Source organism: Ipomoea nil, unplaced genomic scaffold (assembly GCF_001879475.1).
Source record: "Ipomoea nil cultivar Tokyo-kokei standard unplaced genomic scaffold, Asagao_1.1 scaffold2975, whole genome shotgun sequence".
In the NCBI taxonomy this organism is placed as follows: Eukaryota; Viridiplantae; Streptophyta; class Magnoliopsida; order Solanales; family Convolvulaceae; genus Ipomoea; species Ipomoea nil.
The window spans coordinates 974,733-1,046,821 of record NW_017619403.1 but is presented as its reverse complement, the minus strand read 5'-3'; the positions used below and the strand labels follow the sequence as shown (position 1 = coordinate 1,046,821).

The window sequence follows — 72,089 nt, the reverse complement described above, 5'->3', positions numbered from 1 at the left end:
TCGTATGCTTTCGACCGGCAAAACAGAACGGACTCTCAGGCAGATATATATAAAGGTGGTGTTTCACTGTGTTGTTCGAACTGGAAGCTGATATATATATATATATATATGTATATGCAAAGTAATAAATATATATGCGTGAAGCTAATATATATTTATATATATATATATATGCAAAGTAATATATATATATATGCGTGAAGCTAATATATATATATATATATATATATATATATATATATATATATATATATATACACACAAAGCAGATATGTGGAATAATATATGTGAAGCAGCACAGCAGTTCGAACAGACCTTTTTTGCCCTTTAACAACATAAGAGCATCACCTTTATATAGCATACTATGTGCAATAGCCAACCATTCACTATCCATAAAAATAGGACCACAAATCAGTGAAGACCATCCCTGTACGCACATTCACTATGTTGTGCAGACAAGGTCACTAATGGATCCACAAAAATAGGATAAAGAAAATATTGTTTGAGAGCAAAACGTTGACCCCACCACACGTCGGGCGGCGGCGGCGCGCGCGTGGTTTACCTCCTTTCCCTTCTCATATCACTTCAAACCATCTCAAAGGACTTGGAGTATATAAGGAGAGAAAAGAGAGGTTAAACTATCAATGTGGGACAACTTGGATAAGCCAACATAAGCCTTTCCCTTTAAATGCTCCCAACAATCCCCCACCATGAAAAGGGATTAGGCTGGTATTGACATTGCCTGAATACGACCAAAACAAATTTTCATGCCAGTGTATAAAACTTGAACTGTCATATAGTGACATTAAGTACTTCTCTAAACGGGAGTGAATTTAATCTTGAACTCATCGAATAGACAAAGTTTGAACTTAACGCACTTAACTTGCTTTGGTCGCCTTGAGATATGTGCGGTCATACTCTTGACCCTGAATTATCCCTTATTAGGTCTATTTCAGTGTAGACCTTCAACTCTGTCAAGTCTACCTCAGCGTAGACCACCATGATTGGCTACAGAGCATGTGGGTTCCAGACCCATTTCCCTTGATGTATCAAGGATAGCCTTTCTATTTAGGCCCTTCGTGAAAGGATCTGCAACATTCCTTTCAGATCTCACAAAAACCATTGTGATTACCCCATTTAGTATCAACTGCCTTACAGACTCATGTCTGACTCTTATGTGTCTACGTTTCCCATTGTAGACACTGTTTTGCGCAACACAGATGGCAGTCTGGGAATCACAATGTATGGGAACAGCAGGTGCACGGCACCCCCACAATGGCACGTCTGCCAATAAATTTCTCAGCCATTCGGCTTCCTGACTTGCTAGATCTAGTGCTATGAACTCTGATTCCATAGTTGATCTGGCTATACAGGACTGTTTGGTCGACTTCCATGATATCGCAGCTCCACACATAGTGAACACATATCCACTAGTTGAGCTTACGTCATCAGCGTCATTTACCCAGTTGGCATCACAGAACCCCTCGAGCACAGCTGGGTGTCCTTTATAGTTAAGGCCCCAGTCCATCGTGCCTCTTAAGTACCGAAGTACCCTTCTCAGTGCATCCCAATGTGAGATACCAGGGTTGTGAGTATACCGACTGAGTTTATTCACAGCAAATGCAAGATCTGGTCTAGTATAGTTCATCAAGAACATTAGACTCCCAATGATCTTTGCATATTCTTCTTGAGACACACCGGCATCTATGTTCTTTGATAATTTGACGCTGGGATCATAGGGGGTTTTAGCTGGAGTTACTTCATAACTCTCAAACCTCTTCAGGAGTTTCTCCGTGTAATGACTTTGGGATAAAAGATAACCTTTCTCAGTTTTTGTAACCTTTATCCCGAGTATTACATCAGCCTCTCCTAGATCCTTCATATCAAACTTGTCACATAGAATTCTTTTAGTCTCTTTTATAGCTCCTATACTTGAGCTAAAGATAAGCATGTCATCTACATAGAGACAGATTATTACGATGCTAGACTCTACCTCTTTTGTGTATAAGCAGGCATCTGAGCGGTTAGTGGAATAACCTAGCTCTAACAAAGTTTTGTGAAACTTTTCATACCACTGCTTAGGAGCTTGTTTCAAGCCATAAAGAGATCTTTTAAGTCTGCATACCTTCCCTTCTTGTCCTGGATCAACACATCCAGGGGGTTGTTCCATGTAGATCTCCTCTTCCAGTTCACCATTTAGAAAGGCTGTTTTTACATCCATCTGATGTACTATCAACCTGTGTAAAGATGCTAAAGCAAAAAGAACACGTATAGTAGCTATCTTTGTTACTGGTGAATAGGTATAGAAGTAATCCTCACCAAATTTCTGTGTGAAGCCTTTAGCTACCAGCCTGGCTTTGAATCTTTCAATTGAGCCATCTGGTCTCAACTTCCTTTTTGAAAATCCATTTGCAACCTATGGGTTTACAACCCTTAGGCAAGTCCACTATTTCCCACGTATGATTAGACTGTATGGAGTCTAACTCACTTTTGACTGCTTCTCTCCACAGAGTAGCGTCTACAGATCGCATGGCTTCTTGAATGGATTTTGGTTCTTCTTCTAACACAAGTTGACATATAAAACGATCACACAGTTCATTTGGATCTTTCAATTCAGTCATATACGTTATGAAGTCAGAGCCAAAGTTTTTCTCAATTCTAGGTCTTTTACTTCTTCTAGGCTCTTCTGAATTACATGAGAAATCAGGGAAAGATAGATTATTTTGAACTTTATTCGTATCTAGTTCAAGAGCACCCTTCAAGGGAAACACATGTTCAAAGAAAACTGCATCTCTAGATTCACATATTGTACGGTTTTCTAAACACATAAACCTGTAAGCTGCACTATTTTCAGCATATCCAATAAAAACGGCATCTAAGGTTTTAGGCCCCAAGTTGGGCCTTTTAAAGGACGGAAGTCCCACCTTTGCCAAGCAACCCCATACTTTAAATTATTTAAGATTTGGCGCATGCCCTTTCCACAGTTCATAAGGGGTTTTTTCAAACCCTTTGTGTAAGACTCGGTTTAGAATGTGGTTAGCTGTTAGAACAACTTCTCCCCACAATGAATCAGAGGCACCTGAACTGATTAGCATGGCGTTGATCATCTCTTTGAGAGTTCTATTCTTTCTTTCAGCTATGCCGTTTTGTTGGGGTGTGTAGGGTGCAGTTACTTCGTGTATAATTCCAGAAGATTCACACAAATCTTTCAAAAAGGTTGATTCATATTCTCCCCCTCTATCGGATCTAAGCTTTTTGATCCTTTTATCCAACTGATTTTCTACTTCATTTTTAAAAGCAACAAATTTTTGTTCGGCTTCACTTTTTGTTCTCAACAAATACAATTTTGTATAACGAGAAAAGTCATCAATAAAAATTATATAATAACGCTTACCACCTCGACTTTCAGTGGTTTTAAAATCTGCTAAATCAGTGTGCACCAATTCTAGTAATGATGAAGTACGATTCTTTACAGTTGAAAAGGATGTTCTAGCAAATTTTGCCTCAGCGCATATTTCACATTGTTCACATGCATCATTAGACAGGTTTGGTAACATGTTCACATTCTTTAGTCTATTTAAGCATTTTGTGCCAACATGTCCTAATCTAGCATGCCAAACATTAACTGATACAGTAATATAAGCAAAAGGAGCATTCTTATTATCACGAGCAATTAGAGACGAACCAGATACATCAGAGGCATTGTTAACTATTGAAACATCTAGTACAAAAAGACCTCCACGAAAATATCCCTTCCCAATGAATTTCTCACAACGAGTCATAACCAGACGGTCAGACTCAAACACCATTTTGATTCCAGCCTTATTTAGAAGGCCTCCGGAGATCAGATTTCTTCGAAGGGAAGGGACATAAAGCACATTTTGTAGCAATAGATGTTTTCCAGAACAAAGCAGTAATTCTACTTTTCCTCTACCACTTACCTCAGAAACACTGGAGTTTCCCATGAAGACTTGTTCTCCACCAGTGATAGGTTCAAAAGTTTTGAATGCAGCTTTGTTGTTGCAGAAATGTCGTGAAGCTCCAGTGTCCACAACCCACTCGTCTGGATTTTCCACCATGTTGGCCTCAGTTACATCTGCGGCTACTGGATCTGTATCTTCTGCGCTCTCCGTCAGGTTAGCCTGGTTCTTTGGCCTCTAATTGTTTGGTTTCTGACCATTCTGACTCGTAGACCCTTTGCGTTGATAGCATTGGGCAGCACGGTGGCCTCGTCTTCCACATACATAGCATTCACCACTATTGTTCCCTTTTTTCTGAATTTTTCCACCCTTGCCTCGAGTGGAATTGTTATTCTTATAATTCTTCTTTTGGTTTTTGGAATTGTCACCATGTTTTGATTTCTCAAAGCCAGAGTTAGTTTCAACAATATTAACTTTAACATTGTTAGTAAGAGAAACAGACCTTTGAACCAGGCGGTTTTCTTCCTCGATATTCACGCTATTGATTAGCTGTTGCAGTGTGTAACTCCTTCGATCATGTTTCATTTTATTCTTGAAGTCCACCCAGGAGTCGGGCAGTTTGTCAATCAAAGAGTCACATAGGACCACTTCATTAACTATCCCACCTTCTGCTTTCATGTCACCGACTAAGTTTTCAAACTCGTGGACCTGTTCGATTACAGGCTTGGTTTCCACCATTTTAAAGTGTAACCAACGACCCACAGCATATTTGCGTCTCCCCACATCATCAGCCCCATATTTCTCGATCATTAAATCCCAAATTGCCTTTGCAGATTTGTATTCAGAAAACATATCAAACAACGGGTCACTTACACGTTGAAGAATGGTTGTCCGGGCAGTCTTGTTATCTTTTTCGTATTTGATGCGAGCTGCCTCGGCTGCAGATGTATCTTGGACTGATGATAACTTCGGGTCCGTGGAAGTATCGGCAGTAGTTGTACCATCTGTAGTCTTCGGGTCTGTCGCAGCAGTTGACGCCGTGGTCTGCAGTGCAAGATGCGTAGCAGGCACATTGAACTTCGCAGGGTCTGCAAAAAGGACATAGTCCACATCTTTTGACTCCAGAAGCATGATTAATTTTGCAGCCCATCTCTTGTAGTTCAAACCACCAGTGAGTGGTTGAATAGGAGCAATATCAGACACAGTGTTTGTTGCAGACATCTTTGACTCAAACTTGATACTTGAATGTTTTTAACTGTTGGAATTTTCCTGCACTGTGAATGTTGGGTTTGGGGATGAAAAACAAAGGCTAAGGTTCTGTATCGTGTGTAACACACTGCCTTAAAAACATTCACGACCAGGGATTGAGTCGTATGCTTTCGACCGGCAAAACAGAACGGACTCTCAGGCAGATATATATAAAGGTGGTGTTTCACTGTGTTGTTCGAACTGGAAGCTGATATATATATATATATATATATATATATATATATATATATATATATGTGCGAACTGGAATAAGCAGATATATATATATATATATATATATATATATATATATATGTATATGCAAAGTAATAAATATATATGCGTGAAGCTAATATATATTTATATATATATATATGCAAAGTAATATATATATATATATATATATGCGTGAAGCTAATATATATATATATACGAAGCAGATATGTGGAATAATATATGTGAAGCAGCACAGCAGTTCGAACAGACCTTTTTTGCCCTTTAACAACATAAGAGCATCACCTTTATATAGCATACTATGTGCAATAGCCAACCATTCACTATCCATAAAAATAGGACCACAAATCAGTGAAGACCATCCCTATACGCACATTCACAGAAAATATTGTTTGAGAGCAAAACATTGACCCCACCACACGTCGGGCGACGGCGGCGCGCGCGTGGTTTACCTCCTTTCCCTTCTCATAACACTTCAAACCGTCTCAAAGGACTTGGAGTATATAAGGAGAGAAAAGAGAGGTTAAACTATCAATGTGGGACAACTTGGATAAGCCAACATAAGCCTTTCCCTTTAAATGCTCCCAACAAATTAGAGAGTACCTATGGTCTGACGCCTTTTTTGAACAACAACGAAGGTAACTTGAGAGTATGTACCTATGATTTTATGCCTTTTCTAAACTACAACAAGGGTAATTGAAGGGTACCCGAGGGATGATGCCTTTTCTAAACCACAACAAAGGTAACTAGAGGGTAGGATTGATGCCTTTTTTGAATTAAAACAAAGGTAAATAGAGAGTACCTATGGTCTCATGACTTTTCTGAACCACAACAAAGGTAACTAGAGGGTACCTATGGTCTGATAATTTTTCTCAACCACAACAAAGATAACTCGAGGGTATCTATAGTCTAATGTCTTTTCTGAACGACAGCTAAGGTAACTGGCGGGTATTTGTGGCCTAATGACTTTTTCTTAATTATAACAAAGGTAATTGGAGTGTACCTATAGTTTGATGATTTTTCTGAACCACAACAAAGGTAACTGGGAAGTACCTTTGGTCTGATGACTTTTCTAAATACAAAGTGAGCTCAAAATACAAATTACATTTTCAAACCCAATAAGTTCATGAAAAAACAATACCTGTAAAATATTGATATTCAATTAGATGCACATGACCTGCACATACCATACGGACCGTAGTAATTCAAAATATGAGAACTCAAAATTAAATTTCATGCAACAAAAGATAGTCATATATACATCCATCCACCCATGAACAAAATAGTAAATTAAAGTCTATTTGATCCGATCATCCCCTCACCCCTAATCTCTCCGTTTTCCCTACACTAATCCTCGGATTGAAGCTCGGAAAACATGCATTGCATGTTCGGACGAAGAGCACCATTTCGAGTCTAATATAAGGCCGATGCCGGAGCTTCAAAGACCTAACCTCAGCATGCTGGTAACATTATCATGTCGATGTTGGACGGGGAGCACCATTGTTCCTTCCCTCACAACTATGATGTTCCTCATGTTTTTCGTACAAATTACCACATTTTTATAGTGAAAATCATTAAAATATGTCCGCAAAGGTTTAGCTCAATAGTTCATTATGCAGTATTTGGAGAAGAGACCATGGTCCGATCTAGGCAACCGTAATGTCGGGATTATGCTCAAAGTGGTGCGTACTTGCATTAGGCCCTGTCCACTGAACCATTAAGTCACCATAATTTACCTAGCTCCTTCCAAATGCTCTGGCCCTTGGGATTGATGATTCAATCTTTTAGGAGAAGAAAATCAAGAAAATATCATTTGCAAGCGACAAAAAGAAAGAAAATAAAATAATGAGATATGAGTTACTAGCACAAACCATGCACCAAAGAGAAACCCACGTAGCACAAAGTAGCTAGATAGATTGGAACTACTTATATATTGTACCTGGAAGGATGTTACCACTCCTATCGAAAGATTTGATTTCAGTGGTTATTGATCGGCCAAAAATCTTGTGCATGTGGTAACGTTTCTGAACCACAACAAAGGTAACTGGAGGCTGTTAATCAAGTTTCAATGAGTTAGTTGCACGTCTGAAATTATATTTTACGGTTTGAAAATAGATAATGGTAAATAAATTTAAAAAAACAAAACAAAATTACCTTCCTAATTGCATGCATCTAGTTCATGAAAAAAGTACTTGATAGAATTGTCCTTCACTCACAGACATCGTCCCCAAGTGTTTGCAAATATCCAGAAACACGTACTATTTTAGAAAATATAACAAACAAACACAAGTACTCAACCATATAATATTTAATCCGTAATATTGCAAACACAAACCATGCACAACCACGGCACAAACCATGCACCAAACAACATAATATTACTCAAGGATACCTATAGTTTGATGTTTTTTGTTTCCTGAACCACAACAAAGGTAACTTGAGGATACCTATGATATGATACCTTTTTTGAATCAGAACAAAGGTAACTTGAGGGTACCTATGTATTTTCTGAACCACAACAAAGGTAACTCGAGAGTACATACCTATGTTGTGATTATTGTATAATGAATTTGTAATTATTAGTGGTAGGTGCAGCCAAGATGAATCTGCTAATGCTCAGTTTCTCATCGCTGTCTTCCATTGTCGCCTCCAACGCTCAATTTCTTTCGTGTTTTTGTAACTATTCTGCTGCTCAAGACGAAGAGGAGGAAGATGTCAGTTCTTGTGATCTGTTTGATGGGCGTTGGGTTGAAGATGATGACTTTGAGCCGCTTTACAAGCAAGGATCTTGCCCCTTTATTGATGATTCTTTCAACTGCTTCAAGAATGGTCACCCTGACTCAGATTACCTAGTGGCTGCCAACTTCTAAGGTCGAATCTTGTTAGACTTTGAAGTTCAATTCAATGCATTTGGTAAATTTACTGCTTTTTGTTTCTGGGTTTTTTCTGCTGAAATGAGAAGGCCGGTTTGATGGCCTAAAAATGCTGAAGATGTTGAGGGGGAAAAGATTAGTCTTTGAGGGGAATTCTCTGAACAGGAACATGTGGGAATTGTTGATCTGTTTTTTGAGAGAATCACTAATGAACAAGAGCAAATTGTTTGAAGTCTCAGGCCACTATGAGTTCAAGACTATAAACATATACATTACTATGGTTATTTGTTATAATTAGTTTTGTTTGTTTTAATCTTTACAAAGTTGTATAAAATATTTTATTTAGGTAGTGATGATGAAGATTTTCAAAAAAAAAAAAAGGTAGTGATGATGAAGACTTTTAATATATTGATTGAGTTACTTTAATTGCATTATGGAATTTTTTTTTACCAATACAATATTTATAATTACAAATTTACAACATAACATAATATCCGGAAAATGTATTACAAAACTTAATATTTAATGAGAAGTAACAATATATATAAAATATATAAAATTAGAAAAATAATATTTGACACTAAATTATAATTTTTAGTGGTGGGAAAAATTATCCCATCATTATAAGAATATAATGAGAGGAAATTTATGCCAGTAAGTAGTTGTAGTATTAGTGATGACGGGATTTTTTGTCGTAAAAAGAACCGTTTTAGTGACGGTAAATACACTATCACTATATGTCTTATTAATGATAGTATCATATCCCGTCACTATTTGTTTTTAACTGCGGAAGAAAATCATATCCCGTCACTATTTGTTTTTAACCGCGGAAGAAATAACGACGGGTGACGACAGTAAATTTTCCGTCATTAGAAGTCATTTATGATGGTTTTTGATTTTTTTAGTGACGGTTTTACATTTCACTAATGAACAATTTTCTTGTAGTGTAATTTGAATGTACTTATGGCTTTATGCCTTTTTAGAACAATAACAAAGAAAATTTGAGGGTACCCATGGTCTGATGCCTTTTCTGAACAACAACAAAGGTAACTGGAGGGTACCCATGATGGGATGATGACTTTTCTGAATCACAACAAAGGTAATTGGAGGGTTCTGGTCTAATATCTTTTCTAAACAACAACAAAGGTAATTCTTCGTACATATGATCTTATGCATTTTCTGAATTACAACAAAGGTAACTGGAGGGTGCCCTTGAGATTATGACTTTTCTGAACCACAACAAAGATAATTGGAGAGAACCCGTGGTTTGATGCCTTTTCTGAATCACAACAAAGGTACACAACTAGAGGGTAGCTCTGGTATGATGACTTTTCTGGACCACAACATAGGTAATTGGAGGGTACATGTGGTTTGATGATTTTTTGAATCATAACAAGCGTAACCAAAGGGTACATGCATATAATTTAATGACTTTATTGAATCACAACAAAAGTATTTAACTAGAGGGTACATATGATTTGATTGCTTCTCTGAACCATAACAAGGGTAACTAGTGGTCTAATGACTTTTCTGAATCACAACATAGGCAACTAGAGAGTACCTATGGTTGATGATTTTTCTGAACGACAACAAAGGTAAATGAAGGACACCTGTGGTCTAATGACTTTTTTGAACCATAACAAAGGTAATTAGAAAGTACTTGTATTGGTGATTTTTATGAACCACAACAAAGGTAGCTGGAGACTTGTAATCAAGCTTCACTGAGTTGCAGGTCTGAAATTATATTTTAGTTTTAGTGTAAAAAAACAAAACAAATTAAAATTACCTTCCGAATTGCATTTAGTTCATGAAAAAACTACATGATAGAACTGTCCTTCACTCACACCATCATCAGACATCTTCCCCAAGTGTTTGCAAATATCTCGAAACACTATTTTAGAAAATATGACAAACAAACTCAAGTACTCAACCACTAAGACTATGTGGTCTAATGGTATTCGGCTTGGACTTTCATTTGGAAGGTTGTAAGTTCGAGCCTTAGTGGAGGCGTTATTGGTTCTTTGTGTTTTAGTAGGTTGAGAAAGTATATGAACAGATATTACTTTGTAATAGAGCCAATATTACTCAAGGGTACCTATAGTTTGTTGTTTTTTGTTTCCTAAACCACAACATGCAAAGGTAACTCAAGGATAACTATGGTATAATATCTTTTCTGAACCACAACAAAGGTAACTTGAGGGTACACAACAATGATTTTATGTTTTTTCTGAACGACAACAAAAGTAATTTGAAAGTATGTAATAGAGCCAATATTACTCAAGGGTACCTATAGTTTGTTGTTTTTTGTTTCCTAAACCACAACATGCAAAGGTAACTCAAGGATAACTATGGTATAATATCTTTTCTGAACCACAACAAAGGTAACTTGAGGGTACACAACAATGATTTTATGTTTTTTCTGAACGACAACAAAAGTAATTTGAAAGTATTTATGGCCTGATGCGTTTTATGGTATAATATCTTTTCTGAACCACAACAAAGGTAACTTGAGGGTACACAACAATGATTTTATGTTTTTTCTGAACGACAACAAAAGTAATTTGAAAGTATTTACGGCCTGATGCGTTTTTCTGATGAACAATAACAAAGGTACGTAATTTGAGGGCACCCATGGTCTGATGCCTTTTCTGCACTACAACAAAGGTAACTGGAGGGAACTATACTAATGGGATGATGACTTTTTTGAATCACAATAAAGGTAACTGGAGGGTTCTTATGGCCTGACGCATTTTCTAAACAACAACTAAGGTAACTCTATCGTACCTACGATCTTATGCCTTTTCTGGACTACAACAAAGTTAACTGGAGGGTGCCCTTGACACTACTGGAAATTATGGAATTTCCGACCACCCGAAAGTGATCTTAAATCAAGTCGAAAGCCTTGTTCCGACCACTTTTGGTATCCAGAAAAACCTTTGTAGCTATTTCCGACCACTTTTTGAACTTTTTGGTATAAACTTAATTTATGATCATTTTCAGGTGGTCGGAAATTCCATAATTTCCAGTAGTGTGAGATGATGACTTTTCTGAACCACAACAAGGTAATTGGAGGGAACTCGAGTTTGATGTCTTTTCTGAATCACAACAAAGGTACACAACTAGACGGTACTTATGGTATGGTGGCTTTTTTGTACCACAAAAAAGGTAATTGGGGGGTACATGTGGTTTGATGAGTTTTTTGAACCACAACAAAGTTAACTAAAGGACAAGAACTAATTTCACTTTTGGTCCCACGACTTTAGAGGTTCTATCATTTTTGGTGCACAACTTTAAATTTTTTCAATTTTGGTGTCTAACTTTGTTATTTTTATCAATTTTGGTCCTTTCGACCAAATTGACTGCGAAATATTGCTGGATTTTACATTTTAGGGGCAAAATCGTCATCCCAAGGAAAGATATTCAATATCCAAACAAAAGAAAAATCATGTTAAGAGAAATATAAGAGTTTGGCAATCGTCGATGCTATAAATCTCATAGATCTGTGTCTAGTTTCTGTCCGTCTTCCCAATTATTCTCATCGATCAAACACCTATAGATATGATTTTAGAGTGATTTTGTTTAGATATTGAAGATGTTTCCTTGGGATGACGATTTTACCCCTAAAAATATAAAATCCGGCAATATTTCATCGTCAATTTGGTTGAAAGGACCAAAATTGATAAAAACAACAAAGTTAGGCACCAAAATTGAAAACTTTTAAAGTTGTGCACCAAAAGTGATAGATCCTCTAAAGTCGTGGGACCAAAAGTGAAATTAATTCAAAGGACAAATATAATTTAATGACTTTTCTAAACCACAACAAAGATATATATGGAACTGATCAAGGAAATATAATGTTGGAATAAATTGAAAATAAAAAAAAAAACTCACTGTCCTATATAAGTTTTTATCACCCTGAGATAAAACATTCAAATATTTGGAGAAATTACTTGGATAGAAGACAAGAAGAATAAGAAATTCTTCTTGGAATTTGTCAAACTTTTACTTAAGATCAAAGTTAAGAAAACCTGCTGTAAAGGATTTATTTCAGAGAGTTAAATACACTTTCTCAACCTACTAAAATACAAAAGGTATAATACTGTCCCACTGAGACTAGAATTCTCATAACTTTTTATTTTGGAGAATTACTTTATGCTAGTTGAACACAAGGTCATTGCCCACAATCAATGTATAATTAGTAATTTAAATTCCATATAGAACAGATATTACATTGTAAAATAATTATGAATATTTAAAATAAATTAATATTACATTATTCCATTGGTAGCTTTTTTTAGGAATGTGCATCTTTTCCATATACTTTTTACATTCTAGAATTTATCATTCTTCCAAAAAGCTGAATCCCAACCTTAAGGACCCCCCACACCCTGATCCGACAGAGCATTTGGGTAGAATTTATCATTGATATTAGTACTCCAGACCACTAAATAAAAGAATGTTGAAAAAATGTTGGACATATATATTTGATCTCAGTTACCTACACTTGCAAAATAAGAAAGCTTCATGCTTCATTTAATAGTTCATAATGTTAGCAATTAAAATCCAATTTCGCTATATATTAACTTAATTAAAGTTACAATGTAAGTTAACAAACCAATTAATTACTCAATGCGAGTTACTTATGTCATGAATTATTGAGTACCGTAGAAGATTTTTTTTTTTTTTTTTTTTTTAATTACATTCTTGCACGTTATAGTATAGTTATATTTAGGTGTAATTCTACTACAGATTTGCTAACACATTTAGCGACAATCTAATAAGTAATAAGATCATTATTATCATATATGTCATCATAAAGTTGCCCAGCTTAAATACCGCTAAATTGGTGTGTAAATTGAAAATCAAATTATTAACAATGTGTTTAAAAATCTCATGATTGTTTTCAGTTGAATATAGCTAGGGATCAAAACTTCTTTGATAATAATAATAAAAATAAAAAATAGAAATTGTACAATCCTAAACTCAGTTTGATTATAATTAAATTTAAAGTTTAAATGGTTTGCATCAGATTCACATTGCATGGTCATCATTTGGCTGCCACTATATTTGTTAATGGAGTTAATTTCACCCGAGGTCCATTGAACGTAGACAACAAAGGTAACTCGAAGGTATTTATGGCCTGATGCCTTTTCTGAACGACACCATAGGTAACTCAAGGGTACCAATGATCTAACTAAGACCTTTTCTGAATTACAACAAAGGTAACCGGAGGGTGTACCCGTGGATGATTTCTGAATCACAACAAAGGTAATTAGAGAGCACCTATGGTCTAACGCCTTTTTTGAACAACAACGAAGGTAACTAGAGGGTACGATTGATGCATTTTCTCAACCACAACAAATGTAACTAGAGGGTAGGATTGATGCCTTTTTTGAACCACAACAAAGGTAAGTAGAGAGTACCTATGGTCTGATGACCTTTCTGAACCACAACAAAGGTATAGAGGGTACCTATGGTCTGATGACTTTTCTCAACCACAACAAAGATAACTAGAGAGTACCTATGGTCTGATGACTTTTCTGAACCACAACAAAGGTAACTAAAGGGTACCTTTGGTCTGATGACTTTTCTCAACCACAACAAAAGTAACTCGAGGGTACCTATAGTCTGATGCCTTTTCTGAACGACAACAAAGGTAACTCGAAGGTATTGTGGTCTAATGACTTTTTCTTAACTATAACAAAGTAATTGGAGGGTACCTGTAGTTGATGATTTTTCTGAACCACAACAAAATTAAAGTAACTGGAGGATACCTTTGGTCCGATGACTTTTCAAACCCAATAAGTTCATGAATAAACAATGCCTGTAAGACATTGCTATTCAATTAGATGCACATGATCTGCACATACCATACGGATCGTAGTAATTCAAAATATGAAAACTCAAAATTAAATTTAATACAACAAAAAGTAGTCATATATACATCCATCAACCCATGAACAAAATAGTAAATTAAAGTCTATTTGATCTGATCGTCCCCTCACCCCTAATCTCTCCGTTTTCTCTACACTAATCCTCGGATTGAAGCTCGGAAAACATGCATTGCATGTTGGACGAGGAGCACCATTTCGAGTCTAATATAAGGCCGAAGCCGGAGCTTCCAAGACCTAACCTCAGCAGACCGGTAACATTATCATGTCGGACCAGGAGTACGGAGCACCATTGTTCCTTCCCCTCACAACTATGATGTTACTCATGTTTTTCGTACAAATTACCACATAACTTTATAGTGAAAATCGTGAAAATAAGTCCACACGGGCTTAGCTCAATGGTTCAGTACGCAGTATTTTGGTAAAGAGACCAATGTTCGATCTAGGCAATGGTAATGTCGGGGTTATGCTCAAAGTGGATAGATCCCTTGTGTAGTGATGCGTACCGGCATTAGGCCTTGTCTGTTGAACCATTGAATCACTATGATTACCTCCTTCCAAATGCTCTGGTCATTGGGATTGAGGATTCAAATCTTTTTTGGGAGAAGAAAATCATGAAAATATTATTTGCAAGCAACAAAAGGAAAGAAAAGAAAATAAAGAGATGAGTTACTAGCACAAATCATGCACCAAAGAGTTAACCCACGTAGCACAACAAAGGTAACTGGAATTGAAGGATGTTACCACTCCTATCCAAATATTTGATTTCAGTGGTTATCCATCGGCCAAAAATTTTGTGTATGTGATAACGTTTCTGAACCACAACAAAGGTAACTGGAGGTTGTAATCAAGCTCAATGAATTGCACGTCTGAAATTATATTTTACGGTTAGAAAATAGAGAATGATAGATAGATTTTAAAAAACAAAACAAAATTACCTTCCGAATTGCATATATGCATCTAGTTCATGAAAGTACTTGATAGAACTGTCCTTTACTCACAGACATCTTTCCCAAGTGTTTGTAAATATCCTGAAACACTATTTTATAAAATATAACAAACAAACTCAAGTAGTCAACCATATAATATTTAATCCGTAATATTGCAAACACAAACCATGCACAACCACGGCACAAACCATGCACCAAACAACGTAATATTACTCAAGGGTACCTATAGTTTGAAGCTTTTTGTTTCCTGAACCACAACAAAGGTAGCTCAAAAGTGCCTATACCTTTTCTGAACCATAACAAAGGTAACTCGAGGATACATACCTATGATCTGATGTCTTTTTTGAACGACAACTAAGGTAATTTGAAGTTACTTATGGCTTTATGCCTTTTTAGAACAATAACAAAGGTAATTTGAGGGTGGTACCCATGGTCTGATGCTTTTTCTGAACTACAATAAAGGTAATTAACTTGACGGTACCCATGAGATGATAACTTTTCTGAATCACAACAAAAGTAACTGGAGGGTTCTTATGGTCTAACACCTTTTCTAATGGGTAAACAATGGTAATTACTGTGCCCGTAGCTTATATATATATATATATATATATATATATATATATATATATATATATATCATAATTCCTTGATTTTCATCCCTACTTTTGCAGTTCTCAATTCCTAAATCTCAATTGACAAGTGTCATTGTTAATTATGGATCGGATGACAATTCCCAATTCATAATCTCAAATAACAATTAGTATTTTCGATTGGGACCTCTTGCTAATTAGCAATTACTATTATTTTTATTATTTAATTCAATTCCCATATCTCAATTAGCAATTAGTAGTTCGGCACCAAGTGGCTTGTAGTCCACTGGTATCGGATTGCTCCCCTATGTGGGAGGTGTAGGTTTCGAGCCTCAGTGTAGGCATAGATTGTATGGGTATCCCCCTTCCATTGTAATAAAAAAAAAAAATTAGTAGTTCGGCAGTTCCAATATTAATCTATGATTCTCTACAGGGGACGTTCTCCTTCTGCTTTCTTTGCAGTCAATACGGCTATAAAGTACACTAACGCAATTCCCAAATCTCCAGTGCAGCACGCAAATGGCAGATCGCAAACACCAGCTCAACTGATTCTTCAATGATCACACAAATTTTTAAGTTCTTCAATTCTCTTAACATAAAATTAAAATTAGGTATTTTTCACAATTTTTGTTTATGTTTTATTGACATGACTTAATAATTTTGATTTCAGAATAATATATTCAAGAATTTGTTTCTTGATAAATTATTTATTCATAGATTTTCTAAATAAATTATTTTTCCTTAGTATTTTATAATTATGTCCTCTAGAAACTATTCGTCTGGGTTTGAGAAGCCTAAACAAAAAAAACAACAAAAAAAAAAAGAATTGACCCACTAACTCAATCTCAAATGAGATCGAGAGCTCTTGAAAAATTATTAAAAAAAAATTAGATGTAATTTGTATACAAGATTTATATTTTGATACACCTTTTTGAACAACTATTATCTATATTTAGAAATTACTTGAAAAAAAGTCTCAAATTAAGATATTGCACAGGGTCTGATATGACTTTTCTCAACCACAACAAAGGTAACTCGTGGGTATCCTTTTTTGAACAACAACAAAGGTAACTGGAAGGTATTTGTGGTCAAATGACTTTTTCTTAACTATAACAAAGGTAATTAGAGGTACCTATAGTTGATGATTTTTCTGAACGACAACAAAATTAAAGTAACTGGAGGATACCTTTGGTCTGATGACTTTTCTAAATACAAAGTGAGCTCAAAATACAAATTACATTTTCAAACCTAATAAATTCATGAAAAAACAATACCTGTAAAATATTGCTATTCAGTTAGATGCACATGACCTGCACATACCATACGGATCGTAGTAATTCAAAAGAGTTAATTCCAGCAATGGTCTTCCGACTATTGTGATTTTTCAAAATTGATCATTGACTTTTTAATTTGTTCCAAAAATGATCATTGTGTTATCTATCCGTCTCTTAGCCGCTAGTTTAGGAGATAAATGATCTTTTCATTATCTACCTTTCTTCTTCCTCATTTGGGACAGTATTATATACTGTACTGTATTTGATTTTCACGGTTGTTTGCGTGCAGCAGCGCTGGAGGGCGACGGAGGTCCGGCTGTGGCGACGGTGAATATAAATTTATAATGTCAATACCTTAATTTAGTTATGAATTATATACAAGAATACGAGTTTATTTATAATGACTCAAGATTTCCCTCTGTCATTAAAATATATATATAAATTTATAATTTTAGGGGAAAAAAAGAGGGAAATCTATGGCTGCTGCTTTACTTATGAGGGCATCTCTTCATCGTCGTCGTTATCCGCTGCTTAAACTCTCTGCTCGCTTTTCCCAGCCGTAATAAACTGTAAAAAGTCGTCTCCGTCTCATATTTAATTCTACACCTGCATATAACACTATTTTAGAAAATATAACAAATAAACTCAAGTATAATATTTAATCCCTAATATTGCAAACACAAAACATGCACAACCACGGCACAAACCATGCACCAAACAACGTAATATTAGTCACGGGTACCTATGAGTTTGATGTCTTTTGTTTCCTAAACGACAACTAAGGTAACTCGAGAGTACCTATGGTATGATACCTTTTCTGAACCACAACAAAGGTAACTCGAGGGTACATACCTATGACCTGATGCCTTTTCTGAACGACAACAAAGTTAATTTGAAGGTATTTATGGCTTAATGCGTTTTTCTGAACAATATCAAAGGTACGTAATTTGAGGGCACCCATGGTCTGATGCCTTTTCTGCACTACAAAAAAGGTAACTAGAGAGTATTATACCCATTGGATGATGACTTTTTTGAATCACAACAAAAGTAACCAGAGGGTTCTTATGATCTGACGCCTTTTCTAAACAACAACAAAGGTAACTCTATCGTACCTATGATCTATGCCTTTTCTGGACTACAACAAAGGTAGGTGGAGGGTGCCCTTGAGATGATGACTTTTCTGAACCACTACAAATCTAATTGGAGGGAACTCGTGGTTTGATGCCTTTTCTGAATCACAACAAAGGTACACAACTAGAGGGTACCTATGGTATGGTGACTTTTCTGGACCACAACAAAGGTAATTCGAGGGTACCTAGAGTCTGATGCCTTTTCTGAACGACAACAAAGGTAATTCGAGGGTATTTGTGATCTAATGATTTTTTCTTAACTATAACAAAGTAATTGGTGGGTACCTATAGTTGATTATTTTTCTGAACCACAACAAAATTAAAGTAATTGGAGGATACCTTTGGTCCGATGACTTTTCTAAATACAAAGTGAGCTCAAAATAAAAATTACATTTTCAAACCCAATAAGTTCATGAAAAAACAATACCTGTAAAACATTGCTATTCAATTAGATGCACATGACCTGCACATACCATACGGATCGTAGTAATTCAAAATATGAAAACTCAAAATTAAATTTCATGCAACAAAAGATAGTCATATATACGTTCATCAACCCATGAACAAAATAGTAAATTAATGTCTATTTGATCTGATCGTCCCCTCACCCCAAATCTCTCCATTTTCTCTACACTAATCCTCGGATTGAAGCTCAGAAAACATGCATTGCATGTCGGACGAGGAGCATCATTTCGAGTCTAATATAAGGGCATAAGGCCGACACTAGAGCTTCCAAGACCTAACCTCAGCTGGTCGGTAACATTATCATGTCGGATGAGGAGCGCCATTGTTCCTTCCTCTCACAACTATGATGTTACTCATGTTTTTCGTACAAATTACCACATAACTTTATAGTGAAAAACTGAAAATTGTGAAAATATGTCCACACGGGCTTAGCTTAATGGTTCAGCATGCAATATTTGGGAGAAGTGACCAATGTTCTACCTAGGCAACAGTAATGTCGGGATTATGCTCAAAATGGACAGATCCCTTGTGTAGTGATGCGTAGCGGCGCCTAGCACAAACCATGCACCAAAGAGTTAACCCACGTAGCACAAACTAGCTAGATAGATTGGAAGTACTTATATATTGTACCTGGAATTGAAGGGTGTTACCACTCCTATCCAAATATTTGATTTCAGTGGTTATCCATCGGCCAAAAATCTTGTGTATGTGATAACATTTCTGAACCACAACAAAGGTAACTGGAGGCTTGTAATCAAGCTTCAATGAGTTGCACGTCTGAAATTACTATATTTACTGTTAGAAAATAGAGAATGATAGATAGATTTTAAAAAACAAAACAAAATTACCTTCCGAATTGCATGCATCTTGTTCATGAAAGAAGTACTTGATAGAACTGTTCTTTACTCACAGACATCTTTCCCAAGTGTTTGCAAATATCCTGAAACACTATTTTAGAAAATATAACAAACAAACTCAACTACGTACTCAACCGTATAATATTCAATCCGGAATATTGCAAACACAAACCATGCACACCCACGGCAGAAACCATGCACCAAACGACGTAATATTGCTCAAGGGTACCTATAGTTTGATATTTTTTGTTTCCTAAACCACAACAAAGGTAACTCGATGGTACCTATAGTATGATACCTTTTCTGAACCATAATAAAGGTAATGTGAGGGTACCTATGGTCTATTGTTTTTTTTCTGAACCACAACAAAGGTAACTCAAGAGTACCTATAGTCTGATGCTTTTTTTGAACGACAACAAAGGTAACTCAAAGGTACTTATGACCTGATTCCTTTTCAGAATGACAACATTGATAACTCAAGGGTACCAATGGTATAAGGCCTTTTCTGAATTACAACAAAGGTAACTCGAGGGTACCTGTGAGATAATTTCTAAATCACAACAAAGGTAATTAGAGAGTACCTATGGTGTGACGCCTTTTTTGAACAACAACGAAGGTAACTCGAGAGTACCTATGATTTTATACCTTTTCTAAACTACAACTAAAAAGGGTAACTGAAGGGTACCTGTGAGATGATGACTTTTCTGAACCACAAAAAAGGTAACTAGAGGGTAGGATTGATATGATGCTTTTTCTGAACCATAACAAAGGTAACTAGAGGGTAGGATTGATGCCTTTACTCAGGGCCGGTTCAGCATGTCTAACATGAGCGATCGCACGGGGCCCCCAATTTTTTGGGGCCCCATATTTAAAAAAAAAAAAAAAAAAAAAAAAAGAAAGTATATGTATATATTGTATGCAGGATTTCAGGCTAAGTGCAAAGAGATTGGACCAATTTGCGATATGGTGAAATTGAGCCCAATTGGCAATTGTTTTAAAAACCTAAAAAAAAAAAAGTGTGTGTATGTGTGTGTATATATATATATATATATATATATATATATATATATATCATAATCCCTTGATTTCCATCCCTACTTTTGGCGGTTCCCAATTCCTAAATATCTCAATTGACAAGTACCATTGTTAATTATGGATGACAATTCCCAATTCATCCTATATATAATAAAGCTATATGGTCTTGTGCAACATTTAATTTTCACAATACCATAATAATATTGTTATTGTGAAAATTAAATGTTGATAATCAACATTTAATTTTCACAAAACCATAGAAATATTGTTAATTGAGTTAATACCCAAAATCGTCCTCGACTATAGTGGTTTTTCTCAATTTCGTCCTAAACGACTTTGGTGACCTAATATTGTCCCAGACTTTTGTGTTTCGCTCAATTTAGTCCTCCATTTGTTATTCCGTCAAATTGGTGTTAAATAAAGGGACAATTCAGTATGTCAATATTAATCTCTCTTTACTTTTAACTTGTGAAGTGCGAAATTCATCTTTCTTGTACGAATTACACCCAGAATTACTCCCGGACCTGCAAATCAAATTTTATATTCGCAGTTTTAGGAGTAATTCTGGGAGTAATTCGTAAAAAAAAAAGGATTTCGCAGTTCACATGTCTGTGAGTAAAGAGATGCCAATATTCTCTATTTATTTAACACCAAATGGACAGAATAACAAATGAAGGACTAAATTGAGCAAAAACACAAAAGTCTGGGACTAAATTGAGCGAAACACAAAAGTCTGGGACGATATTTGGTCACCAAAGTCGTTTAGGACGAAATTGAGAAAAACCACTATAGTCGAGGACGATTTTGGGTATTAACTCATTGTTAATTATAATAACAATAATAATAATAATAATAATAATAATAATAATAATAATAATGATAATAATTTCCACGGACAGTTTCTAATATATATATATATATATATATATATATATATATATATATATATTTACTTATTTATTTATTATATTTATTTAAATGTTGCACAAGACCATATAGCTTTATTATATATAGGATTTCAATTTCTACTGGCAAATTATTATGAGGAACGATGGTCCACATAATTGTATGGATCATGAATATCAAATACATTTTTAATATATTAAAAATACATTATTTTTATATTGAAAGTACCTTACATACATATATAATGCACCCTTAGTATATTTAAAATATACTTTTTATTGCATGCAACCCCAAAGTTCATAAGTTTGAAATTAATATATGGCATAGCTAGGCGGCCTAATATTTAAGATTGTTGATGTGCATATTGAGGACTACGGAGACAAAGATGCGTTATTCGTGGATTCATCGGATACTATCCAACAACACTCTCCAACTTAATTGACGTGAAGTGGCTTAGTAACATTAAGATTATATTCTCGAATTATTAGTTCTCATCTTTTATTGATTACACACTTAATTCGATAGTATTTAGAAGAAAAAATCAATGTTCGAACTAAGATTGTGATTTTGGTCTTTAAAGGTCAATTGTATGTTGCTACATCTAGAGTTAGAAATCTCAAAGGTCTAAAAATTTTGATTCGTGGTGACTCTAAAATTGTAATTCAATTACTATTGTAGTTTACTAAGTTCTTAAAAATTTGTAATATTAAATACTATGTACTAAATTTTTAATATAGTTTAAGATTTGTAGTAATCATCCACCTTAAATATTATTTTAATTGTAAATATATTTATGTTCATAATTTTATCATAGGAATTCACACATAATAATTATTAAATAACAAAAAATTTATATATGAATAAACCTCATATAGGGTATATTTTTATAACATATTTTCCGTGCATCGCACAGGACAAATACTAGTAATCTCAAATAACAATTAGTATTTTCGACGGGAACTTCCTGCTAATTAGCAATTACTATTATTTTTATTATTTAATTCAATTCCCATATCTCAATTAGCAAATCCCAATTCTCAATTAGCAATTGGTAGTTTGGCAGTTCCAATATTAATCTATGATTCTCTACAAAGGACGTTCTCCTTCTGCTTTCTTTACAGTCAACACGGCTATAAAGTACACTAACGCAATTTCCAAATCTCCAGTGCAGCACGCAAATGGCAAACGACAGACGCAGCTCGGCAGATCGCAAACGCAACGACAGCTCGGCAGATCGCAACGACAGCTCAAGTGATTCTTCAATTCTTCTTGATCACACAAATTTTCAAGTTCTTCAATTCTCTTAACATGTAATTAAAATTACGTATTTTTTCACAATTTTTATTTATGTTTTATTGACATGACTTAATAATTTTGATTTCAAAAATATATTCAAGAGTTTGTTTCTTGATCAATTATTTATTCATAGATTTTCTAAATAAATTCTTTTTTCCTTAAGATTTTATAATTATGTCTTCTAGAAACTATTCATCTGGTTTTGAGAAGTGTAAAAAAAAAAAAACAAATAAAAGAATTGATCAACTAACTCAATCTCAAAAGAGAGCTCTTGAAAAATTATTTTTAAAACAAATTATATGTATTTTGTATACAATATTTATATTTTGTATACAATATTTATATTTTGATACAACTTTTTGAACAATTATTATTTATATTTAGAAATTACTTGAAAAAAGGCTCCAAATTAAGATATTGCACAGGGCTCCAATTTGTATTAGAACGGCGCTGCCTTTATTGAACTACAATAAAGGTGACTAGAGAGTACCTTTGGTCTGATATGACTTTTCTCAACCACAACAAAGGGAACTCGAAGGTACTTTTTTTGAACGACAACAAAGGTAATTGGAAGGTATTTGTGGTCTAGTGACTTTTTCTTAATTATAACAAAGATAATTAAAGGTACCTATAGTTGATATTTTTCTGAACCACAACAAAATTAAAATAACTGGAGGATACTTTGGGTCTGATGACTTTTCTAAATACAAAGTGAGCTAAAAATACAAATTACATTTTCAAACCCAATAAGTTCATGAAAAAACAATACCGGTAAAATATTGCTATTCAATTAGATGCACATGACCTGCACATACCATACGGATCGTAGTAATTCAAAGGAGTTAATTTCAGCAATGGTTCTCTGACTATTGTGATTTTGTAAAATTGGTCATCGACTATTAATTTAGATGAAAAAGACACGTGACTTTTTAATTTGTTCCAGCAATGGTCTTTGTTATCTATTCGTCTCTTAGCCGTTAATTTACGGGGTAAAATGGTCTTTTTATTATCTACCTTTCTTCTTCCTCATTTGCGTCAGTATTATATACTGTACTGTATTTGATTTTCACGGTTGTTTGCGTGCAGCAGCCCTGGAGGGCGACGGAGGTCCGGCGGTGGCGACGGTGAATATAAATTTATAATGTCAATACCTTAATTTAGTTATGAATTATATACAAGAATAGGAGTTTATTTATAATGACTCAAGATTTCCCTCTGTCATTAATATATATATATATATATATATATATATATATAAAATTATAATTTTAGGGGGAAAAAAGGGAAATCTATGGCTGCTGCTTTACTTATGAGGGCATCTCTTCATCGTCGTCGTTATCCGCTGCTTAAACTCTCTGCTCGCTTTTCCCAGCCGTAAACTGTAAAAAGTCGTCTCAGTCTCATATTTAATTCTACACCTGCATCTACCCATGAACAAAATAGTAAATTAAAGTCTAATCGTCCCCTCACCGCTAATCTCTCCGTTTTCTCTACATGAATCCACTGATTGAAGCTGGGAAAACATGCATTGCATGTCGAATGAGGAGCACTATTTCGAGTCTAATATAAGGCCGAAGCTGGAGCTTCCAAGACCTAATCTCAGCAAGCCGGTAACATTATCATGTCGGACAAGGAGCACCATTGTTCCTTCCCCTGACAAATTACCACATAACTTTATAGTGAAAATTGTGAAAATATGTCTGCAAGGGGTTATCTCAATGGTTCAATACCCAAGGAGAAGGGACTAAGGTTCGACTTAGGTGACGGTAATGTCAGGTTTATGCTCAAAGCGGACAAATCCCTTGTGTAGTGGTGCGTACCAACATTAGGCACCGTCTGCTAAACTATTGAGTCACCATAATTTACCTTCGTCCAAATGCTCTTGTCTTTGGGATTGAGGATTTAATTTTTGGGAGAAGAGAATAATCATGAAAATATCATTTGTAAGCGACAAAAGGAAAGGAAAGTAAAAAAAATAATGAGGTATGAGTTACTAGCACAAACCATGCACCAAAGAGAAACCCACGTAGCACAAACTAGCTAGATAGATTGGAACTACTTATATATTGTACCTGGAAGGATGCTACCACTCCTACCCAAAGTGGTTATTGATCGGCCAAAAATCTTGTGCATGTGGTAACTTAGCTTTCTGAACCACAACAAAGGTAATTGGAGGCTTGTAATTAAGCTTCAATGAGTTGCATGTTTGAAATTATATTTTACTGTTAGAAAATAGAGAATGGTAAATAAATTTTAAAAAACAAAACAAAATTACTTTTCGAATTGCATGCATCTAGTTCATGAATAAAGTACTTGATAGAACTGTCCTTCACTCACAGACATCTTCCCCAAGTGTTTGCAATTATCCTGAAACACTATTTTAGAAATTATAAGAAACAAACTCAAGTACTCAGCCATATAATATTTAATCCGTAATATTGCAAACACAAACCATGCACAACCACGGCACAAACCATGCACCAAACAACGTAATATTACTCAAGGGTACTTATAGTTTGATGTTTTTTTGTTTTCTGAACCACAACAAAGGTAACTTGAGAAAACCTATGGTATGATACTTTTTCTAATACACAATAAAGGTAACTCGAGGGTACTTATGCCTTTTCTGAACCACAACAAAGGTAACTCGAGTGTACATACCTATGATCTAATGTTTTTTCTGAACGACAACAAAGATAATTTGAAGATACTTATGGCTTTATGCCTTTTTTTGTGAACAATAACAAAGGTGAGGGCACCCATAGTGATGTCTTTTCTGAACTACAACAAAGGTAACTGGAGGGTACTATACCCATGGGATGATGATTTTTCTGAATCACAACCAAGATAACTGGAGGGTTCTTATGGTCTGACGTCTTTTCTAAACAACAAAGGTAATTCTATCGTATCTATGATCTTATGCCTTTTCTGGACTACAACAAAAGTAACTCGAGGGTGCCTTTGAGATGAAGACTTTTCTAAACCACAACAAAGGTAATTGGAGGGAACTTGTGGTTTGATGCCTTTTCTGAATTACAACAATGGTACACAACTTGAGGGTACCTATGTTATGGTGACTTTTCTGGAGCACAACAAATGTAATTGGAGGGTACATGTGGTTTTGATGACTTTTTTGAACCACAATAAAGGTAACTAGAGGGCAAATATAATTTAATGTCTTTTCTAAACCACAACAAAGGTATGTAACTAGAGGGTACATGTGGTTTGATGGTTTTTCTAAACCACAAGGGTAACTAGAGGGTACTTGTGGTCTAATGACTTTTCTGAACTACTACAAAGATATCTGGAGGGTACCTATGGTTGATGACTTTTCTGAAGAACAACAAAGGTAACTAAAGGATACATGTGGTCTAATGATTTTTTTGAACTATAACAAAGGTAAGAGTAAATTTCAATACTGGTCCTGTGATTATAGATATTCTGTTAATTGTAGTCCACGACTTTTAAAAGTGTTAATTTAGTACCTTGACTATGCAATTTTTATCAATTTGGGTCATTCCGGCCAAATTGCCGGCTAAATTTTGGAGGAAATTTTAAATAGTTAAAATAATGATGGTATTTTAGTCTTTTTGCATCTCTTTTCTTTCTTCCTAGCAAATTTGCCGGAGAAGGTTGCCGGTAATGGTGAAGGCCGCCGGAAATTTGATTCAAAAATTCTGGCAGCGATCAACACGGCTCCCCAGTATATCAAAATACATTAATCTTAAAAGCTATTTAAGATTGCCAAAAAAGATACTGCTTTTTTTTTTTACATTTTTTTTTTGTTTTGCAAATTTTAAGGAAGATGACTTCATTATTTTTGACTCAAAGTGTTTTGTCAAAGTTATGTGCAAAAGGAATACCAGATCTATAAAGGAATACCAAGCCTAAGAGGAGTAGTTATTGAAGAGTACTAGTTCTAAAGGGAATTGTTATTGAAGTGTTTAGTTCTAGTCTGATTAGGAATAGCTTTATTATTCACGAATCTGTTAGGAATAGCTACTATAAATAGGGGTTGTCCTTTCTTGTAAAACTCAAGCATTCAACATTAATCTGGTGAGGTACGAGAGTCTTTGAGAATAGGATACTAAATTCCCCTAGAAAGTAGTACATGTGTTTAGGTTTCAATAGTTTGGTAGGAAAGATCATTCTATTGTGTAATCTCAGGTTCCAAACAGTGTACTTTAAATATTGAGCTTTTAGTGGATTTAGGCAAGTTCTCAAATTGAGAAGTGCCTCGCAGATTAGGGTTGTTTGCCCGAACTGCGTTACAGATCGTTTGTGTTACAACGTCAGCTTCAACATCATTATGTGCTGCGCTAATATATATTTCAATTGGTATCAGAGCCAAACTGCTTAAGTTATTAGCAGGATCCTAATGGAGTTTCCCAGAGAAGGACTGTCAAACACTAGGCCACCTGCCCTCATTGGCACGAATTTTTCCTACTGGAAAGCCAGAATGCAAATATACATCTTGGCACAAGGAGAAGGTGTCTGGAATGCTATAGAAAACGAATGGAAAACTCCAGTTGATGATAAAGGAAACATAAAACCTAAAATTGACTGGGGTGAAGAAGAAAAAACAGAATATAACTTCAACTCGAAGGCAATGAATGCAATCTATGGAGCTGTGAGCGAAGATACCTTCAAACTGATTGCCTCTACTCGCATAGCCAAAATTGCGAGGAGTATATTGTGCGATCATCATGAGGGAAACACAACTGTAAGACAATCTAAGCTTCAGATGATACAAACTGAGTTTGAAAACCTGAAAATGGAAGAGGAAGAAAGCATCACCCAATTCAGTGCCAGAGTTTTAAGTATATCCGGAGATGCATTCAACTTAGGCGAACCTATACCCGAACATAGGATCGTCAAAAAGGTACTACGCTCACTACCCGGAAGATTCCAAATGAAAGTCACCGCTATTCAAGAACATAAAGATCTAAACACCTACAAACTGAGTGATCTAATGGGAAATCTTCAAACATATGAGCTTGAGATACTGCAAAAAGGGAAAGACAATGACAAAGGAATTGCGTTCCAATCAAAGCAGAAAGGAAGTCCAGAAATTGATACTGAAACCATGGAACAATCAATTGCTCTCCTAACAAAGAATTTCAACAGAGTTCTCAAACAATTCAACAAATTTAGAAACAAAAGTGCTTCAATCAATCAAGGGGACTTCCCAACTGGACAAAATCAATCTATTTCAAAAAGAAGAGACAGTTCAAATACAGAAGGAATACAGTGCTATGAATGCAAAGGTTTTGGACACATCCAATCAGAATGTGCCACATACTTGAAAAGGAAAAATAAAACATATATATCAACCCTAAGCGACGACTCAGATAGTGAAGAAGATGATAGCAACACAAATTTCGTAGCCTTCACCGCTAGCCATGAAAGCAACAATAGCGATGACATGCAAGAGTTACTAGAGGCATACACTCAACTAAATGCCAAGTGGGAGCAAATCATCAAGAAAAATTTGGAACTCATGGAAGATAATCACTATTTGAAGAATGAAAAAGAACGAATAGAGAAACAATACAAAGAAGCTCAAAACGAACTATTAGACTTCAAAAACAAAGAAGCTAAACTTCTACAAGAAATCAAGGAGCTTACCGAAAGACCCAGGACTCCAAGCACAGACACTAGTGAGAATCATCAAACCGAGACACAGGAAGTGTCACAACAGCACTTTCGACACCGAAGAAGAATAAGGTGCTACTATTGCCGCAAACTAGGACACATCAAAACTCACTGCTACTATTGCCGCACTTTTGAGTGTTTTTTGTTTTCTTCCCTCACAGACATCTTCCCCAAGTGTTTGCAAATACCCTGAAACACTATTTTAGAAAATATAACAAACAAACTCAAACCATATAATATTTAATCCGTAATATTGCAAACGCAAACCATGCACAACCACGGCACAAACCATGCACCAAACGATGAAATATTAGTCAAGGGTACCTATGAGCTGAGTTTGATGTCTTTTGTTTCCTAAACCACAACTAAGGTAACTTGAGAGTACCTATGATATAATACATTTTCTGAACCACAACAGATGTAACTTGAGGGTACATACCTATGACCTGATGTCTTTTTTAAATGACAATAAATGTAATTTGAAGGTACTATTGGCTTGATGTGTTTTTCTCAACAATAACAAAGGTACGTAATTTGAGGACACCCATGGTCTGATGTCTTTTCTTGCACTACAAAAGAAGGTAACTGGAGGGTACTATACCCATTAGATGATGACGTTTCTGAATCACAACAAAGATAATTGGAGGGTTCTTATGGTCTGACGCCTTTTCTAAACAAAAACAAAGGTAACTCTATCATACCTATGATCTTATGCCTTTTCTGGACTACAACAAAGGTAGCTGTAGGGTGGCCTTGAGATGATGACTTTTCTGAACCACTACAAAGCTAATTTGAGGGAACTCGTGGTTTGATGCCTTTTCTGAATCACAACAAAGGTACACAACTAGAGGGTACCTATGGTATGATGACATTTCTGGACCACAACAAAGGTAATTGGAGGGTACATGTGGTTTGATGACTTTTTGAACCACAACAAAGGTAACTAGAGGGCAAATATAATTTAATGACTTTTTCTAAACCACAACAGAGGTATGTACCTAACTAGAGGGTACTTGTGGTCTAATGACTTTTCTGAACTACAACAAAGATATCTGGAGAGTACCCATGGTTGATGATTTTTTTGAACCACAACAAACATAATTGGAGGATACCTGTGGTATGATCCAATTTCACTATATATTAACTTAATTAAAGTTACCATGTAAGTTAACCAACCAATTAACTCAATGCAAGTTACTTGTGCCATGCATTATTGAGTACCGAACCAACCAAACAACGAAAGGTAAATTGCTATTCAATTAGATGCACATGACCTGCACATACATACGGAGTAATTCAAAATATGAAAAAAGTTTAATTTCATGCAACAAAAGATATAAACATCCATCATATCACCCCTAATCTCTCCGTTTTCTCTACACTGATCCTAGGAAATCATGCATTGCATGTCGGATGAGGAACCCCATTTCGAGTCTAATATAATATAAGGCCGAGGCCGGAGCTTCCAAGACCTAACCTCAGCAAGTCAGTACTATCCGTAAGAACGGTTAAATTATCATAAAAAACCGCCCCTATACGAGCTTGTGGAGATTTAATTCCACATCTAGCATGGTCATGCTAAATGTCACTTTGTTCATTCTCCTCACAACTGTGATGTTCTTCGTGTTTCCGGCACATATTACTAGCTTATTGATATCTCGAAGGATGGATTTGTGAGTCTTCTCACGGGGAATGGTAACACAAAGGATGACTCTCAGGCTTCCAATTGATGAAGCTCTGCTCACAAAGACCAAGGATAAATTTGGTGAGTAGAAGGAGTTTCTTTTTTATACGTTTTTCAGGTTATGCTAAACTAATGTTAAACCCATAGAGCTTACTTTTGCTTAAGAGTCGTTGGAAGGGATAGATCGCATCTAAAGGTTATTCTAGAATGTAAATCGTGAGCCGCTAAGCAATCTTCCGGGTAGAATGAACTTGTTGTGTCTGTGATGCCCGGCATGGGTGAGGAGCAGATATGTGCCCTCAAGGATATTGGAGAAAAGAACTAGAAACTACGGAGTATGGACTCAATTTGTTGAAGAATTTCTTCTACAAGATTTGATTTATTTTGATATATTTCTATCCTAACTATTAAGATTTTGTATTTGGTTCGAAAAAATAAAAAACAAACGGTGCCTGTGGTGTTTTAAGGATGAGAAAAATTGCCACATAATTTTATATTGAAAATCGTGAAAATATAACAAACAAACTCAGCCATATAATATTTATAATCCGATCCGTAATATGGCAAACGCAAACCGTGCGCACCCACTGCCCAAACCATGCACCAAACCACAGTAATATTATTTAAAGGTACCTATTGTCTGATGCTTTTTGTTTTTTTTGAGCCACAACAAAGGTAATCAGAGGGTACTTATGATATGATAACTATTTTGAACCATAATAAAGATAATTCGAGGGTACCTATAGTTTGTTGCCATTTCGGAACCACAACAAAGGTAACTCGAGGATACCTATGGTCTGATACTTTTTCTGAATGACAACAAAGGTAACTCAAGGGTACTTATAGACTGATGCCTTTTCTGAACGACAACAAAGGTAAATTAAGGGTACCTATGGTCTAAGACCTTTTCTGAACTACAACAAAGGTAGCTGGAGGGTACGCATGGGATGATTTCTAAATCACAACAAAGACAACTGGAGGATACCTGTCTGACACCTTTTTGAACAACAACGAAGGTAGCTCGAGGGTAACAATGATTTATGCCTTTTATGAACTACAACAAAGGTAACTGAAGGGTACTCGTTGGTGATGACTTTTCTGAACTACAACAAAGGTAACTAGAGCATAGGATTGATGCATTTTCTGAACCACGTACAACAAAGGTAACTACAGGGTACCTATGGCCTGATGACTTTTCTGAACTACGACAAAGGTAACTGGAGGGTACATGTCGTTTGATGACTATGCTGAACCACAACAAGGGTAACTAGAGGGTATGTGTAGTGTAATGACTTTTCTGAACCACAACAAAGGTAACTGTAGGGTACATGTGGTTTAATTTGCTGACTTCTCTGAACCACAACAAGGGTAAGTAAAGGTTAGTTGTGGTCTCATGACTTTTCTGAAACACAACAAAGATAACTGGAGGGTACCTATGGTTGATGACTTTTCTGAACAACAACAAAGGTAATTGGAGGGTACCTTAATTTAGTTATGAATTATATACAAAAATAAGAGTTTATTTATAATGACTCAAGATTTCTCACTGTCATTAAATATATATATATATATATATATATATATATATATATATAATTTTAGGAGAAAAAGGGAAATCTATGGCTGCTGCTTTACTTATTAGGGCATCTCTTCATTGTCGTCGTTATCCGCTACTTAAACTCTCTGCTCGCTTTTCCCAGCCGTAAACTGTAAAAAGTACTTGATTGAACTGTCCTTTCACTCACAGACATCTTCCCCAAGTGTTTGCAAATATCCTGAAACACTATTTTAGAGAATATAACAAACAAACTCATGTATAATATTTAATCCGTAATATTGCAAACACAAACCATGCACAACCACGACACAAACCATGCACCAAACGACGTAATATTAGTCAAGGGTACCTATAAGTTTGATGTCTTTTGTTTCCTAAACCACAACTAAAGTAACTCGAGACTACCTATAGTATGATACCTTTTCTGAACAATAATAAAAGTAACTCGAGAGTACATACCTTCAGAGACGGAGGCACATGGAGAGTGCAGGGGGCCTTGCTCCCCCCCCCCCCTCCCTCCCCCTCCCAATTTTTTTAAATATTATAATGTCACTTAGGAAAGTGGAAGAAATTTTTTCCCTCATCAAAATGTTTTGTCCCCTTCTCCCAAAAGATTGAATCCCAACCCTAAGGGCCCTCCACACCCCGGGCCAACAGAGTATTTCGGAGGATGTAAATCACGGTGACTCAATGTTTTGTCCCCTTCAATCAAGCTTTTAGAGTGAATTTTATACGTATTTTTGTTGGCTTTCAATCTCATACCAGACAAGTAGACAACGGTTCACATCTTTTTCTTCACGCTACAAGTCTACAGTAATTTTTCCCTTTTCTTTTTGAATCTTTGAATCATTTGAATTTTGATGAATTACTCTAGTGTTCCTTCAAAACTGATTTATTTTCGAATTAATTAGTTTTTTTAGAGAGTTTTTTTTGAGGATTTTTTTTTGGCGAATTTGAAGGTTTTAATTACATCATAAATCAGCCAGCCGATCTCAACCCTTTCGATGAGGAAGAGAAAGAAGTCAATCCATTTTTGGTTACCAACTAACCTCCTCTTCATTTGCCGCTTCTTCCTCTTTTACTGCAGATTCTTAACTCTTTTTTTTTTCTGGTTATTATGCGTGATTTGTTGACAGATTATGGTATATTGCAGAGTTCGCGGATTGTGATCTAGATCTAAATTTTAGTAAATTTATAATATATTGATTATATTGAAATATGTTAAATTGATATCAACGTATTTGATTTAGTAAACTTCTATCATCGTTGCCCCCCCCCCCCCACCCTCCCATCCTGACTCCGTCCCTGCATACCTTTGACATGATGCCTTTTCAAAGCGGCAACAAAGGTATTTTGAAGGTATTTATGGCTTGATGCATTTTTCTGAACAATAACGATGAGAATGGTGATAATTCATTCAGTTGGAAAAGGATAACAATTACAATACTAAAGCAGATGATCTAACGTAAATTATTCCTATACAATATGCTAGCCACAATACTAACCTATTGACTTAATCAAATGTTACAGGAATAATAATAATAATAATAATAATAATAATAATAATAATAATAATAATAATAATAATAATAATAACATGACTAACACTCCCCCTCAAGCACAAGGAGGATGCATAACCACATTGAGCTTGTACTGCAAAGTAGCGAACCGCGGGCCGGGTAGCGGCTTGGTGAAGATATCTGCTAGTTGATCCTTAGTCGACACAAAGTTGACTGTCATATCTCCGGATGCAACCTTGTCTCGAACGAAGTGATAGTCAATCACCACATGCTTGGTCCTAGCGTGAAAAACTGGGTTGGCACAAAGATAAGTAGCCCCGAGATTGTCACACCAGAGAGTAGACGGCTCGCCATTATGGAGCGATACAACCCACGTGACCTCAGCCGAAACATCTGCTAGAGCCTTGTATTCAGCCTCAGTGGAGGAGCATGCAACAGTGCGTTGCTTCCTGGATAGCCATGAAATGAGATTGGTCCCGAGAAACACAGCATACCCACTAGTACTCTTCCTGTCAATCGGACAACCGGCCCAGTCGGAATCTGAAAAGGCAAGAATAGCAAACGAGGTAGAGACTGACAGCCGTAGACCGTAGGTTAGAGTCTCCTTAATGTATCACAGTACTCGCTTCAAGAGGCCCCAATGATCCACAGTCGGAGAGTGCATGAATTGACACAACCGGTTGACAACATAGGACAAGTCTGGCAGCATAATAGTTAAGTACTGAAGTGCCCCAACAATGCGACGGTACTGAGTCAGGTTGTCAAAAGATTCCTGAGTCGGTGAGACAGCCTGAGTTACCGCAGCCGGTGTATAGAGTGGCTTGCAGTCAGTCATGCCCGCACGGGCTAGTATGTCACTCATGTAACGGCGTTGCGAGAGCATCATGCCCGAGTCGAGTTTGACGGTCTGGATGCCAAGAAAGAACCCTGGAGTACCGAGATCCCGAATTTTGAAGGTCTCTGACAAGCGGCTAAGAAGGGTAGTGATCAACGTTACATCATTACCCATCATGATAATATCGTCTACATACACCAACAGAAAGACTCGAGAGGTGCCAGTTGAGTAATGAAAAAGTGAGACATCCGTTGTAGACGGAAGAAAACCTGCATAAAGCAAATAGTCATACAGCCTTTTGAACCACGCCCGAGGGGCCTGTTTCAGGCCATATAAAGAGCGTTGAAGATGACACACGTGATCCGGATGTGTCAGATCTTCATAACCCGGAGGCTGTTTCATGTAAACAGTTTCAGCTAAGTGCCCATTAAGAAAGGCATTGTGGACATCCAGCTGGCGCAGTGTCCAATGATGAGACACAGCAAGAGAAAATAACAGGAGTACAGTAGTCGGTTTGACAACTGGACTGAAAGTGTCGAAGAAGTCCTCGCCGACCACCTAGTTAAACCCCTTGGCCACAAGCAGGGCTTTGTAACGCTCTACCGAGCCATCGGCAGTGCGTTTGGTCCTGAACACCCATTTACATCCAATCACATTGATGTGGGGTTCAGCCGGGACCAATGACCAAGTGTTGTTGTGCAGGGGTGCATTAAACTGTTGATCCTTGGCTTTACGCCACTGTGGGTGCCCAACGACTTGTGAGTAGCATGTCGGATCAGTGGTCGCGTTTAACGCGTGAAATTCTTCTCCCGTACCCCGAGTCATACGGCGCAGCCGCATTACATGATCCCAAGCCTGGGGTGGGGCTTTGCGAACCCTGATAGCGCGGGTCCTGACAGGCCCTTCAATAGCCAAATGCGGTGGTCCTTGAGCCAAGGGTACAGGACTAGCTGATGGACCTGGTACCGTCCCGGTTGACGCCACCGTAAGTTGGGACACAGTCTGAGTTAAAATAGGACTGGCCGCCCACCGTAGTGCAGGTGGGGACAGCGAGATGTTGGCCTGTTTCTCCATGTCTGTAAAAGGAAAAATGTGTTCATCAAAGCGCACATGGCGACAGATATAGATTTTTCCAGATGTTAAGTCAACATATCTATAACCCCTATAGGACAACGGGTAACCTAAGAACACACAAGGTGCCGAACGATACTCTATCTTGTTCCGATTGTAAGGCCGAAGATAAGGGTAACAACGACACCCGAATACCCGAAGGAACATGTATGGGGGTGACACTTTGTGTAGAAGACTGTAAGGACTTTGGAACTGTAAGACAGAGGAAGGTAGATAATTTATTAAGCAAGTTGCAATTTCAAAAACATAGTCCCAGTATTGTAACGGGATTGAACCTTCGGCCAGTAGGGTCAATCCGGTTTCAACTATATGCCGGTTTTTGCGTTCTACCTGCCCATTTTGTTCGTGCGTATATGCACATGACTGCCGATGGTTTATACCGAGATTAACAAAAATGTTATGTAGTTTGCGATACTCCCCACCTAGATCTGATTGAATAGACTTGATAGAACGCGAGAATTGGCGTTATACCATGACACGAAACGACTCGAATGTTTTATATATGTCTGATTTTACCCGTGAGGGATAAAACCAGAAGAAACGCGAAAAGTCGTCTACAAAAAGTACAAAGTATCTAAAGCCACTAGAAGAAATTACAGGAGAAGGTCCCCAAATGTCGGTATATAATAAATCCAACACATTTTTACTACTAAAAGGAACCCTATCTAAAGGAAATCTAGAAGCTTTTCCCATATCACATGACTTGCATGACTCCAACGAAGTGGCTTTATTCGTCGCAACTGGACAGGTTTGTAAAACACGACTTTGAACGTTTGCATGTGGATGGCCAAGTCTTCGATGCCACACATCAGGAGTTGTACGGGAAGTGAGATAGGCGAAGTGAGACTGTGACACCGGGAGTCTATACAGTCCACCCGAAGTGGGACCCTTAAGCAGCACTGCCCGAGTTGTGGAATCCTTCACAAAAAAATAATTCTTGTGAAATTAAAAAAAAAAAAACAGTTATTTTCATTAGTAAATCGCTGAACCGAGAGCAAAGGAACTGACAGTTCGGGAACAAACAAGACATTAGATAACTTTAATGATTTAGACGCAGATGGTACAGATGTGTGACCAACACGGGAAATAATCAAACCTGCACCATTACCCACGCGTAGAACATCACCACCAGTGTATTCTGCTGATTGAGACATCAAAGTGGGATCCGGTGTGGCATGAGCCAAGGCTCCGGTGTCGGGAACCAGCCGGCAGTGGATCCCGTCGCGACATCCTCGCCGGAGACGGCGACATGCGCCTGCGCCTGAGACTGGCCGGTGTAGCGTTGATAGCAGGTCACGGCGGTGTGGCCCTGTGCCCGGCAAATCTGGCAGTGAGGGACGCCGTTCCGGTCACGACCCCGGCCCTGTCCTCCTCGGCAGCGATTACGGCCCTGGCCATTGGAGCCACCTCGTCCGCCGTCGCCTCCATTCCGGCGACCACGCCCAGCAAAGTGCACCGACGGGGCAGTCCCGAAGCCGACGTCTGATCCCGCCGGAAAGTCCTCCGCATGGATAAACTCCTAGGCCTGCAAGTAATCCGAGATTTGGGAGATGGTAACCGGGGTGCCTGTCGCTGTGAGAGACGACGCCATGGCACGATACTCCGAACGCAGCCCTCTGAAGATGAACAGGTTCTGTTCATCCAACGAAATTGGCTTGCCAGCCAATGCAATGTTCTCCACCAGTAACTGTGCACGGCCGAGATACTCGGCGGCGAAGCTGTTTCCCTGGCGAAGCGAGTGGAATTGGCCAAGGAGGCTCAGGCAGCGTGCTCGGGTAGAACTACTCAGTGCCGTCGTGATCGATTCCCACACCTCCCTGGACGTAGACCGTCCGACAGCCAACTGCATTACCTCATCCGAGAGGGATGAGATAAGCAAGGACAAGATCGACTAATCTTGTTTGATCCATGCTTTGTACGCAGGATTTGGGATCGGAGATGGGGTGGTGGTGACGAATGCCGACTCATCGGAGATAGGCGCAGCATCAATTACCGGCGGCGGGCATGGTGTCTCACCATCAACGTAGCCTAACAACTCCTGGCCACGGAGGAAGGGCACCAGTTGAGTCCTCCAAAATAGGAAGTTGCGCATCGTCAACTTTATGGAAACAAAGTGATGCGCAGTCGCCAGAGGATTGGGGGTGGCGGTCGGCGTAGCAGTGATGGCGGCGGTCACGGTCCTCTCAGATGAATTAGTGGACATATCGGTGATGGGTGGTGGGGTGCGGTGGTGGTGGAAGGAGAAGATTTCAGGAGAAAGAATCTAACCTGGCTTGCTGATACCAGATAAGAATGGTGATAATTCATTCAGTTGGAAGAGGATAACAATTACAATACTAAAGCAGATGATCTTACGTAAACTATTCCTATACAATAGGCTAGCCACAATACTAACCTATTGACTTAATCAAATGTTACAGGAATAATAATAATAATAATAACATGACTAACAACAAATGTACGTAATTTAAGGGCACCCATGGTTTGATGCCTTTTCTGCACTACAAAAAAGGTAACTGGAGGGTACTATATCCATTGGATGATGACTTTTCTGAATCACAACAAAAGTAACTGGAGGGTTCTTATGGTCTGACGCCTTTTCTAAACAACAACAAAGGTAACTCTATCGTACCTATGATCTTTTGCCTTTTCTGGACTACAACAAAGGTAGCTGGAGGGTGCCCTTGAGATGATGACTTTTCTGAACCACTACAAATCTAATTGGAGAGAACTCGTGGTTTGATGCCTTTTCTGAATCACTACAAAGGTACACAACTAGATGGTACCTATGGTATGGTGACTTTGCTGGATCACAACAAAGGTAATTGGAGGGTACATGTGGTTTGATGATTTTTTTGAACCACAATAATGGTAACTAGAGGGCAAATATAATTTAATGACTTTTCTAAACCACAACAAAGGTATGTACCTAACTAGAGGGTACTTGTGGTCTAATGACTTTTCTGAAATACATAAAGATATCTGGAGGGTACCTATGGTTGATGACTTTTTTTGAACCACAACAAAGGTAACTGTGGGATACTTGTGGTATGATCTAATGACTTTTTTGAACCATAAAAAGGTAATTAGAGGGTACTTATAGTTGATGATTTTTTTGAACCACAACAAAGGTTATTGGAGGGTACCTTTGATCTGATGACTTTTCTGAATCACAACAAAATTATAAATGGAGACTAACTACATGCGATTTTATAACTTTTCTAACCACAACAAAGGTAATTGGATAGTATCTGTGGTCTAATGACTTTTCTGAATCACAACAAAAATAAATGGAGGCTAGTAGGCTACATGTGGTTTGATAATTTTTCTGAACCACAACAAAGGTACTTGTAGTCTAATGAATTTTCTGATGACTTTGACGAATAGCTTGAGTTGTTTGGTGCCCAGCGATCAACTGTGCCACTTAAGTGCAGCTGTGTTGCTCCTCCATCTTGATGTTAGGAAAAATTATGGATGTATGGAACCGAGATCAAGGAAATACAATGTAGGAATAAATTGAAAAAAAAAAAAAAAAAAAAAAAAAAAAAAAAAAACAACTAAGGCTTTTTTTCAAACACTATCCTATACTATATAATAAGTTTTTATCACCCTAAGACAAAACATTCAAAGAGTTGGAGAAATTACTTGGATTGGAATTAAGTAATTGAAGAAGAGAAGAAGAATTAGAAATTGGTCTTGGAATTAATACTGCCCTCACTAAAATTAGAATCCATAACCTTTCATTTGAAAAAGTCATTTCATATCACTTGACCATAAGGTCATTGGCCACTTCCAATGGATAATTAGTAATTTGAATTTGATATAGAACAGATATTACTTGGTAAAAAGTAATGAGTATTTCAAAAAAAAAAAAAATTAATATTACATATTCCATTGGTAGCTAATTTAGGAAAGTGCATCTTTTCCTATGCTTTTTACCTTCTAGAATTTTTCATTGATATTATTCCATTAAAGGGCCACTAAATAAAATAATGTTGAAAAAAATGTTGGACATATATATTTAATCTCAGTTACCTACACTTGCAAAATAAGAAAGCTTCATTTTTTTTTTTTTGGTGTAAACTACAATATGGTCCGAGTCTTTCTCTGTCTGTTTGACGGTCCAAGTCCATTCGGTTCGCTCCGAGAAGCATAGAAGCTGGCCCAAAGGGAATCATCACTTGTGGGAATCGAACCCAGTTTATCATAAAATTTTTCCCACAAAAAGAGCTCATTTGCCACAAAGTTAATAAGAAAGCTTCATGCTTCATTTAATAGTTCATAATGTTAGCAATTAAAATCCAATTTCACTATATATTAACTTAATTAAAGTTACAATGTAACTTAACCAACCAATTAACTCAATGCAAGTTACTTATGCCATGCATTATTGAGTACCGAACCAACCAAACAACGAAAGGTAAATTGCGGCAATTTATATCCTGCACCACGGTTTGCGTTGCATTGTGCGCCCAGATGCAAAACGACGTCGTTTTAACATTTTTATTTTTTTTTGAAATTTCGCTACCCAGTGTTTGACAGTTAATTTTCCTTTTAAAAAAAATCTCATTTTAAAAAATGTACATAATGTTATACTAGAATACACATAATTGTATACATAATTGTATACATGAATGTACATAATTATATAAAAAAAATACACATACTCTTTTTTAAAAGATAATACACATAATCTAACATAATACATAATAAACATAAATTTTTAATATAATTCACATCAACTCTTAACATAATACACAAAAATTTCCTGATTCGAATGTACATAATTGTATAAAAAAAAAGTACATAATTATATAAAAAATGTACATAATAAAAAATATACATAATTGTATAAACAAATATACATAATCATGTCAACTCCCTACCGCGCCTCCCAAAACGATGTCGTTTTGGGAGGCGCGAGGCGCACAGTGGTGCAGGGTATAACGATTGGTAAATTGCTATTCAATTACATGCACATGACCTGCACATACGGAGTAATTCAAAATATGAAAAAGTTTCATGCAACAAAAGATATAAACATCCATCACCCTGATCGCCCCCTCACCCCTAATCAGGGACGGAGCTAAAGGGGGCAGGGGGGCGACTGCCCCCCTCACCCTCACCCTACCCCCTATATAATCTTGGTATGAATATATGTATATATACTACAGGTTTTAGTATAAGTATAAAAAAACAAAACTATTAAATGTTAACATGAATGAGTTAGATTACTTGGTAGAGCATATGTTTGGTAATTATTATAAAGGTCAAGGGTTCAGATCTTAGCATTAACATATTTTCATATTGCCTAATCTCTCCGTATTCTCTACACTAATCCTCGGAAAACATGCATTGCATGTCGGACGAGGAGCACCATTTGGAGTCTATTATAAGGCCTACATGCATTGCATGTCGGACGAGGAGCACCATTAAGGCCTACATGCATTGCATGACCTTGGTCTATTATAAGGCCTACATGCATTGCATGTCGGACGAGGAGCACCATTAAGGCCTACATGCATGCATTGCATGACCTTGGTCTATTATAAGGCCTACATGCATTGCATGTCGGACGAGGAGCACCATTAAGGCCTACATGCATTGCATGACCTTGGTCTATTATAAGGCCTACATGCATTGCATGTCGGACGAGGAGCACCATTAAGGCCTACATGCATTGCATGACCTTAGCAGACCAGTACTATCCGTAAGAACGGTTAAATTATCATCAAAAACGACCATGCTAAATGTCACTTTGTAAATTATCATCAAAAACGACCATGCTAAATGTCACTTTGTTGGGATCGACACTGCTAAGAAGCTTGAAGATATTGTTCATTCTCCTCACAACTGTGATGTTCTTCGTGTTTCCCGCACATATTACTAGCTTATTGATATCTCGAAGGATGGATTTGTGAGTCTTCTCACGGAGAATGGTAACACTAAGGATGACTCTCAGCTGGCTTTCAATTGATGAAGCTCTGCTCACAAACACCAAGGATAAATTTGGTGAGTAGAAGAAGTTTCTTTTTTATACGTTTCCCAGGTTATGCTAAACTAATCTTAACCCCATAGAGTGTACTTTTACTTAAAAGTCGTTGAAAAATGTAAATCGTGTCTAAAGGTTATTCGAGAAGGTAAATCGTGAGTGGCCAAGCAATCTTCCGAGTAGAAGGAACTTATTGTGTCTGTGATGCCCGGCATGGGTGATTTGGCTCTAATATTTATATACGGGGTAACTCAACTTGTTGAAGAATTTCTTCTACAAGATTTTATTTATTTTGATATATTTCTATCCTAATTATTAAGATTTTGTATTTGGTTCGAAAAAAATATAAAACAAAACGGTGCCTGTGGTGTTTTCGGGATGAGAAAAATTACCACATAATTTTATATTGAAAATCCTGAAAATATATATCATTTGCAAGACAAAGAAAAAGAAAGAAATGAAAAAGAATGAGATATGATATATATTTTAGAAGTTCGCTAGATTTCAAAGAATGAGATATGATATATATTTTAGAAGTTCGCTAGATTTCCATGGATAAACCAAGTAGCAAGTAGTTACACTTTTATAAACTAGCAACTACACACATATATGATTATAGTCCTACTCTATAGCACAAATATAACAAACAAACTCAGCAATATAATATTTATATTAATTCGATCCGTAATATGGCAAACGCAAACCGTGCACACCCACTGCCCAAACCATGCACCAAACAATAGTAATGTTATTATGCAAGGGTACCTATTGTCTGATGCTTTTTGTTTTTTTTTTGAGCCACAACAAAGGTAACCGGAGGGTACCTATGGTATGATAACTATTTTGAACCACAATAAAGGTAATTTAAGGGTACCTATAATTTGTTGTCTTTTCTGAACCACAACAAAGGTAACTCGATGATACCTATGGTTTGATGCCTTTTCTGAACGACAATAAAGGTAACTCAAGGGTACTTATAGCTTGATGTCTTTTCTGAACGACAACAATGGTACCTCGAGGGTACCTATGGCCTAATTAAGACCTTTTCTGAACTACAACAAAGGTAACTGGAGGGTACATGAGATGATTTCTAAATCACAACAAATTAAAGGCAACTGGAGGGTACCTATGGTCTGGCAACTTTTTTGAACAACAACGAAGGTAGCTCGAGGGTACCAATGATTTTATGCCTTTTTTGAACTACAACGTAACTGAAGGGTACCTGTGGGATGATGACTTTTCTGAACCACAACAAAGGTAACTGGAGGGTCCATGTAGTTTGACTTGGCCTTCAAGCCTCCACTCACACCAATTGTTGGACTTGACATTTCACTGATCTCCGCCCAACAATAAAAGTAATAAAGAAAACTCAAAATTTCATACAACAAAATCTAAACCGCTATTCAACTATAGATGCACATGTTCTGCACAAAGAATGCAACGGACCGGAGTATGTAATTGAAAGTAAAGTTGAAAGCACATATACCTTCAGTATAGAGGCTCTTCCATCATATGCTGGAAGTCTCTTTAATTTAATTTCAAAATGAGATGAGCTGTTATGCCTTGAAGCTGTTTGTATTGTCTCAGGTGATCGAGAAGAAACCTTCTACAAAGTGTTTTTGCAATCATCACAGACGATGTTGGCTCAATCCTCATCCAATGACTAGTTACTATAGGGTATAGGCGCATTGTAGGAACAGTCCAATGTCTCATGTGTATTTTTAAATTAGTGTATTAGGATTTATATATCAAAGTATCATTTCGTATTCTGACGTATATCAATGTAAGATTATCAATTTTTTTTTAAAAATAATATTTCAAAAAAGCAGCTTCCACTCTTAGCCATTGATCAAAGCCCAGCTTAATGCAAGCTTCATCAGCACCCACGCCCGAACACTTAGGCTCAAGTAAACAAAAACAGTTAGGCTTGTGTTGCCTAATAATTGTCATGGCGACTCTAAGAAACCTCTTAGGTGCCGCACATTGGCAATTCCATGTAATTATAATCATGGGACCACGACAAAAGAGGCAGCAACACACAAAAACACAAGGGAACGAAGGCTTAAGAAGCAACCCGGCCCGTCAGGGGTGCCACCTCGGCCAACATCTTCCGTACACTCATGCCATGGTTCCTCCTCCATTTGGTCCAAATTAGGGTCAGGAGGATCACCATTATGCTCAGAGACATTAAAACCCAATAATCCATGTGTTATTGGGATATTCTCTACATTATTAATAGTAGTACTGACAGACATTTTATCCTTCAAATTGCCGTGTGCCACCGTCTGAGAGCTCTCCGCCGCTGCCTGGATGCTCTTTGTAGATCTGCCACGAGTAGTATTGCTCGCTAACTGAGTGGTTTTCGGCACTTGTACGGAACTCTCCTTTGCATGGTTATCTTGCATGATTTGTCTCTCGTTAATTTGCACGTTTGGTCTCTTTCCTTTTTCTTTTTGAAAGTAGAGGCTTTGTGATGTCGATTTCCACGCACATCTTGCAAACCTTCCCCTGGATACAATACTCGTTGCCTGATCAACATACTTGGGTTCACCAATCTTCGTCCCAAGTTTCTCCAAGAACGGCCTATGGTAACATTCAACTGGCACATTGATACACCCATGGTGTTGATGGAGTTATTATTATTATTATTATTATATTATTATTATTATTATTATTATTATTATTATTATTATTATTATTATTATTATTGTATAGTGGGATAACCACTATTTTAGGCATGTAATAGGTAGTTATACAAGTAGTGGGGTAGTGGATAGTTAAAGGGGTGGTGGGTAGTTTCTATGATCATGTATAAATACCTACCTATGTATTTGAAGATAACAATGAAGAATATATTTATGAATGTCTCTGGGAGTTAGACTATCACTCGAAGTATAGTCAATGGGAGTTCGGCTGTCACTCGAAGCACAGCCATAGAGTTTGGCTCTTGACTCGAAGAAGAGCAACCCATACAACCTCAGGGTTGTATCACACATCCAGGAACCGCACCCACAGTAACACACGTTCAGTTCTGTCCGTTTTGGGGTTGAAGTTAGGCCTCCAATCCTCTACTATCAAGTAGTGGTCCATAACGGTCCAAGGGCCGCCATACTTCACAAATTCGTAGTCGTCAACCGACCAGAAACGAACAATGTGATATTCATCGTCAAGGGCTACAATCTCCATTCTCGCCTTGGGGCGCCATATTGCATTGATCCTTTTAGATAGGTTCGCATACCCAACTTTTCTGCCAAAAAATTTCACAATAACGGATTGCCTCCAAGATTTTCTCATTATAATTTTCTCTTCTTTCATTACCTTGATTTCTAGGCATTCCGGATCATCTTCTTCACCGTCATCTTCATCATCGGACACAGATCCTCATCACCCATTGTAGCTTTATCTTTCCTCATTTCTTCTTCCAAAAGGTGGAATCCCCAATCCCAACCGTGCACACCCACTGCACAAACCATGCACCAAACAACAGTATTATTACTCAAGGATACCTATTGTCTGATGCTTTTTGTTTTTTTGAGCCATAACAAAGGTAACCGGAGGATACCTATGGTATGATAACTATTTTGAACCACAATAAAGGTAATTCGAGAGTACCTATAGTTTGTTGTCTTTTCTGAACCACAACAAAGGTAACTCGAGGATACCTATGGTCTGATGCATTTTCTGAACGACAACAAAGGTAACTCAAGGCTACTTAATTATAGCGACAACAAAGGTAACTCAAGGCTACTTATAGCCTGATGCCTTTTCTGAACGACAACAAAGGTAACTCGAGGGTACCTATGGTCTAAGACCTTTTCTGAACTACAACAAAGGTAACTAGAGGGTGCCCATGGAATGATTTCTAAATCACAACAAAGACAACTGGAGGGTACCTATGGTCTGGCACCTTTTTTTAAGAAGGTAGCTCGAGGGTACCAATGATTTATGCCTTTTCTAAACTAGAACAAAGGTAACTCAAAGGTACCAATGGGATGATGACTTTTCTGGATCAGAACAAAGGTAACTAGAGGGTAGGATTGATGCCTTTTCTGAACCACAACAAAGGTAACTACAGGGTACCTATGGCCTTGATGACTTTTTTGAACTGCAACAAAGGTAACTGGAGGGTACATGTGGTTTGATGACTAGTCTGAACCACAACAAGAGTAACTAGCGGGTATGTGTAGTGTAATGACTTTTCTGAACCACAACAAAGATAACTGTAGGGTACATGTGGTTCGATGACTTCTCTGAACCACAACAAGGGTAAGTAGAGAGTAGTTGTGGTCTCATGACTTTTTTGAACCACAACAAAGATAACTGGAGGGTACCTATGGTTGATGACTTTTCTGAACAACAACAAAGGTAATTGGAGGGTACTTGTATAAGTTGTATGTGGTCTAATGACTTTTCTGAACCAAAACAATGGTAATTGAAGGCTAGCTATGGTCCGATGACTTTAATTTTCTAAATACAAATTACATTTTCAAACCTTCATGAAAAAACAATACCTCTAAAATATTGCTATTCAATTAGATGCACATGACATGCACATACCATACGGATCGGAGAAATTCAAAATATGAAAACTCAAAATTAAATTTCATGCAACAAAAGATAGTCATACACCCATTAACTCATGAACAAAATAGTAAATTGAAGTCTATTTGATCTGATCGTTCCCTCACCCCTAATCATGCAACAAAAGATAGTCATACACCCATTAACTCATGAACAAAATAGTAAATTGAAGTCTATTTGATCTGATCGTTCCCTCACCCCTAATCTCTCCGTTTTCTCTACACTAATCCTCAGATTGAAGCTCGAAAAACAAGCATGGCATGTCAGGCGAGGAGCACCATTTCGAGTCTAATATAAGGCCGACGCAGGAGCTTCCAAGACCTATGATGTTCCTCATCAGAAAACATGCATGGCATTATCATGTCGGACGAGGAGCACTGATGGACTCCATGTGCAGCATATCACCAACGGCTCTCATCACAATAGATGGAAGCTTCTTTAATTTTTGGGAAACAAAATATTTTTTCAGTAATATTACCATTTGTATTCCTTAAATCTTGCATGTACATATCTTGCAGATTGCTTTTCCTGTATATTTATATTCCTTCATTCACTTATTTCTACAGCAAAATACAATATGCAATAAAACAAAATCTCTTTCTTTTTCATCTTCCTCACCTTTTCTGCTCTCATTTATGTAGATGATGTGCTCTTAGTTGGCAATGACAAAGAAAAGATACACACCCTTAAGGCCTTCCTTGATGATAAATTTGGAATCAAAGATTTGGGGTCCATTAAATTCTTTCTTGGCATTGAGGTCGCTCGAACCCCTCATGGACTGGTTTTAAGCCAACGTAAATATGCACTTGACATATTAGCTGAGAGTGGATTAGAAGGATGTCGCCCAAGTGCGTTCCCCATTGAGCAAAATCATAAACTACGTGCTGACTCTGATGGGGCTCTTGTTGATGCCTCTCGGTATCGTCGCTTGGTTGGACGCCTATTGTATCTTACAGTAACAAGACCAGACATCACTTATGCAGTTAATATTCTTAGCCAGTTTGTTAGTACCCCACGGCAAGAGCACATGGATGCTGCTTATCGGTTGCTACGTTATCTAAAAAATGTTCCGGGTCAAGGAATCTTGCTATCTAACTCAACCGGATTAGATCTTTTAGCGTATTGCGATGCAGATTGGGGTGGTTGTTTAACTACTCGTCGCTCATGCACTGGATATTATATCACTTTGGGTGGCTCACCAATCTCATGGCGTACCAAACGCCAATCTGTTGTTTCTCGTTCCTCAGCTGAGGCTGAATATCGCGCTATGGCCGTCACTGTGAGTGAAATTTTATGGCTTCGTTGGCTCCTAAGAGATCTGTGTGCCCTCAGTCTCGTCCAACTACTCTATTTTGCGATAACCAAGCTGCTCTACAGATAACAAACAATCCAGTTTATCATGAACGCACAAAGCACGTAGAGATGGATTGCTATTTTATTCGGGAACGAGTTCAATCCAGTGAAATTGCACCACAAAAAATTCACACGCGTGCTCAACTAGCAGACATTTTTACTAAGGCTCTTGGAAAAGATCGCTTCCATTCTTTGCTTGTCAAGTTGGGCACTCTTAACATTCATGCGCCAACTTGAGGAGGGCGCGATGGACTCCATATGCAGCATATCACCAACGGCTCTCATCACAATAGATGGAAGCTTCTTTAATTTTTGGGAAACAAAATATTTCCTGAGTAATATTACAATTTGTATTCCTTAAATCTTGCATGTACATATCTTGCAGATTGCTTTTTTCTGTATATTTATATTCCTTCATTCACTTATTTCTACAGCAGAATACAATATGCAATAAAACAAAATCTCTTTCTTTTTCATCTTCCTCACCTTTACTGTCTCGTCTCCTTTTCTTCAAGCACCATTATTGTTCCGTCTCCTCACAACTATGATGTTCCTCATGTTTTTCATACAAATTACCACATAACTTTATAGTGAAAGTCGTAAAAATATCATTTGCAAGCCACAAAAGGAAAGAAATGAAATAGAATGAGATATGAGTGACTAGCACAAACCATGCACCAAAGAGAAACCCATTGCACGTAGCACAAACCTTGCACCAAACAAGAATAGTAATTGGAAATGAAAGTACAACAAACTAGCTAGATAGATTGGAACTAATTATTGGTACCTGGAAGGATGTTACCACTCCTATCCAAAGCTTTGATTTCAGTGGTAATCGATCGGCCAAAAGTATTGTGTGATAACGTTTCTGAACCACAACAAAGGTAACAGGAGGCTTGTAATCAAGCTTCAATGAGTTACATGTCTGAAATTATATTTTAGTGTTAGAAAATAGAGAATGGTAAATAATTTTTTTTAAAAAAAAAAAAACAAAACAAAATTACCTTCCGAATTGCATGCATCTAATCTAGTTCATGGAAAAGTACTTGATAGAACTGTCCTTCACTCACACCATCATCAGACATCTTCCTCAAGTGTTTGTAAATATCCTGAAACACTATTTTAGAAAATATAACAAACAAACGCAAGTACTCAACCTTATAATATTTATAATCCGTAATATTGCAAACACAAACCATGCACGTAATATTACTCCAAGGTACCTATAGTTTGATTTGTTTGTTTCTTGAACCACAACAAAGGTACGTAATTCGAGAGTACCTATGGTATGTTACCTTTTCTGAACCATAACAAAGGTAACTCAAGGATACCTATACCTTTTCTGAACAATAACAAAGGTAACTCGAGGGTACTTACCTATGATCTGGTGCATTTTCTGAGCGACAACAAAGGTAATTTGAAGGTACTTATGGCTTGATTCTTTTTTTCTAAACAATAACAATGGTAACTTGAGGGTACTCATGGTCTGATGCATTTTCTGAACTACAACAAAGGTAAATGGAGGGTACCCAAGGGATGATGACTTTTCTAGATCACAACAAAGGTAACTAGAGGATTCTTATGGTCTGACGCCTTTTCTAAACAACAACTAACAAAGGTAACTCTATCGTACCTAGCTATGATCTTATGCCTTTTCTAGACAACAACAAAGGAAACTGGAGGGTTCCCTTGAGGTGATGACTTTTCTGAGCCATAACATAGGTAATTGGAGGGAACCCGTGGTTTGATGCCTTTTCTGAATCACAACAAAGGTACACAACTAGAGGGTACCTATGGTATGGTGACTTTTCTGGACCATAACAAAGGTAATTGGAGGTACATGTGGTTTGAGGACTTTTACGAACCACAACAAGGGTTACTAGAGGGTACATATAATTTAATAACTTTTCTAAACCACAACAAAGGTATGTAACTAGAGGGTACATGTGGTTTGATGGCTTCTTGAACACAACAAGGGTAACTAGAAGGTACTTGTGGTCTAATGACTTTTCTGAACTACAACTAACAAAGGTAACTGCAGGATACCTATTGTTGATGACTTTTTTGAACCACAACAAAGGTAACTGGAGGGTACTTGTGGTCTAATGACTTTTTTGAACCATAACAAAGGTAATTAGAGGGTACCTATAATTAATGATTTTCCTTAACCAAAACAAAGGTAAATGGAGGGTACTTTTTTGTCTGATGACTTTTCTAAACCACAATAAAGGTAATTGGATGGTACTCTAATGAATTTTCTAATGACTTCGACGAGGAGCTTGAGTTGTTTGGTGCCCAACGATCAACTGTGCCACTTAAGTGCAGCTGTGTTGCTCCTCCATCTTGATGTAAGGAAAATTTTTGGATATATGGAACCGATCAAGGAAATATAATGTTGGTATAAATTAAAAAAAAAAAAAAAAAACTCAGCCTTTTATTCAAACACTGTCCTATATAACTTTTTATCACCCTAAGATAAAACATTCAAAGAGTTGGAGAAATTACTTGGATTGGTATTAAGTAATTGAAGAAGAGAAGAAGAATTAGAAATTTGTCTTGGAATTTGTCAAACTTTTACTTAAGAAGTTAAGAAAAAGTTAAGAAAACAGGCTGTAAACGGTTTAGTTCAGAGTTTATAAATATCTAAACCCGACTAATTAAATCACTAACAGAACATTTGGTTCACCAAATGAGTTTTGAGAGAATAAGAATACTATTTCATAGAGAATAGAATAGATAAGAAATAAAATATGAATTGTAATCTATTATTTGGTTCGGTGAAAGAATAGACTTTAGGAATTGTATTTCAGTATTTGGTGGGTTAAAAGAATAAAAATAGAATATATTTTTAAAAGACATAAATAGCTTTATACAATATATATAGGGAAGGGATCAGGTGCATTTGTTGCTTTCCGTGCGGATGTGCGGTGGATTAATGTGCGTGAGGTTTATATTTAATGTGCGTGAGATTTGTACTCAATGTGCCTGAGATTTGTACTTAATGTGCGTCATGTTAATATGCGTGAGTTTTGTACTTAATGTGCCTTAGTATTGTGTTTAATATGCATGAGATTTGTGTTTAATGTGCGTGCGTATTTCAGAATTACGAGCTCAGAAGGAAGCAGAACAGAAACTCACGGACATTAACGCCCAAGCTTCTTGTTACTTTTTCCTTCAATTTGGCCATGGATTCTGGATTATCAGCTACGTTCAGTGCAGTTGAATGTTTATATAAATGACGCACGTACAATAAAATTTGCACAGCAGCTAAGTGTGAATTTCTGTTGTATTATTCCCATAATTTTTAACCACCATAGCTCACCTCCTCATCATCATCATCAGGGAGGGGGCAAATGGCTACGGGGGATGGGAAGAAGCTGACATCAATATTTTCTGCTGCATTTTACACATTCACGCACATTAAGTACAAATCTCAGGCACAGTAAGCACAACACTCACGCACATTGAGTACAAATCTTACGCACATTAATCCACCGCACATCCGTACGGGATGCATTCACCGCACGGATACCTTTCAAAATATATATATATATATATATATATATATATATATATATATATATAATAAGGATCAAATAAAAAAGTCTCACATAAAAAATAGAGTTAAGTCTCAACCATAGATGTAGTCCAAATCAACATCCCAGAATGAAGATAATTAAAAAAAAAAACGCGCGGTGGTATTTTTGTAATTTTGAGAAAATAAGTGAGCTTGTGTTTGGTTTTCGAGTGCACATTTTCCCTTCTTCAAGTGCATACTAGCTTTTTCTTCTTCGAGTACATCACTTTTATTTTAGTACTTAGTTTCTATTTTGAGCGCACATCTTTGTGCCTTTGAGTGCAAATCTTTTGGCTTTCAAATGTACGTTTTGTAGCCTTCAAGTGCATGTTTTCCATTCTAAGAGTGCATAATTAATTTCATTCAAATTTTCCCTTTTAGCGTCCTTTTTTTTTTTCTCTCTTACTTTCTAGTGATCCTCTTTATGCTTTCAAGTGCTCAATTAATGTCTAAAAGTTTGTGTGTATTACTATTGTGTAAAAAAAAAAAAAAAAAGAAAAAAAAAACTTAGCATTCAAGTGAACCCTTTTGCCTTCAAGTGCACAATTTTATGCCTTCAAGTGCATGTTTTCTTTGCCTTTAAGTGTATGTTTCTTTGCCTTCAAGTGCATGTTTCTTTGTCTTCAAGTGCACAACTTCTAGGCAGTATTTGTTATATATTGTGCATTTTTTTCAATAACATATTACTAAATTTTCAATGAAATTTGTGAGATTTACAAACGATTTGTATGGGTAATTGGTTTAATAACACTTAACTTGAATAACCTACATTTTTGGCACCATAAATTATATCAATTGCACATCTATTTGCCTTCACATGCAACTTTTTTACCTTCAAGTGCACATTATTTACTTTCAAGTGCATGTTTTGAGCCTTCAAGTGCAGCAACCGCATTTTCACACGGGAATGGGATGTGCACTTGATCCTCTATATATATATATATATATATATATATATATATATATATATAGGGTTGCATTCAAATACAAACCCCCTTAAAATAAAAACTTGAGCTCGTGCACACATTAATATACTTACATGCACATAGGGCGCACGGCCAACAATTTCTGAGATTAGCTCATGCACACATTAACATACTTACATGCACATAGCGCTTAGGAGGAAAAATCACAATCATCCATCAAAGCTCGTGCACACATTAACATACTTTCATGCACACAGCGCGTAGGAGGAAAAATCACAACCACCCATCAAAGCCCGTGCACACATTAACATACTTACATGCACACTGTCAACAATATCTGAGATTATCTCGTGCACACATTAACATACTTACATACACACAGTTTGTATTTTAAGGGATGTTTATATTTTAAAGAGGATTTGTATTTGAAAATAATATATATATATTTATATATATATATATATATATATATATATATATATAATTAATGTATATATATTTAATTCAATATAATTTTGTCTATCTATAAATATATATTTAAATAAATTACACACACACAGATATTATCTATGAATATTTCAAAAAAAAAAATAATATTACATATTCCATTGTAGCTAATTTATGAAAGTGCATCTTTTCCGTATGCTTTTTACCTTCTAGAATTTCTCATTGATATTACTCCATTAAAGGGCCACTAAATAAAATAATGTTGAAAAAAATGTTGGACATATATATTTAATCTCAGTTACCTACACTTGCAAAATCTCAAACTATCATTTTTAGAAAATTTTAGTCATTCTCATGACTTTTTCTATTTTCAATAAAGATATTTTTGTCTCTTCATATTTAATTGGTATAGGAATTTAGGTTAATTCCACGCCAATTCTAATTGTTAGGATTCAATTGAAGACTCAAGTCACTCAACTTTATATGCTAGCTTCACCACTCCTTCACAGCTTCACCAAGCGAAGAATGAGAGTACCACCATATTCAATTGAAGACTCAAGTCACTCAAAGGCGTTGTTTTTGAGGCACGAAGGATTTCTAGGCGCATTAGGGGCTCTGATGAACTACAAAAGGGAAGACCTCGGTGACTTATTATCCCATCGGTTCGTGCAACAATTTCCAACTCAACAAGCTCAGGTGGCGCCAAAGATTCATTCATTTCACAACTCAATGTACACTTGTGTGAATGTTAGTAAAAATTGATCCCAGAGTGCAGGTTGGAGTTGAGTAGGAAATCATACATAGACCAGATCAATTTTCACTAACACTCACAAGTGTTGAGCTGTGAAATGAATTGATCTTTGGCGCCACCTGAACTCATTGAATTGAAAGTTGTTACACGAATCGATGGGATAACAAGTCCCCGAGATCGTCCCTTTTGTAGTTCATCAAAAATTCACAACCCCTAATGCGCCCAGAAATCCTTCGTGCCTCAAAAACATCGCCTTTGAGTGACGTGAGTCTTCAATTGAATACGATGATATTCCCGTTCTTCGCCTGATGAAGCTGTAAAGGAGCGGTGAAGCAGATGAAGTTGAGTGACTTGAGTCTTCAATTAAATTCTAACAATAGAACCAGCGTGGAATTAACCTAAAGCCCTAAATCAATTAAACCGGTTGAAACCGGAAAAATAACATATATATATATATATATATATATATATATATATATATATATATATATATATATATATATATATATATATGTATGTGTGTGTGTGTGTGTGTGTGTGTGTGTGTGTGTGTGTGTGTGTGTGTGTGTGTGTGTGTGCGTGTGTGCGTGTGTGCGTGTGTGCGTGCGTGCGTGCGTGCGTGCGTGTATCAATTTCCATGTGCTTGGTACAGATATAAGTAGCACCAAGATTGTCACACCATAATTTTGGAACAGATATACCTGACACTTTAATCTCCGTAGAAGATCTAGCAACAGTTCTTTGTTTCTTACTGACCCAAGAGATAAGGTTGGATCCAAGAAACAAAGCAAACCCACTCGTGGACTTACGGTCCTCAGGACAACCAGCCCAATCAGAATTAGAAAATGCGTGGAGTTCTCTTGATGCTGACTTTCTTATACGTAAGCCAAAATTAACTGTTCCCTTTACATAACTCAAGGCACACTTTAGGTGTTCCCAATGTGAAATTGTAGGAGCATGCATGTGTTGGCACAATTGATTGACTGCGAATGATAGATCTGGGCATGTGATAGTTAGATACTGTAGTGCTCTTGCCAAACTTCTGTACTGTGTAGGATCCTCACATAAATCTGTACTGAAGGGTATAGATTTCGAAATAGAGATAGGAGTAGACAATGCCTTACATTCTGCCATTCTAGCACGTTTCAAAATATCATTCATATATCTCTGTTGCAAAAGTAAAATACCATCATCACATTTAATTGTTTCAATCCCAATAAAGAAACCAGGTTCACCAAGATCCATAATCTTAAATGCAATAGATATTTCTTTTATCAAACGAGTCACACGATCCTAATAACTTCTCATCACAAGTACATCATCAGTATAGACAAAAAAAAAATACACATAAGCAGAGTCATGTGAGTAGTAGAATAGAGACACATCCGTTTTTTATGCTTGAAACCCAACAGAGAGTAAGAACGTATGTAAACGATTAAACTAAGCTCTAGGGGCCTGTTTTAAGCCATTCAAAGAACGCTTAAGCAAGCAAACGTGATTGGGATATTGAGTATCAATATAACCAGGTGGTTGCTTCATATAAACAGTTGCAGGCATATTTCCATTTAAAGAAGCATTATGAACATCAAGTTGCCTGATAACCCAACTAGAAGATAAAGCCAAAGAAAGAAGCAACCTGACAGTAGTGGGTTTTACAACTAGGCTGAATGTATCAAAGAAATCCCGTCCAGGCACCTGGTTGAATCCTTTTGCAACTAATCTTGCCTTGTGTCTCTCAATAGAACCATATGCCTTTCGTTTAGTGCGGAAGACCCACTTACGTACATTCGATAACATTCATATTTGCTCAAGAGGGTACAAGACACCATGTTTGATTTTGTAGAAGAGCATTGAATTCCTGGTCCATAGATTCACGCTACTCTGGATATTTAACTGCTAGAGTGTAACAAGTAGGATCTGGGAGACAGATTTGAGCACTCAAAGTTGTGGGTGGTGCTTGAGATCTACTACGAGTCTCCATAGTGTGTATCCGAGTGGTAGATTTTACTGTCTTTCCTCGCGGACGCCCCCTAGGTCGAGCAGCGACAATAGCTGATGCATCAATTTGCTGCCCAGTAGTACCTGCGGGCTGGTCTAGTGGGAGCTCCCCTTTCGCCAGTTCTTCTTGCAGAGGCGCCGACAGACTATGCTGTAGGATGGATTTTGCCTATGGAGTGATTTAAGGAGCCTGTGGTGGCTGCAAAATATTCTTAGTAGCAAAGGGAAAAATAGCCTTATCAAACTGCACATGTATGCACACATAAACCTTATTAGTCTGCAAGTCAATGCACCTATAGCTATAACCCCGGAATGAGGCATCCTGTTAATTAAATACACAGCAGTCTCAGAAGCAAAATCTCAAAATTTATATAGAACATAGGCACGAGCCATGAGGGTTAGACCCGTTTCAACTATGTGAACACGACTGTCTATGAGTGATTCCTAAATGAACAAAGGAATGGTGTAATTTTTTTGTATTCAGCTCCTAGGTTAGATAGAATGGATTTAATTTTTCTATTGAAGGAACGCTCAAGCATAGTACGGAATTTTTCATAGATGGCATAAAGATCAGATTTTAATTTCATGGGATAATACCAAGTGTAACGGGAGTGGTTATCCACGAAAATAACAAAGTAACGATGGCCATAAGTATGATAACAAAGGAGATGGACTCCAAATATCTATGTATATTAAATCAAGAATATTGGAACTAGATGACTCAACACGTGGCAGTGGGAATCGGGCAGATTTCCCTAATTGACACGCATTACATAGACACGAATTACAACGAATAGAATTACTAGACCTACTAACCGAACAAGACTGAAGAATACGATGTAAGACTCGAGGATGTGGATGTCCTAAGCGATCATGCCACACTGACTCGGATACACGAGCGGAAAGAAAAGCTGAAGGAGACGAACTAGTGATAGGAAGCTTGTATAGACCCCCCGAGTTATTGCCCTGTAGCAGAATTTTCTTAGAATTGATATCTTTCACAACAAAAAAAAAGAGGGCTGAAACTCAAAAAACACCTTATTATCTGAAGCAAATTTTTGAACAGATAATAAAGATGTAGACAAACTGGGAACATGAAGGATATTTGATATTTGAAAAGACCTAGATGGGGTATTAAAGGAAGCATGACCAACATGACTAATAGATAAACCCTTACCATCACCAACACGCAACGTGTCATTACCAACATGCCCCTTAGACGTGGATAGGGCTGCGATGTCTGGGGTCACATGAGTGGTTGCTCCCGTGTCTTGGAATCCATACCTGAAAACCACTAGTGTTTGAACCATTATCTTGATATGCAAGATTGGCTTGATGATGACGATATTTTTTATTATCAAAACGGTTGTAACATGCAAGAGCAGTGCGACCATTGCGCCCACAAATCTGACACTTATTCTGACCACCATTGTTACCGCCGCGGCCATGCGGCCATGTCCACCACATCCTCCTTGCGATCAGCCGCCGCAACCCCTAAAGATTGTTGTCGCGACCGCCGCGGCAATTCTGCCCGCCACGCTGGGCAGTGAAGGCCGCCGACGCTCCATCGTTTGTGGTTCCTCGAATGGATTCCTAAGCTCCGAGAATGTACGCGAGTTCTGCAAGAGTGATGGGCTGCCCGCGAATCGAAAGCGATGCAGTTAGGTTTTGATACTCTTGCCATATCCCACGAAACACATACAAGTTCATCTCGTCCAAACCAACCGGTCGACCGGCCAAGGCTAGGTCTTCCATAGTAACGCATGCACAACCAATATAATCAGCAATAGAGAAGTCACCCTGACTGAGAGACTAAAGTTGACCGAGGAGATTAAGTGACCGGACACGAGACGAAGAAGCTAGAGGCTACTCTGCGGACAACCAAACCTCCCATGATGTACGACGTCCAATGGCGAGGTGCATGAATTCTTCGGAGAGTGATGAAATCAGCATTGACATCAATGTTTTGCCGTGACGATACCACACAGCATGGGTCGGGTTTGGTTGTGGTTCGCTGTCGGTGGCAACTGGAAGGAAGGCCGGTGGACATGGGTTAGTTCTATCAATAAACCCCATGAGCATCTGTCCCTCTAAAAAGGGAACTACTTGTGTCCTTTAAAATAAGAAATTTTTGTGGGTAAGCTTAGTCCTGATAAAGTGATGGGCAGTAGAAAGCGAATTGACAGCCATAGAATTTGAGGAAGTAACGGCAGCATCAGAAACGGTCTGCTCAAAGGAGTTAGCAGATCCGTCAATATTACTACCCTGGGGTTCCATTGAGAGAAAATAAGAAAGGAACCTAAGACTACTTATACCAGATGAGAACTGTATAAACTGTATTAGATGAACAATATTTACAACTTTACAGATTTAGGGAATATATACAAGAGAGAATCATAGAAAGACTAGGATAGGGAGTCATAATGTTACTCAAATATAAAGATTCCTAATACTAGTTCTAATATGTTGTATACGATTAGAAAAGCTCATATTATAGATGTGGTGTTATAATGAATTTCACTTTATTTCAATATCAAATATTCAACTTGAATTGGTTCAATTTTTTTAATTATTCTATTGCAATTATAATTCATAAGAACATATTTGAATACAAACAAATAAATCGATTTCAATTTTAAATGGGCTACACATTTACGAACACTTAATTAACCCTAGCAAAATTGGAAATTTTAAAAAAAGTATTTGGCAAAGATAATCGTAGAAAACAAATATGTTGAATCAAAGAAAACAAAAACTGAAACACAGAGACTTACCTTAACAGGTCCATAGCTATTTTGGGTTAGATTTTTGATCCTCTTTGTTGCACAAAGCTGTTGCAACCACTTGTTGTGCTCAATTTATGGACTTTCGTATGCGGTTCATACTTTCAAAGAGATTTAGGATTTTTTTTTTTTTGTGAAAACCGTTCACGACATGTCATAAATGGATTGAATCATGGAAATGGTTAAGGAAAAGGCTTGAATGTACACGAAATGTTTAGCTATCGCGTAAAAAAATGACGGATTACATATCACTTTTAACAAATAGGAGTGAAGTATTAAAATTGGGGCGGGGGCATGGAAGGAGAGAGAGAGCAGCAATTTGACAGAGAGGATAATGAAGGGAGAATACGAATGTTACAAATTGGATATCGAAAATTTGAGTTAATTTTTTGGTTTTATACTTGGGCCATGGATAAATTATTGGGCTATAGAAAGAAAGGTGCCTTTGGGCGCGCGCATTTTGGTCCATATATGTTTACGATTAGAAAAGTTAATATTATAAGAATGGTGTTATAATGAATTTCAACTTTATTTCGATCTATAACAAAAATTCAACTTGGTTCAATTTTTCAATTATTTTATTGCAATTATAATTCATAAGAACATATTTGAATACAAAAATATAAGTCTATTTCGTTTTTAAATGGGCTACACATTTATGAACACTTACTTAACCCCAACAAAATTGGAAATTAAAAAAATATATATATGGCAAAGATAATGGTAGAAAACAAATATGTTGAATCAAATTAAAGAATAAAACGGAATCAGAGAGACTTCTCTTAACAAATCCGTACCTGTTTTGGGTTGGACTTTTGCTCCACCTTGTTGCACAAAGCTGTTGCAACCACTTCTTGTACTCCACTTAGGGACTTTTGTATGCGGCTCATACAACTAATTTAGGATTTTTTTTTTTTAATATGTTCATGACGTGTCGTAAATGGATTGAAGCATGGTAGTGGTTAAGCAAAAAGGCTTGATTATATCTGAAAAGTTTAGTATATCGCTTCGAAAATGGCAGATTACATATCGTTATTAACAAATATAGGCGTAAAGTTTTTAGATTCATGGGAGGGAGGGAGAGAGCGGGGTGGGGGAGAGAGAGATGTTGGGAAAAGTGCTTGTAATCTGTAATACATTTGAGATACAATAATAATACAAAATACAACAGGGAATAAAAACTGGATCATTTGATATCTTCAGGCGTGTAATCACTTTCCTATAAGCTTTAAATCTCCCTCTATAAAAGCAACAAGGTTCAAGATTTAATCTTATGGGATACAAGAAGATAATAAAATTCTCAAGTTGCTTTGTTTGAGAATTTCCTGTAGAGATGTAAGCCTGTGAAGTATCTTGGTTTCCTGCAAAATAATTGCTTATAAAATGCCTGTAAATTGCCTGTAAAAATTGCATTTCCCTTTCAGATGTTTCTCCAATATATTTATAGATAAAAAATATATCTGTTTGGAGAAGTTACATGGAAGTTGCTGTGGTTTAAAACTCAACTTCCATAAGATAAGATATATCCTGATTGATATACCTATCACTAGAGAAATAATAAAATTATTTTGAGTCAGTAACTGTATGCAAAATTATATACATATATATATTTATATATTTCTTACGCATGAAAACATGCAAAGAATAAATATAAATAATATCCATATATGTAGTTCAATAATCTCAAGCATACAGCTACATATACCAAGCATGTTAAGTGTAATTTTGAAGCATATAGCTTCAAAATGCCCTAAAACCTTACGCATGAACATATCCAAGCATGCATTAATACTCTCAAGCATATTAGCTATAACTCTCAATAGCTATATATCACAAGCATATAGCTATATACTCTCAAGCATATTAGCTATATACATTTCTCCCAGTATTTTAATTAACTTTCTACCAAACTAAATAATGTTTACAACTCCACAACTCCAAATATTATTTAAGCTTTCATGGTAGTTCATCTAAAACATTAATCTCCATTACTATATAAATTTCCAACAATCCTCCTCCATTTATATAGTAAAGACTAATACTTTACCAAGATAAATCCAAAACTCATGCATAAATGAAAGTGTCTTAGAGATTGAACTTTCACATAGTATTATATGTGTTACATTAATTCGGATTGCAGTGATGGACGAACCTTGAATCACGCAGTCTCTTTGAAGAAACGTAGATATAACACACACAAGTTTTACAGTCATTACAACTCACTGTAACTTGACACTATTATGGCCATGTGTAAGTATCCTTTAATGAGCACATACCAAGTAAAGCCCAAACTTGTTTGAAGCGGCCACACTTCATGCTCACAGAGGCTAATCTTTTATCTCATGCACTGCATCTTGCATTTTTTTCAAAAGATCAGTTAAGAGTAAAAACTCATTCCTACAACAATGCAGAGCCAAGCATCACCTTCTCTTTGGATACAATTTTAATTAAACTTTTGATGCTTGCAAATCACAAAATGAAGTACTCATCTACATTGAACTCAAGGTCTAACGTAATAACTTAGACGTGAGTTGAGCTTTCTTTCACTTGCAATTTTAATTTAGGCTTTCCGTATCCCTTCCGATGAACCATGTCCCTTGCAAGGACTCTTGCAAACGGATCCGTTAAAATCGGGACTGTACCAAGTCTAGTGCTACAACACTATTACATAGGATTTTCCACATAGCTAAATCTCAAGCCCATGTGCCTTCATTTGCCATTATAAACACTTGTTTATATGATATGGCCAGTGTAGTAGCATTGTCATAATGTACTAAACTAGTGACATCGGTTTTGGCTAAACCGGAATCTAAATAATTAAATTCCTTAGCCAATAAAATTCTTTCATGTCAAAGCCAACACAAGAAATTCAGATGCCGTAGTTGAAAAAGCAACTTTGCTTTTAGAGCCCATAAAACAACACCTTCTCCAAGTAGAAATATCAATCTACTAAATGACGAACAAGTTTCATGATTACACATTCAACTGGCATTAGAATATCTTTTCAGGATGAAAATTTCTATTAAATATACTAAACCATAATTAATGGTTTTACTCAAGTATATCAAAATTCCTTTTAATCTCATCCACTTAGCCAACTGAACATGATGATAAATATAATTTTAATATCCTATTAATGAACTGGTGAAATAGAATATTTAATTGATTATAACCGGAACCCACTTAATAGGTTCCTAATCAATAAATATTTATATCCTGCAAATTCTACAACCAAGAATTTCAATCATCATGTTGAACTTATTAGCAGTGAGGACTTCTTAAAATAAAAAATCAACCTCCTCCATTTGATACATCATCAACTTTGGAGAATAAACCTCCTCCATTCAGAGGACATCAACTTTGGAGAATAAACCATTTTGATTTTAAGCTTTTAACTTTTCATGTTTCTTCTAAACTGAAGAATCATACCAATTTAAATCATAATCCATGATTTAAATTTGAACTTTCTTTTCACTGCTAACTGCCAGCCATACTAGATAAACTAGTAAACTTTTTGGCTTTCAAAATTTTAACACATTCTCAATATGAGAAACTTTGTGCTAAAGGCATTCATAAATTTTATGAATTTCATTATGCATACTTCATGCATAAAACTTTCTACATGCCTTCATTAGAAATATACTAGAATAATTCGAAAGCATTTCTGTCTTTATTAGAAATATTAATAACATAATATTTCAAAAACTTTCACAAGGATAAAAACATCCGTGTGTTAAAATACCAATATTTCATGCATGAAAAAATAAAAATAATTCCATCTTATCATTATGCAACTCTGTATCCATGCAAATGATACCAGAAATATTTACAACACCAAATTTGGCAATTTACAGCACACCAAGATCCAACATATTATACATGTATCTTGTATACTATGCATGCAACCGAGACAGAGTCTCAATATAAAAATATTTATAAACATGCATAAACATATCCTTGTATTTAACAGACTATGCAAAACTCAAAAGAATCTCATGCATATCTTCTAGACATAAGCCAGAACTTAACTAGTAAACAAAATAAAACTTACATTCATGCCAAGGCCGAGACAAATAAAAAGTATTGTACCGATCTCATCCTGTAACTTGTATCTGCTTTAATGGTCATCACTTCCGGCCTTTGATATGCTGAAACCACACACCTACTCTAGGGAAGTACACATCTCTCCTCATGCCAATTAAATCATTGCTAATAAATGATTTATTTATATAAAACCATTTTCGCATCTCACTAATCATCTTGGCATAACTTGATACCCCATGACTTTAAGTGAAGATGAAAACAAAACTTGCATAACATGAATTTAATCCACATGTACAACATGTGCACAGCATGCCATGAGTAACATGCAAAATTCGCATGAAAAACCTTCTTGTACAATAGAAAGTGATATCTGTCATCCTTACAACCAAATTCGAAATTCTCATTCCGAAATATTTTCGTGATTGGAAACTGCTCTTTCACGCCTGACCTCTTGTCTTCAAAACTTTCAAGACAAGACCATGATCACAGGTTTATAATTTTAAAGCTTATAGATTGTTGGAAAAAGTGCTTGTAATCTGTAGTACATTTGAGATACAACAATAATACAGAATACAACAGGGAACAAAAACTGGATCATTTGATATCTTCAGGCGTGTAATCACTTTCCTATAAGCTTTAAATCTCCCTCTATAAAAGCAACAAGGTTCAAGATTTAACCTTATGGGTTACAAGAAGATAATGAAATTCTCAAGTTGCTTTAAATCTCCCTCTATATCGTGCACCGCAGTGCATAATCGATTATGCACCGCGCATCAAAACGACGTCATTTTCTCTTTCCTAATCGCACCTGTAAAATCCCCTCAAAATCGTCACACTATTGAGGATGCCCTTAGGGTATTTTAGTCTAAGAACAGTAGGCAGCAGCTCCTCGTTAGAAGATCACCAGAAGCAGCACCATCACGCCCACCGCCAGTTCCTCGCCGTAGATAAGGAAGATCAGGGTGATGAGAGCGAGTTTCTTGCAGTTCTTGGTGGGATTTGTCGTCGGTCCAAATCAAAGATTTCACTATTTTGATCTTCGGACTCGTAATTCACTCCAAGATTTCTCTATTGCTGCCTTTATTTTTTTTCATATTTTCATACCCATCACTTAATCTTAATCGAAAGTTGAAAGGTTTTCTGGAATTGGCGTTGGAATTCCAGAATTTTGAGTTTCTTGTAAGGAGAGCTTCCTGTAGAATAGCCTTATCCCTCCATCCTGATCTAATTCAATTTTTGGAACTCCATTTCTGAGGTTCTGATATAACATCATCATCATAGGGGAACATTTCTATAACATTTTCACTTACAACTTCATATTCTGTACAGACACAACAAATTAAACCATTGCCTTATTTTGCTCTCTTTTAGTATCAATTTCGTCTTCATCTTCACCCTTCATGATTGGAGATGTTTTGATGATTATATGCTTCTACCCATTGCTGGGAACATTTAAGTGTAAAGCATTGTCCCACATTGCTTATCTATCTCACTATCTCTCACTATTTATACTACCACTCAATTTTGAAGGTTTGAAGTGTTATGAAGAGGAAATAAGGGGTGATCCCGCGCGCGCCGCCGTCGCCCGCTCGACTCGGCCGCGCGACGCGGTGGGGTGGGGACCCTTAGAATATTAGTGGTACTCCTTCCCTTGCTCTCCTTCTGTGTAGCATTTCACTGGATGGGGTGTTTATACTCTTCTCTTAGTATATAAACACACTCCATCTTTGCTATTTAGACAAACTGAAAACCTTCTTTATACCTGAGAAATTCTGAACTCATAAGTTCATAGCGAATCTGTGTTTCCTGTCGAGAGCATGCGATACCCTGGTCGCAAATGCTTTTAAGGGAGTGATTAATATACACGCCACAGATATATTATTGCTGTTTTAAATTATTATTATTGTTGTTCGACGCTGCTGCATCTCTGCCTGTCACGAAGCTGCCACGCTGGTTCGATGCTGAAGCTGCCACGCTGGTTCGAAGCTGAAGCTGCCACGCATTTTATTGCTGTTGTTCATCGCTGAAGCTGCTACGCATTTTTATTGCTGCTGTTCGAATCATTGTTGCTGTCCAGGTTAGTTCGCATACACGTAATCAATACTCAACAAGTTAAAAGCATTTGTTCAATCAACAATGTCGAACACTCACTCCGACATCACGCCGGTTGAACCTCTCACTGGGGGCTTGAACTACAAGAAATGGGCTGGTAAGGTGATGATGATTCTCGAATCCAAAGATGTAGATTTTGTCATCTTTGAGGATTCTGAGAAGAGTACGGAGACAGTGGCGCAAATTCCTGCTCAAACTGAAAAAACTGCTGCAACAGAAAAACAAGCATTCTCTGCATACTCAACAGCTGAAAAAACGACTCAGGTTCAGGCCACTACAGCGCTGCATACAACTCGAACAAAATTCGAGAAAGACAATAAAACTGCACGGGCAGAAATTCTTCAACGAGTAAGTAATCCGCTTTTTGACATTTACTCGCCGTACCGGTCTGCTAAAGTGATATGGGAGCTAATGAAAGCCAAGTTTGACGTTGATGATGTTGGAAGGCGAAAATATGTTGTGCACAGATGGTTGCACTTCGTGATGACGGACGACAAAACTGTTACTGAACAGGTACACGACTTTGAAAACCTGGTAGCTGACATGAAATCTGAAGGAGCCCTGGTGAATGATGCATTTCTGTTGGACGCATTGGTTGATAAGCTGCCCAATTCATGGCTAGACTTCAAGAATAAAACGAAGCACGAACTGAAGAATCAGACTCTGGAGCAGCTAATCAACACTATCAATATAGAAGAAAAGAACCGATTGGTTCAAAAATCTGGTAATTTTTCTGACAGTATTAAAGCTAATGTAGTTGAATCGAGTGGAGGTTTTGACAGGTCTAAATCTGGGGAAGGTGCCAAAAACCAAAGGAAGAGTTCAAAACCAAACAATAATAACCGTGTGAAAAACGGTAAAGTTCAGAAAAAAGGGAAAAACAATAAAGAATGTTATGTTTGTGGGAAACGTGGCCACAAGGCTGCACAATGTTATCAACGAAAGGGTTCAACGAACCAGACAGGTACAAAACCTACTGGCGAAGGGCAAAGGAATCAAGCAAACGTAGTGGAAAATTCAGGAGATACCGAAATGGTAGCTGCAGTGATAACTGAAGCAAACATGGTAGGAGATCCAGATGAATGGGTTGTGGACACGGGAGCTACTCGTCATTTCTGCAACAACAAAGACCTGTTCAAGGTGCTCGAGCTCAACACCGGAGACGAACAAGTCTTTATGGGAAACTCCAGCATCTCTAAGGTAAGTGGTAGAGGAACAATTGAGTTAACACTTTTTTCTGGAAAGCTTCTGTTATTGAAAAATGTGCTTTATGTTCCTTCCCTGCGTAGAAACCTAATTTCCGGAGGCCTATTGAATAAGGCTGGAATAAAAATGGTTTTTGAGTCTGACAGCATGGTTCTGACTCACTGTGGAAAATACCTGGGAAAGGGATATTTTCGTGCTGGCCTTTTTGTGTTAGATGCTTCTGTAGCTAGAAATCAGGTTGCTCTTGTAGGCTCAACTAAATGTGATCTCCTTTCAGACAATGTTGCCAATAATAAAGTTTCCTCTTCGGCGTATATGGTTGTTTCTTTAAATCTTTGGCATGATAGATTAGGACACGTTGGCACTAAATGCTTAAACAGACTAAAGAGCATGAATTTACTGCCAAAATTGTCAAATGAAGCATGCACACAATGTGAAATTTGCGTTGAATCTAAATTTGCTAGAAGTTCATTTTCTACAGTATGCAAAAGAAAGACATCTGTTTTAGAATTAATTCACACGGACTTAGCTGATTTCAAAATCACTGAAAGTAGAGGTGGAAAACGTTATTACATTACGTTTATAGATGATTTTTTCGCATTTCACTAAACTTTATCTATTGAGATCAAAAGACGAAGAAGAACAAAAGTTTGTGGTTTTTAAAAATGAAGTTGAAAACCAGTTAGACAAAAAGATAAAAAGGCTTCGATCTGATAGAGGCGGAGAATATGAATCTAATTCTCTTAAATCTCTGTGTGAAAATTCTGGGATTATTCATGAAGTAACAGCACCATACACTCCTCAACAAAATGGCATTGCTGAGAGGAAAAATCAAACTCTCAAGGAGATGATTAATGCAATGTTAATCAGCTCAGGTGCACCGGACTCTTTGTGGGGGGAAGCTGCTATAACAGCAAACCACATTCTAAATAGAGTACCGCACAAAGGGTTTGATAAAACTCCCTATGAACTGTGGAAGGGGCATGCCCCAAACCTTAATTACCTGAGAGTATGGGGCTGCCTAGCTAAAGTAGGGCTGTCGTCCTTCAAAAGGCCCAACTTGGGACCTAAAACCTTAGACGCCATTTTTGTTGGGTATGCTGAAAACAGTGCTGCATATAGGTTCATGTATTTGGAAAATCGTACAATGGGTGAAGCAAGAGATGTTGTTTTCTTTGAAACAGTCTTTCCTTTGAAAACACATTGTCTCTCATTTGATGTTAGCCTTCTTCAAAATTCTACTGACTCTTTTCCGAGTTTCTCAAACACTTCGGAGGAACCAAGAAGAAGTAAAAGAGCTAGAATAGAGAAAAGTTTTGGTTCTGAGTTCATAACATACTTGACAGAATTGAAAGACATAAATGAAATTTGTGATCAATTCATCTGCCAATTGGTCCTAGAAGAAGAACCAAAAACTTTTCAAGAAGCTATGCGCTCGGTAGATTCCATATTGTGGAAAGAGGCTGTTAAAAATGAATTAGACTCTATACAGTCAAATCACACTTGGGAGTTGGTTAATCTACCAAGAGGCTACAAACCTATCGGTTGCAAATGGATCTTCAAAAGGAAATTGAGACCAGATGGCTCAATTGAAAGATTCAAAGCCAGACTAGTGGCAAAAGGCTACACTCAGAAATTCGGTGAGGACTATTTCTTTACTTACTCACCGGTAACAAAAATAGCAACCATTTCTGTTCTATTTGCTTTGGCTTCTTTACACAGGTTGTTAGTTCACCAAATGGACGTGAAGACTGCGTTTCTCAATGGTGAACTAGAAGAAGAGATCTATATGGAACAACCTCCCAGATGCGCAGATCCTGGCCAAGAAGGGAAATTATGCAGGCTTAAGAGATCTCTGTATGGCTTGAAACAAGCACCCAAGCAATGGTATGAAAAATTTCATAAAACTCTATTAGACCTGGGTTATACTACAAACCGGTCAGATGCCTGCTTATATACTAAATAGATAAAGTCTAGTATTGTAATCATCTGTCTCTATGTAGATGACATGTTGATTTTTAGCCCTAATATTGAGGCCATAAACGACACGAAAAGAAATCTATGTGGAAAATTTGACATGAAAGATCTAGGGGAGGCCGATGTAATACTTGGGATAAAAGTCACAAAAACCAGGGAGAGTTACCTCTTATCTCAAGGTCATTATACGAAGAAACTTCTAAAGAAGTTTGGGAGTTATGATGTAACTCCAGCTAAAACCCCTTACGATCCCAGTGTAAAATTGTCAAAGAACATGGAGAATAGTGTGTCACAAGAAGAGTATGCAAAAATAATCGGTAGTCTGATGTTTCTAATGAACTACACTAGACCCGACATTGCATACGCAGTAAACAAACTCAGTCGCTATACCCACAGCCAAAGTGTCTCACATTGGGATGCACTAAAACAGGTACTGAGATACCTGAGAGGCACAGTAGACTGGGGCCTAGATTACAAAGGGTCTCCTGCTATGCTGGAAGGGTATTGTGATGAGAACTGGGTAAACGGTGGCGATGATGCAAGCTCAACAAGTGGATATGTATTCACTATGTGTAGAGCCGCTGTCTCATGGAAGTCGTCAAAACAATCCTGCATTGCCAGATCAACGATGGAAGCTGAATTTATAGCTTTAGATCTAGCAAGTCAGGAAGCAGAGTGGCTGAGAAACCTATTGGCAGACATGCCATTGTGGGGGTATCCAGCACCTACAGTGCCAATACACTGTGACTCACAAACTGCCATCAGTGTTGCGCAAAACAGTGTCTACAATGGCAAGAGAAGACACATAAGAGTCAGACATGAGTCTGTGAGGCAGTTAATGCTAAATGGGGTAATCACAATGGAATTTGTGAGATCTGAAAAGAATATAGCAGACCCCGTCACGAAAGGTCTAAATCGAAAGACCGTCCTTGATACGTCAAGGGAGATGGGCTTGAAACCCAATGTGGTAAGAAATTCGTGAAGCACCACATATGTTGGGCATATGAGATCATGAAAAGACTTACAAAACTGTAAAGAACAGTGACAAATCTGTAGCCTGTTACAGGTAGTATATGCAGAGATAGACTTGACAGATTGAAAAGTCTATATGTAGAGGTAGACGAAACAGGGATTATCACAAAGTTAATGAGTGCAACTAAGTTCAAAACTCGACTGACCGATGAGTTCAAGAATCACATTCACTCTCGGGAAAGAGTTACTTGGTTCCACTACATGTCAGTTCAAGTTTTATACACTGATATGGAAATTAACTCTGGTGTAATCTCAGGTTGGTACGGTATAACAATACCACTTTAAATGTGTGGGGGATTGTTGGGAACATTTAAGTGTAAAGCATTGTCCCACATTGCTTATCTATCTCACTATCTCTCACTATTTATACTACCACTCAATTTAAAAGGCTTGAAGTGTTATGAAGAGGAAACAAGGGGGGCTCGGTCGCGCGACGCGGTGTGGTGGGGTCAAAGTTTTGACCCTCACACCAATTTTAATTCCTATTTTTAAGGAATTTTGACCACCTTGTCCGCACACTAATCACAAACTGTGAACATGCGTGGAATATTAGTGGTACTCCTTCCCTTGCTCTCCTTCTTTGTAGCATTTCACTGGATGGGGTGTTTATACTATTCTCTTAGTATATAAACACACTCCATCTCTGCTATTTAGACAAGCTGAAAACCTTCTTTATACCTGAGTAATTCTGAACTCATAAGTTCATAGCGAATCTGTGTTTCCTGTCGAGAACATGCGATACCCTGGTCGCAAATGCTTTTAAGGGAGTGATTAATATACACGCCACAGATATATTATTGCTGTTTTAAATTATTCTTCCAAAAGGCTGAACCCCAACCCTGGGGCCCCCCACACCCCGGCCTGACAGAGCAAATGCTTTTAAGGGAGTGATTAATATACACGCCACAGATATATTATTGCTGTTTTAAATTATTCTTCCAAAAGGAAGAACCCCAACCCCGGCCCGACAGAGCATTTGGGAAGGTGTAAATCATGGTGACTCAACTGAACATGAACCATAGAGGCTAGACCGGTGCTCACTGCGCACAAGGAGCCCCCCTCACTTTGAGAGGTTACTCCCACACCACCGCTGGTGAGACTCGATCCCTGGTCATTTTTCCAAAGTTTCACCTCTATGACCAGTTGAGCTACCCATGCGAGCTGCTGTTTTAAATTATTATTATTGTTGTTCGACGCTGCTGCATCTCTGCCTGTCACGAAGCTGCCACGCTGGTTCGACGCTGAAGCTGCTACGCATTTTTATTGCTGTTGTTCGAATCATTGTTGCTGTCCAGGTTGGTTCGCATACACGCAATCAACACTCAACACCCGTATATGTACAGTTCTTCTCAGTTGCAATTAATATTTAAATTATCAAAAAATCTGTAATTATTTAGTTTTGATTCTTTTAGTTCGAACACTATATTGCTTCTCATTAATTCTGAATTGCATATGCCAATTTCATTCTTCTTTCTTCTTTCTTTGTTTGGTGTGTGTGCATTCTGGGTGGGCGTTTGTTTTTTATTTCTATAATACTAGTTGTGATAACAAGATTTGTTGTTTTGGCCAATTGGGAGAGTTATCTAATTTCAGTGCATTTTAGTTGCAATGTGTGTACTTGTGCATTTTGATGAAGTAGTCTTTTGTGTGAGTGGATGTGTAAGAGGGTATCCTTACACCGGATATCATTCTCACAAGGACTGGCGATAGGAGTAGAGCTTTAGTGTTCCAAGCATAAGATACTAATATTCCTCATGGAAATCTAGCTAAACCGAAGGTACTATCCACCCGCTGACCAGTCCCATGACATAACTGGCGGTTCTGTTCACTGGGCTTCTAACACCCGCCGAAACCCCCCGCTAGGTCAAAACAGAACAACGAAACAGAAGCTCAGTTCTACCGACAGTGAACGCAATTCTTCAACACAGTAATCAAAACAACCTCAGGAATCTCTCAATACAAGACCAAAATACCAACAAGATCATAAGGATTTAAGAATGAGGGACATAGCTCAATAATAACGCAAGAACTCATCAAGAATCAGACATTTATCAAGGATAAATACTTGAAACATGCTCAGGGATTTCCAGACATCAAGCACACATATATACGTTGGAAAATATATTTGATGGACATGGTATTTACCTTTTAATTAAGCTATCAAATCACCTCAAACCTCCAAGCTTATCAATCTCACCCTAGGAGCTCAACACCACCTTGATCTTCTACAATCCCAAAACCCCAAAATAGAATGAACATATGCAAAGAAAATATTGAGATAGTTGAAGGAAATATAATTAAGGAAGGAATAAGATTCTTACCAAGTCTTGTAAATGAAAGGGTTTCAAGATATAACTAGCAGGAATTTCTCTTGAAGAAGATGATGGAAGTTTTCTGGTGATTGAGGATGGGAAATGGCGTGAATGTCTGAGTGGAATGGTGAGGAAGCCAAATGAAATAATCAGGAGACTTTATGAGTTGACATGGCAAAATAGGCAAATTATGTTGTGCATCCATATGCACCTTGCATGGTGCATACGGATGCAAAAACGACGTCGTTTTGCATAAAACGCGCGCCCTACTTAAAAAAAAAAAAAAAAAAAAAAAAAAAAAAAAAAAAAAACAGTTTCGATTCCCAGCAACAACATTATGTTATTCATTTTTAGTTCATTCATTTTGGATTTTTTAGTTATGAAATTCTGGAAGTGTAGTTATGCAATTCTGGAAGTGTAGTTATGCAATTCTGGATGTGTAGTTATGAAGTTATGGATGTGTAGTTATGCAATTCTGGAAGTGTAGTCATGCAATTCTGGAAGTATAGTTATGAAATTATGGATGTGTAGTTATGCAATTCTGATTTTATTTTTTTTTTAAAGTTAGCCGCCAAAACAACGTCGTTTTTGCATCCATATGCACCATGCATGGTGCATACGGATGCATAACATAACGCTCCGGCAAAATACTACATATAAGAGTTATATGTATATTAGGGTATAGATGTGTAGTTGGGTTGGGCTTCATACTATATGGGTCAATAATAATTATTTATATTGTATAGATTGGGCTATAGAGTAAATAATGATTTTGGTACAAGAATATAATAGTCCAAAACTAAATGGGTCATTAGGGAATTTAAAATTTATAAGAATTCAAGGAATTGGGCTTCCAATTACAAGGGATAGGAAAATATTTATTTCAAATAGAATTGGGTTAGGAATAAATTCTTTAAAGAAATATTTTACAAAGTTAAATAATGAAATAAATTTTTAAGGGGTGTCACAATAGGGGCGAGAAGGAAGGGAGAATACGAATGTTGGATGTCAAAAATTAGGGTTACAAATTGAAGGGAGAGTACGAATAATCAATTATTCTACTCACAAAAATTTTTTACCCATCCCTCCCAAATTGCACTTCCAAACCAGGGGCGTTTCCACAATGGGGGGAGCTCCCCCTCTCTTCCCCCCACCTCCAGCCCCAGCCCCTATATATATATATATATATATATATATATATATATATATAGGTTCCTTATATATACAGACTAAAAATGTATAAATAATTAAATATTAAATGTACAAATATTTAATTAAAGGGTGAGTTACCTTAGTTGGTAAGGTCTTGTTAGTGTGCAAAATGTGTGTATTAATTTTCTAAATTTTATTTTTGGCCTTTTAAATACTAATAATGAGATTATAATTGTGATTTATGAGATTAATTTCTAATTCTAATTGGACTCTTTAATTATATGTAACATTTGAATTTTCTTTTAAATATTAATAGTGAGATGAGTGGATTATAATGTAATTTCTATTTGAACTATGTTTTTATTTTGAATATTTTTATTGTATTTTAATGTATTTTTTTTTATCCCTAGCCAATAATACTTATGACTCGATCTCTAAGTATTTCATTTTATTTTTCTTTTACCCCACTGAAAAAGTTTTCTGGATCCGCCCTTACTTCAAACTCTACAGCTTAGTATCCAAAAGTACAAAAATGTAAGTCATTAACCTTGATTGTACTAAGGGGGCGTTTGGTTCAAGGTATCTCAGATTACCTTGGTAATCTGAGAAAGGTAATCTTAGATTACCATGTTTGGTTTAGGTAATCTGAGAGGGTAAGTAATGTAAGATTACTGCCACGTAGGAAATGGGGGTATATTTGAGGTAATGTGATTACCAAGTTTTAGTTAGGTAATGTGAGATTACTTTTCAATATTCCAAAATTGCCCTCATTTATTTCTCTTCTATTCATTACA

The 72,089-nt window shown here is 36.9% G+C and overlaps 1 protein-coding gene and 1 pseudogene across 1 annotated transcript; both read left to right on the top strand.

Moving 5' to 3' along the window:
* The first annotated feature begins 29,730 nt into the window (after positions 1-29,730).
* Positions 29,731-30,338, top strand: LOC109163080 (annotated as a pseudogene).
* Positions 30,339-45,039: 14,701 nt separating this feature from the next.
* LOC109163036 (uncharacterized mitochondrial protein AtMg00810-like) lies at positions 45,040-49,325 on the top strand. Its single transcript, XM_019311757.1, has 3 exons — positions 45,040-45,064; positions 46,267-46,904; positions 49,209-49,325. The coding sequence occupies exons 1-3, from the start codon at positions 45,040-45,042 to the stop codon at positions 49,323-49,325; spliced, it is 780 nt and encodes a 259-aa protein (XP_019167302.1).
* The last annotated feature ends 22,764 nt before the right edge of the window (positions 49,326-72,089 follow it).

What these genes read in the sequence shown, in the direction of transcription:
- LOC109163036 (XM_019311757.1), top strand. Translation starts at nt 45,040, where the DNA reads ATGACTTTTCTGGATCAGAACAAAG. An exon ending in TTTTCTGGATCAGAACAAAG is followed by an intron (nt 45,065 to 46,266) that starts GTAACTAGAGGG and finishes TCATTTATGTAG; the next exon opens with ATGATGTGCTCTTAGTTGGC. An exon ending in ATCGCGCTATGGCCGTCACT is followed by an intron (nt 46,905 to 49,208) that starts GTGAGTGAAATT and finishes ACCACAATAAAG; the next exon opens with GTAATTGGATGGTACTCTAA.